This window comes from Pseudopodoces humilis, chromosome 15 (genome assembly GCF_049639895.1).
Source record: "Pseudopodoces humilis isolate 2021_Gansu_Grassland_sample_001 chromosome 15, ASM4963989v1, whole genome shotgun sequence".
Taxonomy (NCBI): Eukaryota; Metazoa; Chordata; class Aves; order Passeriformes; family Paridae; genus Pseudopodoces; species Pseudopodoces humilis.
The window spans coordinates 4979827-5031151 of NC_142214.1; the positions used below are offsets into that span (position 1 = coordinate 4979827).

General features: G+C 46.4%; 2 protein-coding genes across 2 annotated transcripts; one reads left to right on the forward strand and one right to left on the reverse strand.

Annotated features, from left to right (window-relative positions):
- The first annotated feature begins 472 nt into the window (after positions 1 to 472).
- Positions 473 to 9107, forward strand: CHMP1B (charged multivesicular body protein 1B). The gene is made up of 8 exons (XM_005526130.3): positions 473 to 596; positions 2713 to 2810; positions 3520 to 3666; positions 4468 to 4536; positions 4684 to 4791; positions 5142 to 5185; positions 5485 to 5557; positions 6135 to 9107. Exons 1-8 carry the CDS (start codon positions 581 to 583, stop codon positions 6177 to 6179), a joined length of 600 nt encoding a protein of 199 aa, XP_005526187.1. The 5' UTR covers positions 473 to 580; the 3' UTR covers positions 6180 to 9107.
- A 17264-nt stretch (positions 9108 to 26371) lies between these two features.
- TBX22 (T-box transcription factor 22) lies at positions 26372 to 32678 on the reverse strand. The gene is made up of 8 exons (XM_005526131.2): positions 32543 to 32678; positions 32322 to 32445; positions 31889 to 31990; positions 31511 to 31685; positions 31160 to 31324; positions 30906 to 30970; positions 30740 to 30825; positions 26372 to 28044 (listed from the first exon to the last, which is right to left on the reverse strand). Exons 1-8 carry the CDS (start codon positions 32676 to 32678, stop codon positions 27449 to 27451), a joined length of 1449 nt encoding a protein of 482 aa, XP_005526188.2. The 3' UTR covers positions 26372 to 27448.
- Between the last annotated feature and the right edge of the window lie 18647 nt (positions 32679 to 51325).

Genomic DNA, 51325 nt, shown 5'->3' on the forward strand with positions numbered 1-51325 from the left:
CAGGGACAGGGCCCTCGGCTGGAGCTGTGCCAGGGTCAGGATGGAAACCAGGGAAAGGTTCTTCCCCCAGAGGGTGTCGGTCACTGAACAGGTTCCCAGGGAATGGGCACAGCCCGAGCCCCAGGAGGGTTTGGACACTGCTCCCAGGGATGCACAGGGTGGGACTGTCGGGCTGTTTGTGCAGGGCCAGGAACCAGACTAATGATCTTTGTGGATCCCTTCTAACTCAGGATATTCTGTGATTCAGACTGGATATTAGGAGGAAATTCTTCCCTGTGAGGGTGGTGAGGCCCTGTAATAAATTTCGCAGAGAAGCTGTGGCTCCTCTGCTCCTGGAAGAGCCTAAAGCCAGACTGGCCGAGATCCACAGCACCCGAATCCACCGATGACCTCCGGCCCACGGCAGGAGAGGGCCGGGATGAGGCTCCCGGTCCCTCCCAGCCCAAAGCCGCAGGCGCGGCCCCGCCCCGGCTCGTCACGGGGCCGGAACCCGGAGCCGCCGGAGCCGCCGCTGCCGCCCCGGGCCCAGCGCTGCCCCAGCCCGGTCCGGAGCCGCGCCGCTCCCCCCGGGGCCGCCAGCATGTCCAACATGGAGAGTATCCGCGGGCGGGACGGGCCGGGAGCCGCCGGGACAGGGCCGGGGGAGGCGGCGGCGGTGGCGGTGGCAAGAGAGGCCTCCCCGCCGGGAGGAGCCCCCGCGGCGCGGGGGAACGAGGAGGCGAATCCCCCCTCATGGTGGTGGTCGCGGGGCCCGAGGGGCAGCAGCAGGAGAAGGGGGACGGCTGGTGTGGCACTGGCAGGGGCTGGGATCTTTCTACCTCGTAATTCTCTTTTAAAGACGAGATAACCGAGAAGGAATCTCATATTCCAGACCAGTATTTCCGGGGTGTGTTAGAGGATGGTGCCAGGCTCTGTTCAGTGGTGCCCAGCACAAGGATGAGAAGCAGTGGCCATAAACTAAAAACCAAGGAGTTCCACCTCATCACGAGGAAGAACTTTCCGTGGAGGGGGCAGAGCACTGGAACAGCTGCCGTGGGGGGTGTGGAGTCTGTCTGGAGACATCCCAAACCCACCCTGACACGGGAGGGGTTGGACTGGGTGATCTCCAGAAGCCCCTTCTAACCTCAGCTGTTCCGTGATTCTGTGGTTTCACCGCCCTGAAGGGCCAAGGAAGTGAGTGGGAAGTTCGGTGTCTTCCCAAGGTGTGATCGGGCAGCATTGGTTGGGAGTGAGGAAGGGGAAGTGGGGCTGTGGTGTATGGAGAGACAGCCCAGTTCCTGAGGCAGAAAACACAATTTATACTAAAGATAGTGCAAATTGTGCAGCAGGAACAGCATACCTGTGTATAGACTGGTATGTGAGTTATGTCAGCAGGGCTGTGACCCAAACAGCCACCTCAGTTAGCTGTGTTTCCTGCTCTTAGAAAGAATTTACACACAGAGCCCTGTGTGAACTGACTGAAACCTTCTTACTGTATAAAACCATCTTAACACACAGGGGCAGAGAACTCTTACAGATTCCAGAGGTCTCAGTGTGGATTCTGGTGGTCTCAGTGTGGTTGGAATGTGCAGGCAGTGCTGGCATTGCCGGTTGTCCTGGTGGGGACTGACGGGATTACCGGAGCAGCTGACTGTGAGTCACAAACTGAGGTGGAAGTTGGGTTCTGCTTGGGTTGTGGCACGTTGAGAAAGACACTTGAAGGGAGGATCAGGAATGTGCTCTTCAGGGATGGGTGAGCTGAGGAGGTGGCAGATGAGCTGGTTTAATGGCAGGTAAATTCCCCAGCTGAGTAACTGAGGAAGTTATTTCAAAATAAACTGCTCTAGCACTGGTACCTACATTAATATATATCCTAAATGCAAAGTCACACATGTTACCTGTTTGTAGCCTGCCTGTGATGTTTATAGGATAACAAAGACATTCCTAATACCTCCAGGTTGCTGTCAGAGTAAGAGAATAGCTGGACTTTAAAGCAGAAAACAGCTCTGGAATAATTTATGCTTGAGATATTGAAGAAACCTCAATACTCGTAATGTTTAGCTTCTTGTTTCCACTTAATTGTTAATTATCTTAGTACCTGCTGCATCTTCCTCTTGGGATATCACAGGTGGCAGGAAAGAAACCTACAGAGCATTCCAAAGATAGACTGATATTGTTTGGAAGCTTTAATTAACAGTACTTTAAGAGAATGTTTTTAATTGTTATTTTTACAGCACGCTCTATTCTCTGTCAGTAATATTTCAGTGCAGTCATTCCAAATCACTCTGAAGGTTTGTCTTACTGTTTTCTTGGAGCTTTCAGTTTAAGCAGTTGAACTTTAAAAACAAAAGTTTCTCTTCCTGACTGAAGTACTCTATGCCCAAAAGTCAGATGATGGAGCTGTCGGTAAGCCCAGGATCACTCACATGACCCAGGGCTGGGAAGGAGCTGGATGAGCAGTTTAAATCCAAGATCCTGCTGGGTTGTAGCTGGCCGTGGCCAGCTGAACCAGTTTACTGTTACACTGTTCATTTGTTGTGTTCTTCAGTGGCTTTTTTTGGGTGAGGAGGTTCCAGGCAGGTCAGGAAACCACATCATTTCCCTGAGAGTCACAGGCTTTGGGTGTGGGAGTGAAAGTAATGGCAGAGAACTGCTCTCAGTTCTTCTTGGGGGGTGTTTGGTGCTTGGATTTATCACTTTGAAATAGGTTTGGTCCCTTAACTTGCACTGCAGAACATCTGTTTAATTTGAAGTTTGCTGCAAAGGAGCTCAACAGGAACTCCAAAAAATGCGACAAAGAGGAAAAGGCTGAGAAAGCTAAAATTAAGAAGGTAAGTCTGAACCAAGCTTTTTAGATCTGTTGCTTGCCTGTTAGAGCAGGAAGACATCTGGTGTTTTATCATTTCCCTGGTGTGCATGAAAATAATCATGTGGTCAATGTTTGTGATTTAAAATATGTGACTATAAATATTCCTGTGTTTATTAATAAACATGAGGATAAATCCTTGTGCATCCTCAGGGATGGCTCATGACATTTGCTTCCCCAGAGGATTGTCTTGTATGTGCCTTGGTAGAGACTGTTGTTCTTAGAGTTAAAACCACTACATGTTTATAAGCTTGTATTAAAAGGACTTGTGGAGAGGAACTTCAAAACAACTTTTGAGTCGTTGAAGTAGTGAAGAGAGACTGAGTTGATTTGGTGTAGTGAGATACAGCTGTACCATCTATGCCTGTGTTTGTGTCTTGAGACTAAAACTGTTTTCAGGAAGAGAAATTATGTATCTGTAGCTCTGCAAAACTGCCTATTTGAAGTGCATTCTTTCCAGTGCCTTCCTTGGAAGGAAGTTAGGAGTTCTCATCTTGGAAATGTTTGGGAACTCTTGTAGGAGGAGGGAGGGATTTGTTTTCTTTTTTAATAGAAAAAGATATAGTGACTAATTAATGCTTCTTTCAACGCCAGAACAGACTACACAGAAATCCTATGTACAAGAGCAGGGAAGGGTAAAAGGCTTTTCCTTTTGTCTCTCCCTCTTTGCCAAGGCCATTCAGAAGGGGAACATGGAAGTGGCGCGGATCCACGCGGAGAACGCCATCCGCCAGAAGAACCAGGCCATCAACTTCCTGCGCATGAGCGCCCGCGTGGACGCCGTGGCAGCCAGAGTCCAGACTGCCGTCACCATGGGCAAGGTGAGGCCCTCTCCACCCTGCAGGGGCAAGGAGGAGACCTCTCATCCTCTCTGGAGTGGCTTCATCCCGGCTGGAACGAGCTGGGAACTTCCCCTTTTGGTTTTAGAGGTAGCCAAGAATAAATCTGCTGGAATTCGTCTGGCAGCTGCTCTTGAGATTATTTCACAAAGATATTTCTTCCCTTCAAAATACGGTCATGAGGCAGGAATTGTGGTTCCAGAGATCCTTTTTAGTTCAGATAGTTGTTTAAGGTAAACTGATTTACTGCTTTTCACCATGAAAGTTTACTGTGACCTGTTGACCAAGTGTATCCCTTAACAGCGACAGGTCTCAAGTCTACAGAAATGAATACCATATAAAGCGTATTTTTAGTGAATTTTGCCTCAGAATATGTATTTCAAGTGGTTGAATTAATTCCTAGAGCTGGGAATGGTAGGAGCTATTTAAAATATGACAATCCAGATGGCAATAGGATGTTACCTCCTATTTGATACCGTCAAAGCTCTGTGGACAGAGATAAGAGAGCTGGGTAAGAAATAACAGAATCCCAGAATAATTTGGGTTGGAAGTGAACTTAAAGCCCATCTGAGGCCAGCCCCTGCCATGGGCAGGGATACCTTCCACTGTCCCAGGCTGCTCCAAGCCCTATCCAGCCTGGCCTTGGGCACTTCCAGGGACCCAGGGACAGCCACAGCTTCTCTGGGCAACCTCAGTGCCAGGGCCTCCCCATTCTCACAGGGAAGGATTTGTTCCTAAACCGCTCATTTTTTCCTTGTAATGATTTCCTTCCCCTTGTTTCAGGTAACGAAGTCTATGGCAGGGGTGGTGAAGTCTATGGATGCCACCTTGAAGAGCATGAACTTGGAAAAGGTAAATAGATTTAATTTTCTTGGAGCTGACATCAAATGCAGAAGGGACAACATGTTTTAAAAAGGGAAATTCAATCAAGAGTTTTCCAGTTGAGATGTATTTTTTCTGTTATCTGAAGATAAGTGATTTGATTCATATTTTTCGTAGATATCTGCACTAATGGACAAATTTGAGCATCAGTTTGAGACACTGGATGTTCAGACACAACAGATGGAAGACACAATGAGCAACACTACGACATTAACAACGCCACAAGTAAGAATAATAAAATCTATCTCAGCAAGGTGATCTTAAATTTTGTGTCTAAACTGTTCGTTAACAGCACTTGAAACACTCAGCTATATGTTTGGGGTTTTTTATAGGAAAGTTGAATTTTGTAGAAGCATTATTTACAAGCTACAGTTCAATTAATGTCATTTTAACTGCTGAGCACCTCTGCTCCTTATTTTTGTGTTCATACCTTCTAGTGATTAAACACAAAACTATTCTGCCAAAGGCACTTGCCTTTAAATGAGTTTTGTTAAAATAATTCCTGTTCTCTGAAAATCTAAGAAGAAGTTGTCAGAAACTCCAAATGTAACAATCTTTTTTTTTTTTTCTTTTAGAACCAAGTGGACATGCTCCTGCAGGAGATGGCAGATGAAGCAGGGTAGGTGACACTTCTATTTCTTGAATAAATCTTGGTTCCCACAACCCTTCCTGGTTTTATCTACAATCCAATACCCTTGTTCTATAAATCTGTATCTTGGAAGCAGAGAAAAAACACAATTTTCCTTTTACCTCTGGACATTCCTGACTTGTCCTGGTGGTGAGTCAAAATTACTCACCAGCTGGTGTAACTCTGGAGTGTTCAGGGGGTGCTGTCTCATTCCTCTGCTGTCAGTTATTGTGCTTCCCCCATGATCTGCCTGTGCCTGACTTGATGTTTGCTCTGTTTTCTCCTGTTAGCCTTGATCTGAACATGGAACTACCTCAAGGACAGACAGGTTCTGTTGGTACAAGCGTGGCCTCAGCAGAACAGGTAAATGTTGGATTTCAGTCAGGTCAATGTTTTCTGGAGAAATGGGATGTGAGAATTAATGCTTCACTCAGTCAAAACAAAATGCTAAATTCTATTTCAACTGTCCCAAGGAAACTGTGTGGTTGAAAGTCCTACTATTGAAGTAATTTTAACAATACATTTGTTGAATGTTAAAGGGGATATTAATTGTTGAATATTAAAGGGAAGGGACCTGCCATGGGCAGGGATATTTTCCACTATCCCAGGTTGTTCCAAGCCCAGTCCAGCCTGGCTTTGGACACTCCCAGGGATGGGGCAGCCACAGCTTCTCTGGGCACCCTGTGCCAGGGCCCCCCCACCCTCACAGGGAAGGATTTCAGCCCCCTTGTCCTATCAAATATTCCACATTCTTTGAAAAAGAATTCTTTCTCTCCTTAGTTTTGTGTTCTGAAACTCCTTCCTCACAGCCATGCTTGGGATCTTAAGCAAATCTTGTTAAGCCATGAGAGAATTTCTCATCAGCTGGACATGAGATGGCAAAAGTTGCTTTTCCTGTTGCTGATGGTTGGTTTTCCCTTTTTGATTTCCAACTGTGCAGGATGAGCTGTCACAGAGACTGGCCCGCCTACGTGATCAAGTCTAACTGAACAGAGCTGCAGTTCTTTGGACCTGCTTCCAAATTCCCTGTCTGGAACTAACCCTGCACTACACTCAAGGTGTAAAACAGTCCAGCATAGATGTTTGAATATTTGTAATATAGGGTACTTCACTCCCAGCTTGCTATTCTTTCTAAAATACATTAAGTGACCCAAAAATATCAGCTCTAATGTCCTTTTCTGTACATTTGGAAGTTGATCTATTTTTTGCAAGCTTTTTTCACAAATTCAAGTTGATGTTCTAAGTCAGCTACTAATGGTGATACATTCTAGTTCCAAGCAAAGCAGAGTGTCAGTGAGTTATATTTTAAATTATGATTTTTTTAAATTATAAAAACTGTTTATGGTTGGAGAACTGATGTATCAGTTCAGATGATTGTTGTAGATCATTTTCCTACAGAGCCAAACTCCTGGAACACGCAGGGATGGACAGCGTGGACCTCCTGGAAAATGCACTTGTTGAAACAAATAAGTGGACTTTGAGTTTTTTAGTCTTTAAAAGTTAGGATATAAAGGAGTTACCAAAAGCTGATTTCATATAACTGAGGACTTGTATGGTGGCATCACTTTAGCACAGGAGAAATAAAATATATTTTTGGACTCTTTGCCAGGTCTGTTGCTCTCTGCAGATAACATCCCGTTGTTTGTAATATTCTGGTTTTATGGAGGAGCTAATTTTAGCAATCCTTTTATATTTCTGCATAGTAAGAGTCTGGCTGCTTTCAATAGCTTCAAACTCTTGTTGCAGTTGTAAAGTAAGAAATGGTTGTAGAAATTTGTAGCTGAGACCACTTGTGGTGTGTTGTGATAAACAGTGACGTTCAAATTCTCTTCCTGATTTTTTGGGCTCATTTTTATGTTTTGTCTATGTAGGGGTGAGGGAAGGTGTGGAGCACCAGGTTTGGAATTGGTTCTTAGTTACCTGGTGCTCAGGGCCACGTGGGTTTTTCCAGTGTTAGGGAATTGTTTAAGGAAAAAAAACCAACCTCACTTTTTTATTCAAGCAGGATCTTTTCAGTGAAAATGTGCAAAAATGATGAAACAATTCAGAGCAGTTTCAGATGTTATTTTGAATGTGTTACCCAACTCACTCCGAGGGTTGAGCAGGATGTTATGTGCTGAAGTAATCAAGGTTACTGTAAAAATAAAATCGGAAAAATAAGATAGACAAAACAACCTGAAATGTTGTGGGATTCTCTCTCACACTGGCAGCTGAACTAAAACCGTGAGTTTAAAATGGGATCTTTTCACTTGCTAGAAAGAAGTGGGGTTAAAAATAAATGTAAACACCTGAAGTGTTCCTCCTGTAAACAGGAGAAGTTATAAGTTGTTTATAAACCACGTACTGACAGCTGTAGTCTGGCTACCATCCCTTCAAATGATTAATAAAACATCCTAGAAAGGGATTTTTTCCTGCATTTTCTTCCCTGGCTGCTTCTGAACATTGTAACCGAGGTCATGGTGTATCTATGCAACCCAGTTACCCAGCTGGGGTGGCTGTGTGTGTGCCTTTGCCTTGCTGGACTTCCTTCAGCTTTTTAATATTCAGTTACTTCATATCATGAGAGTGCTGGAAGCTTCCTCTGTGGAATCGCTCCACACCAGAGTTTACTTGGAGCTGTCCATGGAATACTGAGGATTCAGTGTCTGATAGCAGACAGCTCCAGCTACTGTGTCTGGCTTCTTTTAATGTTAAAAATGATGCTGCTGTTAGACTGGTTTGGGCCATTCTGGAATTAGTTGAGGGTCAGACAGCAATTCTCTCATGGCTCTCACATGGTTGATTTTCCCAGTCTGTTGCCTTGCTGTGAGCCTTGGAGGGATTTAAAAATAGACTGGGATTGAGATTGCTGCAACAAAAAGGTTAAATAATCTTCATTATTTTATTGATTGGTGTGGAGTTTGATCTTATCCCAGGCTGGTGAACTCCAGGACCAGCATAGATTTCCAGTGTTGTCTCTTGAAAGGAATTTACAAATACAAAGGTTTGACTGACATAATTCAGGTTATGTCTGGGGGACTGTGATGCAAAGAGGCTTAGGAAGAAATGGGTGTTTGAGACAGAGAATTTTTGCCCTGTTGACTTCACTCCAGGAGTTGCTGTGTGTTTCAGCCTTGGCAGGGTTTGGGGCTGGTAGCTCCTGTGTGCAGAACTCCTGCCCTCTCCTGGGGAAATGCTTTCACTCGTGGCTGGGAGCTGCATCCAGAAAGGTTGAAGTTATATTTTAAATACATACATTTTTCTCATGTCATTTGGAAATGCTTAAAGCTGAAAGTTACTCCTAAAGCAATATTTGAGTTTCATCCTTCCTCCCTTCAGGCTCCTCAAAACATTTCTCTTGCCTGAGCAGCTCTGGCTCCTCACTCCGACCTTGTTTTGTCTCTGTAAGTTGATTGTTTGTAAAGTTCATTTCATGTTAAATCACTTGTTTGTGCTTTTCTGGAACCTTATTGCCAGCTAAAATTTCAATATTTCTGCTGATGAGCAGGCACATCTAAAGTGAAACATTGCTTGAAATGTTGCTGGATGGTTTTGCTCAGCATTTTTATTCTCTGTTACTAAAACTGCTGGTTCGTGGTAGCTTTGTCTTCATTAGAATTCCAAAACAAAGCCATGCAAAGCTTCAGATGAAAGAAGAGGGAAGCAAAACAAGAACAAGAACTTAAATGTCATGATTGCAATGGGATAAAACTTATCAAGTTGCCTTTGTGGAGATTCTCAGAGCCAAAAAATAGTGAATTTTTGTGAAACGTAATCAGCAGTTGTGTCCAGACATAAATTCTGAAGCTGGTGCCGTGTATAGAGAAGAGAATAATTTTTGTAGCTCTGAGTTCACTTTGAAAACTGCTTTACTTGTATGGGACAGTTTGTAAATGTAACTGCAGGTGGTAAATAAAATTGTACAGACAACTCATGCTGGGTGTGTGTCCAAGTTTTGTGGCTCCTACAGGTCTCTGTACATGGATGGAAAAGCAGATGGAATGTCTTTCCTGTGGGAAGACATCCAGAAAATTCAATATTTATGGGGAGAAAATAAGAAGAAAATAAAGTGAGTACTACTGAGAGAGATTTTTGACAACTGGGGAGTAATTAATATTAAGTATAACAACATAAACTCTAATTTTATGTTTTTTTAAAAAAAATGTTTAGTCTGATATGGAGAGAGCCCCATGCTTAAACATCTCTGAGGGTTTTCTGTCCTTACACACAGAACAAGGGACCACTGGAAAACTGGCAAGGAGGTGGTGTGGGTTTGAGATTGGGTTTGGCTTTCCCAGACCTAAAAATCTTCAATTTTTACATTTCTATTCAGTCGTTCAAGAGCCAGCAGAGGGCACCTCAGGCTTTGCTTTCCTGGATCCTACAGAAATGACAGGTTGGAGTGGTTAAAGGAAAGCTGGTTGCTTTGGGGAACCGTCTCTCCCGCAGAACCTGTGTTTGGGCAGTATCCACTCGCTGTAGGACGCGCCTGTGCCGGGGCTTTGATCGCAAAATCCAGGTCGGCAGCACATCTGCAGGGCCGTCAGCTGAATGGGCTCAGTCTGCACTAAATACTCTTCAAAACCGTCCTTTGCTGCCTTTGGGGGTAATTTAGGTTTCTGAGATCTGCTGGGAGTGTGATACTGAGCAACCTTGTGCTGAAAACTTGGGTTTCAATTTCATTTCTAGGTAAATTTTGGGGGCTTTTAGCTGTTGTTCTGCTTTTCACCTGTGACAATCCTTCTGTTTCATACATAAGGAAACACTCAGTATGCGCTGATGGCAATGGATTTTAGTGGTAAATTTGATTTTTTTTTTTCAGAGCTTTGATGAGCTTTGGTTTGATGAAGGACTGACTTTAATTTCAGGATTCTCCCTGCAGTTCTGCCTTCACCTCTTGCTGAGGCTGCTCTGAGCTCAAAACAGCATTTGGCTCCCAACTTTCTTGTTTCAAACAGTATTTTTCCAATGGAACCCTGAGTAGGGTCAGTGGCCTTGCTTGTTTCGGAAGCAGCTCCCTTCATTACCATTCCATGAGGGAAAGGCTCGATGTGAACAATCTGTAACTAATTTCATGTGCCAGTGGAGCCGCTTTCACTGGGAGAAGATGCACTCAGAGTCTCCCAGGCTCCTGCTTCCCTTTGCTGCTATTTATTAAGGAACTCGGCCTGGATCAGCTGCATGATGTGGTTCAAAAGGGAAAATCAAAGGAGCTGCAGGATCCAGGTTTTGGGAAAGCTTTCCAGGTGTGAGGAGCTGCCAGATCCAGACTCAGCACAGAGGCTGCTCTCAGCCCTTACCTAAATAAGGGAATTTTAGAGAATAAAATATTTCTTATTGCATATTTCTAATCTAAATATGCATATTAAATAATCCAAATAACTGGAGAATTATAGAAATGCTAATTATATAGAATAATAAAACAAAATATAAATAAATAATAAAGATCTAAAAATAATCTAAATAAAATCTAAATGTCTAAAAACAATGATGTTTTACAGTCACACCTATCTGAATTGCTTAGGATATTCTGAATTTATTAAATCTGAGTGAAACAATCTTTTTGCAAAACTCTAAAGCAATGAACATGACATAATGTTTATATCTGACAAGATAATAATCATCTTAATTTAATTTCCCTGCTATCTGATTCATAATTCTTTATCACAATCAATTTCTGTCAAAATGAGCTGTCAGGGATAGGAAAACATTTGAAAACTTCCTTTAAAGATGCTCACTATTTTTTATTAAGTCTTTTATGACTCTTTTTTCAAAGATTAGATAAACATAACCCTGGAGTCTCTACAGGAGACATTTCCCTTTATTCTTATCACAATCAAGGCTTTGTTTCTCATGCTGCAAAATGGGTTATTACTAGAACCATTAATCTGGATTTCTGTTGCTGGTGGTTTTTCAGTTCCAGGTTCCATCTGAAGTCCCAATATTTGGGAAATCCATCGGAGGAGCTGGCGGACCTGTTCAGAGTGTTGTAAATTAGTTCCAGTCTCCACGAGCCTGCTGTGACTAATTGATGTGACCTGGAAGTGGATAAAGTCCATAACAGTAAGATCAACTTTTCCTCTGGTAATTTGACAAATAGAGCCCTTTTAAAAAGTCTCATGTAGGCTCCATTCCCCATTTGTTCTGTTGTGATGGGCATCATTTCCGTGTTGGAGTGATAATGATTTTCCAGATTTCTGCTGATTTGTAGAGCAGGTGCCTTTATTTATTAATGCCAGAAGAAGGGAAAGATTCAACAACACCAACAAAAAGAGAATTCCTGGCAACAGCTGTATATCAAAGCCATTCCTTATCCAGTTACCTTGCTGTAAGTATTTGACTGCTGCTTAAAATCTTTGTATTTAAAATGTATTTAAAATGTAAAATTACATTTTTTGCAGAGTAGTTTTATGTATAAAGAGAATAGGATTACCCTAATTTATTAGTGGTAATTATTACATTTAACAATAGTACTGTTTTTTCATCTATATATTTTAGAAATACTAAGATTAATACTCACCAAACCCCGAGTTTTCTGATGTGTGGTGAGTTTAAAGCAACAAATATAGAATATCCCAGGTTCTCCTCCAAATGTAATGCTTTTGCTGAAGCTTTACAGGTTTTTTTTAGTCTGTGGTTGGAGTAATAAATAAACCAGATATTCCCAAGCTCTTCATTAAGTTTTATGGGGATGTTTGGGAAATCTGTCTGTTTTCTCTGGATACCCTTTACCACACAGGTTTTCCTCCTCCTGCACTGTGGAGATGTGCAGGAAGGCTGGTGGTTTGTGGAGTTGCTCCAGCTCATTTATTTCCTACAGCCACAGGGAAATCAGGAAATCTCAGTGTTGTGTGGGCTTCTGCTCTTGCAGAAGGGGCTGCTGGAATGGGATCTGTGTAGTGGAACCTCCTGGAAACTCCACGTTGCTGCCTAATGAATTTTTTAAGAAGAATTTTAGGCAGCCACTCTAAGCACTGTACTGACTGTAAGTAAATCTGTGCTGCTTTCTGGATGGGCAGGGATTTAAGGAATTTCTCTGCTCCCAGCCCCTTCCAAGCCCACATCCCATTCATCCTTTCTCCACCAACTCTGTCATGCTCCAAAATAGTCTCCCCATGACTATAAACCGCCCAGCAGTGAGCCAGGGGAGTCCAGTCCCTATTTATTTGTGCTCCAGTGGGATGTGAACCTTGGTCTTCCAGGGTGAAAGGTTGAGGGATGAGTGTCTTGTTTACCTGTGCTTTTCAGAGAATGTTTTGCTTTAATCTATTAAGCAGACACACCATTTTGTCCCGTGGTGTGCAGTGTGATGGTTAACGATGCGCTTAATTACTGCCAAACCACATCTGAGTGCCCGATGGCAGCAAGCAGGAGACTCAAAGCCCAGTTGGTAGAGCAGGAGGGTCCAGCAAGGTCCCCCCACTTCAGGGTTTAATAGAAACATCTTTCCATGAGCTCCTGCAGCTTCTCCCTGATTTATACATGGCTTTGGTGATGGATAAAACCACATTGGATAGTTTCACATCAGCTCTGACTGATGGCTGAGGGCAAAGTGGGAGTGCATGAGGAGAAACCAAATTGTCAATGGATTTTAAAATCCAGACTGGATTCTTTGGAAGTTATTTTCAAAACCAAAAATCCAAATCTGATTCCTTGGAAGGTTATTTTAAAAACCCCAAGACCTGAGTTAATTCAACCACTGTAGCGCTGCTGCCTTTAACACACTTGAGGATTTCTCTTCCCTGAAGCTCTTACGTTCAGACATTCACATCCCAAAGCTGGCATTTGCTCTTAATTTTTTGGCAGTGTTGCAGATTTGTTGTATACATTAATCAGCCAAGGTATAGGGCTCGGGCACATCCTCCACCAGGCACAGACACAATAGGGTGGAGAAGGCCCAGCAAACACAGCTGGTGAACATATTTACCATCCACTGTTTAGTCACACTTGTGGAGTTTTAATTGAATTACCTTTGACAGTGAGCAGCAAACCTGGTGGGTGATCTACTAAATTTAACTGATGAATGGGCTCCCTAAAATCAATTAGCATCCAGGGCTGGGAGCATGAACACATCAGTTGCTCGGCGGGGACCAGAGCGGGCTCGGAATGACAGCAGCAAATGTTGGCCAAGTGAAAGCGCGGATCTCCTGCCGCCGCTGACCCCTGCTCCCCACATGAAAGAAAAACAGGAGCCTAACAGGAGCTGAAAGAATCTGACAGTAAATCATTTAAGCCCTGTTTTGCACAACTGATACAGGATGCTTCTAAACTGCTTGATTAATGCTGGGCAGTATATTAAAAGCAGGACATGGCAGAACAAGGAGTCTGTGGCCAAGCACCAGCTCCGCAAACACCATCTGCTCACTTAATTATTTTTGGGAGATTCAGGATAGCGGGCAGCCAGGAGGAATTAGAAATGGCCTTTTTCTCTTGCTACAATCATCAGGTATGTGGGCACAGAGAAGCACCGTCAGTCTTTAGGTTGTTTGTTATCTGAATAATCAAGTGATGGCAAAATGCAGGCTGGAGGCTCCTCTGACCTTTGCCTCGGTGCAACCCGACCCTGCGTGGGGCTCAGGCGGAGCATGTAATGAGAGACAGCTGGGATGGAGTGGAAATGGGATCACACTCCATGTCTGAGAAGAGAAGGAGTGAGCACACCATGTCTGGGGGACAAGGAGCACACACACACCATGTGTGAGGGAGAAGGAGTGAGCACACACACACACCATATCTGAGGGACAAGGACACACACACACACCGTGTCTGAGGGAGATGGAGCACACACACACACCATATCTGAGGGAGAAGGACACACACGCTCCATGTCTGAGGGACAAGGAGCACACACACCATGTTTGAGGGAGAAGGACACACACACTCCATGTCTGAGGGAGAAGGAGTGAGCACACACACACACCATGTCTGAGGGAGGAGTGAGCACACACACACTCCATGTCTGAGGGAGAAGGAGCACACACACTCCATGTCTGAGGGAGAAGGAGCACACACACTCCATGTCTGAGGGAGAAGGAGCACACACACACCATGTCTGAGGGAGAAGGAGCACACACACACCATGTTTGAGGGACAAGGACACAAACACACACCATGTCTGAGGGAGAAGGAGCACACACACTTCATGTCTGAGGGAGAAGGAGTGAGCACACACACCATGTCTGAGAGGGAAGGAGCACACACACTCCATGTCTGAGGGAGAAGGAGTGAGCACACACACCATGTCTGAGAGGGAAGGAGCACACACACTCCATGTCTGAGGGAGAAGGAGCACACACACACACACCGTGTCTGAGGGAGAAGAAGCACACACACACACCATGTCTGAGAGGGAAGGAGCACACACACACACCATGTCTGAGGGAGAAGGAGCACACACACTCCATGTCTGAGGGAGAAGGAGCACACACACACACCATGTCTGAGAGGGAAGGAGCACACACACTCCATGTCTGAGGGAGAAGGAGCACACACACACACCATGTCTGAGAGGGAAGGAGCACACACACACCATGTCTGAGGGAGAAGAAGCACACACACACCATGTTTGAGGGACAAGGACACACACACACACCATGTCTGAGGGAGAAGGACACACACGCTCCATGTCTGAGGGAGAAGGAGCACACACACCATGTCTAAGGGACAAGGAGTGAGCACACACTCCATGTCTGAGGGAGAAGGAGCACGCACAGTGTCTAAGGAGAGAAAAGAGCACACACACATCTGAAGGGCTCCTGGCTTTGCACAAACTGGAGAAGGCAGAGAACTCTCCATTGGGGCTTTTGGGTTTGGAGAAGAGGAGGAAGAGCAGCAAATAGATAGATAGATAGATAGATAGCCCTCCTTCCTTTCACCGCTTTGCTGTTTTAGCTGGTGCTGTTTTGCACCATCTAAACCTTCCTCAGGAGGAAATGTGGGCCAAACCTGACTTATTGAAATATTGACTTAAGTGAAGACTCAGACTAGATTGCGCCACATGTGAATTTTATTATTTTTTAAAATTAGCTTTTTTACCAAAATGAGAAGAAAATGTGTCAATTTCAATGATGCTCAAACTGAAACCTGGGCAGTGGCCCTGGAGGTGCTGCACTGTGATACAACGACTTAAATCCTTCTTTTCTGTGGGGTATCCTCCTTCCCAGGCTCCCTGCATTGGGTAGCACTTTATAGGGTGTTCTGAAGTCCAGAGAAGACACAGTGGGGCTTTTCTTTCCTTGCCTTCACAAGTCATTGACTTCATGCATTGATTTCAGAGTCAGTGCATGGAGAGTATTTTATTTTATTTATTTTATTTTTAATTTTTAATTTTTTTTTAACAAATGGCATAAAATAGTACGTTTGAAGGAAAAATTCTCACCTTGCACAGAAAGTCCAAACCTCATGGGAGATACTGGACTGTAATATCATCGAATTATAGGATGAGATGAGCAGAGATGGGGTGAAGCAACACCAGCCTGACTCCATGTGTTTCATGACTGCTTTAAAAAAGCAACATTTTAACCTGTAAAATAAAAAAGAGGGTGGGATCCAACATGCACTGACACTGTGCTCTGAAGTGCTGCATAAATTACATTGTACTTAACACAAACCCATTTTTTAATTTAATCAATATATAAACAATGGGCTCCTGTCCCTGCAGAACAGCCCAGAGGATCCGGTGCTTTCTCTTCTGGCTTTTCTCCACTCCTGCTCTCGGAGCTGCCCTGAGGTCTCGCTCCGAGGCCCGGCTGCTGCTGCTGTGCTGACAGCCCTGCTCCAGAGCGCACCTCCAAACACACCATTCCCTGCCCCATCCAAAACTTTGGCTTCCAGACAAACACAAAGGAACACGGCTCCAAACACCAGGATCAATCCCCTCAATAAAATTTCATGCATTTTCAAACAGTATCTGTCTTGATGTGGAAAACAAAAAGCAAAGAGAAGACAACGGCAAAAAGCCTTCCCAGTGCACGAAGTGAGAAATGTGGCTTTAATTTAGACAACTAATTGCTTCCAGCTGAACCAGCCATTAAAAACAGTTGAAGAATTACAATGTAAATAGATTAATGCAGACAAAGCAACATGTGCACTATTCCATGTCTTCTTGTTACCTACAAAATACTTGGGCAGTGACACACTGTTAGTCTAAGCCACTTGTTAGGTTCTGTGCTAATCAGCTAAAATTAAATAAACATGACTGATAAAAATGACTGTTGTGCTTGAAAATTGATGCACCAACAGAATTTACTCCAGGAGATAATTACAGATGATTAAGTAACAAAGAAATAATTCCTACGGCAAAGGGTGAACGCTGGCGGCACAGGGAAGGGGCACTTGCCAACGTGCCGGCCTTGTCGTTTGGAGGGATGAGCCAAAGCTGCAGGAAATCCATGGGGGGGAGAAAACTCCAAAGGAGGTTTTCTACCCCAGCAATCTCCAGTAACGGAATGCAAAAGGGATGGAAAATCGGTATTTTGCTGTTGCAAAAACATGTGTTTTCCCCCCCTCTTCTTACCCAAGGGATCAATCCCTTCATAAAACTCTTTACTTTTAAATGCTAAAAAAGTGCTCACAGGTGAACCATGTAAGTGAAAAATATATTTCTTAAATAATAATGTTAATTTGAATATTAAAGCTAATTTAATTGGTCATCAGAATGAAATCAGATTGAGACTCACCTTCTAAAATTCAAAATATTCTTCAGGGAATCATTTTAAAATGTTAATTCTTAAAGGAATTTATTATTAGAATGATAATACTGATTGGAAGCCTTGGAAAAGGAATGTTTTCCAAAATAAATAATAAATCCAGGAGAGTTTTTGCAATTTTTTCTTTTCCATAAGACTTGTTGGTAGGAGCTCTATGGTAACAGAGACCTCCAAAAAAGAAATGAAAGAATTTAAACCGAAAAAGGGGAGTTTTAGATGAGATTTTGAGAATAAATTCCTTTCTGTGAGGGTGGGGAGGCCCTGGCACAGGGTGCCCAGAGAAGCTGTGGCTGCCCCTGGATCCCTGGAAGTGTCCAAGGCCAGGCTGGACAGGGCTTGGAGCAGCCTGGGACAGTGGAACGAGATGAGCTTTGCCACCCCTTCCAACCCAAACCATTCCATGATTCCGTGATTCCAAGGAGCTGACTCCTCCACAGACCTTAACACAGCCATTTCTGCACAAGTTTCTCCCATATTTTCTTTAGCACACTCATATCCTTGAGCATCTCACTGAAACACATGTTCGAGTCAAGATTAGCCCCTATGAAATGAAAATCACTCGGGCTGCAGAGGGGGAAGTGGAATATTATTCTTCATCCTGAATTGAAATATTAGAAGCTGACTCCTGAATTATACTCTGGGGTTACCGAGCTCTAATTGAGATTGAAATTGGGCCTCTATTTTTGGTGCAGCCTGGAAAGCTCCGAGTCTTATTCCCATTTGTGCCGGTGGAAATCCCCACCCATCATCTCAAATTCTGCTCTGCCTGCACCTTCGGGGTGAGGAGAACCTTCCTGGCCCCTTCCTCCCCGAAATAATGATAAATGACAGCTACTCCAAATTGGAGCTGGCTGCTGCTCCTCACTGAAGGGCTGAGGGGAGGGTGGGAAGGGGCTTGTCCCTGAAAGCTGATTGACAGGTGGGGTCAGGATGGGGGGAGCGTTTGCTGGACCCTGTCAGATCCCAGGGAGCTGATGACAGCTTGTGCTGCCATTCCCTTCCTTCCCTCGCTGGCCAGATTTATGCTGCTGTACAGAGGGTGTGGGATAAACTCTGCCCACCCCAAAATTACAATGTGCTCCTATAAATCTGATTTTTTTGTTCTGCCAGTGCTGTCTAGAGGGGTTGGGTTTCTCTGGAGGAACAACTGGCGATGATTCCCAATGCTTTGAAGTATTAAAGCAAAGTTGATGGGACTTTCCAGTCCTCCAGTCAGCACCATGTAGCAGAAACCATGTTTCTGAGCAGAGGTGAGTTTGGGCAGGCCCTGGCACAGGGTGCCCAGAGAAGCTGTGGTGTTCCATCCCTGGAAGAGTCCAAGGCCAGGCTGGATGGAGCAACCTGGAATAGTGGAAGCTGTCCCTGCCCACGGCAGGGGATAGAACTAGATGGGCTTTATGGTTCAACCCAAACCATCTCGTGGTGGCGGTGTCCAGGGAGCAGCAGGAGGTGAAAATCCCGTTGGTTGTGCTGGAAAAATGCCCCAATTAAGGACAAGCCCCTTCCCCTCCCAAGTCACCAACACAGTGTCTGGCTGTGGGACAGAGGGACTCGTGGCACAAACGACCAGGTTGCAGCTCTCACCTCCCCAGCCCCAGGCTCTCCACATCCCCAGGATCCCTTTGCACACACGTCAGGGACTCACCCTGGGAGCTGGGGAGAGGTGTCCCCTTGCAAGGAAAACACAGGGCAGGTGCAGGCAACGGCAATGGAGCCCCTCAGAATTAACAACCTGAAAGAATTTGATTTAGCCCAACGTTTCAATCGGTGCAAACAAACAAAAAATATATTGGGCTGAGATGATTAAATAGGATGAGGCCTCTTTTTCTTTTTTTTCTTTTATTGTTAGCGGTGAAAAATTCCAAAGGCATGACCGAGGAATTAATATGCAGCTATAAACACGCTGCGGGGAAAAGGCCAGGGGAAGCAAACAGGACCCAAAATAGATTTATCTCCAAATGTCCCATGAAGCCAAGGAATCTGCTGCTATAAACACAGGAATTGCAACCGGCCACATGAAACAAAGCCCCGCTTTCAGTGGCACCTGGGGAGGACGAGATGGAAGTAATTCCTCTTTAATGAAGATGTTGTGATGTGTCCGAGGCTTTCTGTGGAGCAACAATTCCTGCTGCCTGGGAAAAGGTGGGGTTAAGTTACAGAGGAGCTCTGCTGGAGGACAAACCCCTGCTTGAAGCAAACCCTTCGCTGGTATTATCTGTTAAATGTGTTGCACACCATTTGCAGCATAAACATTTCCAGTTCATTTTAATTTCATATCGGAGGAGAATCATAAAGACAGAGGGTTATTGGTCACAGCTGCAGGGATGTGGCAAATGCAACTTGAAGAATTATTCTGTCAGAGAGACAGAGCCAGATATTATTGTTTTTTCCCTTACAGTCTTGCCAGCAGTTAAAAAGGGGATTTTATTAAAAATATTCATGTAATTAAAATCTATAGCCTTAAAAGCCTTTAGAGGAGCTGGAGCTAAACCAGAATAACACATTTACATTCAGATGTTGTAGGTTTGTAACAAAACAACTCTGCATTTGGTCAAGAAAGCAAAATAAAAAGGTTTTTACATTAAATCTTATATTTTAAAACATAGGCAGCTTTAAAGTGTGCAGTGATTGATGTAGCTGAGAAGTTTCTTCCTAGGAAATGTTACATTTGGATGTAGAAATTAATCAGTGATGATCTGGGCCACCGGTGTGCCCTGGGAGGGAGAAATGACTTTTATTCCCCACACGTGTGGTTTTAACAGCCAGTGCCTGGCTTTTCAGCCGTTGTCCATCAGCGTGATGGATCATCCTTCCCTTCCCTCACTTCCCAAAGCCCGGCTGGAACAGAGAATTTTCCCAAAGAAAAGGAAATATCCCAGCACAAACCAAACCCAACAGCCACCCAGAGCCGTTTCTTTTTTTCAGCCCTTTTTGTTAATTCCTTTTCTCCAAGCTTTGTCCAGTAATAAACAACTGTTCCAATCTGCTGTACTGATCAAAAGAAATGTTTTAATCAATCCCAGGCTAAATATCATGCTATTATGTTATCACTGGAGCAAATCATCCAAAATACAAAACAAAAATATCAGTTTAATATGCTCCAGATCAGGAATGTCTTGAAGAAACTTGCCTTCCTTACAGGTGTGTCCTATTTTAAGGAAAAAAAGGGAAGGATTAAAATGTGGGGGCTGGCTCTGGGGCCACGTGGCTGCTGGGGCAGGAATGCCGGGATGCCAAATACACTTTTTTCTCCACACCAGAGATGTTTTCTTTTTTTTGTTGTTGTTTTCTCTTTTTCTAAGCTGAGGAGTAAATCTCTGTTTCCACCTTCTGAGGAGCAAATCCACAGGGAGAGTGTGGACCAATCCCAAGTCATGGCTCTGGCAAGGGATGCAACCCCAAGAAGACCCAGAAACTTCCAAATTTTTGAGACAGTTTTCCCAGGAGCCTGAGCATGGTCTGGATCCAATGCAGAGTGATGGGAGAACTCAGTAGATGCAGGAGCATCCCTGCCCCATGGGCCTGATGCAGGATGACCAACAGAGACAGTTGCCATCACCTCTGGAAAGTTTGGGCAGAGCTGGATCTCCTTTCCATCCTCTGCTCTGTTCTGTGTCCAGGAGACCTACCCAGCAAAATTCCTCCTTTTTATGGCTCATTAAGGCTCCTGGGTCCAGTGACACTCAAAGCCAGTTTAAAAATAAGTGATATTTGGCCATTTGAGAGGCTCCTGCTTGGAGCAGGGCACTCTGCCTGTCTCACCAGCAGGACCTGGATCAGCAGCTAAGTCCATGCAGTCCCAGATGGATCCTTCATACACATTGGATTGAGGAAATCCTGACTCTCCATAGGATCCCCAAGGTGGGGAGAAGGCCTGGGCATAGGGGAAAGATCCTCACAGGCACACACGGCTCAAACACCACTCAAACCCATTTCATGGAATCATGGAATGGTTTAAGGTGGAGGGAAACCTAAAGCCCCTGTTGTTCTACCCCCCTCCATGGGCAGGGACACCTTCCACTGTCCCAGGCTGCTCCAAGCCCTGTCCAACCTGGCCCTGGACACCTCCAGGGATGGGGCAGCCACAGCTTCTCTGGGCACCCTGTGCCAGGACCAGCCCACCCTCACAGGGAAGAATTCCTTCCTATTTCTTTGACCAATGACTTAAAACCACCTCAGAAAGTGGGGACATTGTCTTGGGAAGGAGGAACAGCAGCAGGGATGAAGCACCTGGACCTGACCAGATCTATATGAACCCTTCCCTGTTTTCTCCTTCCCATTCTGTCCCTCCAGAGCTCCTCATTTGCAATTCCAAGGGCCAACGTGGGAAGTGTCAGCACTTTCAAAGAACGAAGGCTTTGGATATGCCAGATTTTGTTTCAGCTGGGAATGAAGTTTGGGGCTTTGCTTTACTTTGATTTGATTTAATCTCAAAAACCTTCAGGACACAGAGTTGTATTTCTTCTACCAGTCTAAATTCTCAAATTCTGGGAATTCTGAGAAGCGAAGCAAAGGGGGCTGATGTTATCCGTTAGAAGAGCCCAGATAGAGACATTATCCTGCTTTTATGAAAGCCAAAGGCCAAATTCATATTTATTTGAGCTGCAGCAGGATCTGGCTTATATCCTGGACATTACAACATACTGTTCCAATCTCTATTTTTATTAGCAATATTGATAACGTTAGAAGAAATACGATACAGGAAATAGCATATCGACTTTGATTAATTTTACAGTACGACTTTTAACAAACATAAAGGAAGAATTCAGCAAAGGGTTGAAGCTAAAAGTGTTGCTAGTGAAGGGAGACATGTGGTACCTGCATGTCCTGAGTGGGGCAGCTGGATATTCAACATGGATTTGCCTCCATGGAAGAAAAATTGTTTATAATCAAGTTTTTTGACATTGTGAGTTCTCATCTTTAAGTTTATTAACATTTTCAGACATAATGATGTGCTGCAAGAAATGAATGTATTGGTGTAAAATTAAATCTGTTTATTGTGCACAGGCAGTAGTGTTAAAACACTGGTTGAATATTTCTAGGAGTAGACATATGAAATGCTTTCATTGCAGGGAGAAAAATCCCTAATTCCAGCCCCAAATCTCAAGTCCTGTGACAGGGTGGGACCTTATTGGACTCACTTGAAGGTGCCTTTAATTGTCCCCACAGCTTTGGAGGGCACAGGACCCTCTACTCGCATTTCATTGCCTGATATTTAATAATAATAACAATTATAATAGTAATAACAACAATATTTCACTATTATATGGACATGAACCATCTAGCACTTGAAACATTGCTTTGTATCTGGATTTATGCTCTTTTTTAAGTTTAAAAGGCGCTCAGCACATAGTTGCTGTTGCTGTTAAGGATAAGCCAGTCCAGCCTCCTGGATCACTTCAATCGCATCCTGGGATTGAAAACACCCATGAAACGCTGCCCCAGCCCCAAAATTTATCAAACTGCCTTAAACCTACAGAGTGGTTAAAGCAATGTGATTGAAGATGCTGGTTGAGCGCTTGAGGTGACGTGGGCACAGCAGGATCGTGGTTCAGTGTTTAATATCCATCTAAACCTGCCTGAAAAAAGGATATTTCTGCTGGTTTCAGGCTGCAGGTCCAGGGGGAAGGGATGCAGCAGCTCACTCTGAACCAGGAGCTGAGGGCAGAACCATCCCTGGATCATCAGCTGGGTAATTTCAGGAGTGACTCCAAGTCACCACACAAGTCCTTTATTCGTTTCTTCCCCTTGGAGCCGCAGGTTTTATTTGAGGCCTGACTGGAAGCAGATGGACCTGTCAGGGCTCCTCAGGCAGGTGAGCAGAGCAGGCGGATGAGCTGCTAAGTGCTCCCAGCTGCTGGGCAGGGCCCCGAGGAAATTGTTGGAGCTTGGACCCAGCACCGAGGTGAGATCTGGAGCCAGTGCCAAGAAGGAAAAAGTGAATTTCTCTGAAAACCTGAAAAAGTGAGGCTTTTGAAATAAGAGAAAATAGCTGAAAATATCTCAAAAATGTATCTAATATATCTTCAGACTTCAGAGAGCCAAAAGCCATCCTCAGCTCCTGCCCCCATCTCTGGTTTTGCTCAGGATCTGTCTCCTTAGGCAGCAAAAATGATTTTTCCAAAGTTTTCTCCCTATCACTGGTGTTTCCCTCTCCAGAAAGGTCTTGACTTTCACTTGCTGCTTTGTGTCGTTTGATTTATGAGCTCAAGGGGTCCTTCTCAAAACCTGGTCTCCTTCTTGTACTTAATTGCTACATTAAACTGAAAACTTGGTGCTTTAGGAGCAGCAGTCTGGGAGGAAATGGTTTGATGGATGGAAGTAGACGATAGGTCCTTCTCGGGAATGTCACCAAAAGGACACAGCGGAGAAGTGGCTTTATAAATAACTGCAAAATTCAGAAAGTCCACGAGCATGGGGAGACCAGAGCTCTATTAAGCACAAACAGCTTGCAGGGCAATTCCCAACATCTGCAAAAGTTCTCTCAGCCCCTGTAATTCCCAACATCCTCGGCTGCATGCACCGGCATTCACTCCCTGGGGCCGGTGGTCTGGGATGCCATGGAAAGGGATGCCTGGAGTTTGCATCCCAAAATGCAAATAAACCAGTGAAAGAAAAGGTCAAACAAGTCAAAGCTTTTATTCACATTGTGAATAAGATGCCTTTTCTTTTCCTTTTGGAAATTAATTTATAAAAAATAATTTTTAATATTTTAGAAGTTCTTTTACCCAGTGGGTGCAGTATTGGTGGAGCATGGAGTAGGCATGGATGGAGTTCCTGCATGTTCCAAGAAAAGCCATGATTCCTGACATGGCTCCAAGTGACACAGCAGTAAAGAAAATTATAAAATTCATCTAGTAAATGCCAAGGAATGAGGCTTCCCTTGTGGCACTGCAAAGTGCAGCTCCAGCCACCAAGCGCTCGTAGCACAACCCCACAGGAGTTGCAAATGCATGCCCTTGCACCCGGAACCCAAAATCCATCTGGGATGGGAGAGCCACCACGGCACCAGGGATTTTATAATTATCTGAACCTCTCCTTTTAGCTTCCTGAGCTGAGTTTTGAACACAGATGTTGTGTGTTCTGGGGGACAACCAGACACCCAAAACGAAGAGGAAAGGACACGTAAATATTGTGGCCTCATCTGTTTCCAATAGGCTGTGTTTACATATTAATGTGCAATACAAATTTGTAAACATGAGCATTTGAAACTTTTGGAGGAACCGATCCCGGCCTTTTCCCTTTCTGCAGCTTTATTGGAACAACATGTCCCCGGCCCCAGCCACACATGGACATGGTTTCCATACTGGATGCATTTCAAATGGTCTGGGTGCTTATTTGTTCTGCTCTATCTTGCTATCCAATCCTCATTTGCTTTGCATAATTGTGATACAAATTATCATCTAATTACAGCCCCAACCTCAGCAGATCAAATGTAAACCGAGGCACTTCCATCGCAAAAAGCGACATCTGATGCTCCCTCTACGCCTTTGGCTTCTCCAATAGATGGATTAAATTTGTGTGAAACCAGAGAGTAAACTGCACTTTGATTAAAAATATTATTGCCAGGTATTTTGTCTCCTTAGATTTTAAATCCACCCCCGTGTCTGAGCACTGAGCCCATCCAATGTCCTGGCATTGGGTGTGGACACAGCACCTCTGGAACGGACAGTTTTACTTGCTGAGTGCTATAAACAGGCTCAGATACTCCCAAATAACTTCAAACTTCTCTTGGGAAAGGTCAAATGACTAATAGCTGAGATTGTTCAGCAAGTTTCATCCTTAAAAAAAATCCCTTTGATTTTTTCTCCCTGTTCCCATTTTAAAATAGCACTGTAGTCCTGAGGTGCTGTTTGTGTTTGCCCACTAAGCCCACAAAGAATTGTGAACTTTGAAATGGCCACGAGTTTTCCAATAATATTTGTGGGAGAAAACACAAACCAGCACAAGATGGAATTGTATTGATAGGCACATGGGCTTGCTTGAAATATCGACCTTGGTTCGCCCAGTTTCACATTTAATAAATCATATTGATTAATCTGATTTATTCTCTAGAGTTCTGACACTCACCTACTAGTAGCTGTTTTACAAGGGACCCTGAGAGTGTAGAGTGCAGGTTAGCTGCTTTTTGGGGCACATTTCATTTAATATCTAGGAAAACACATCTATTTTCTAGTGTGAGTGAATCAGCTGAGTCACTGTTGTGAATATGGAAAATATTCCTGTGCCAGAGGGGCCAGGGAGCTTGGTCTGCTCTGAGGTGCCCTTGGTGGCAGTGGCACAGGACAGAGAGCTACGACTGCCTGAAAACACCACCCACACCCTTTTTATTTCTTAGATTGATTTTTGGAAGGATAAAACCAAAAGGTGAAGGCAAAGGAAATGGAAATAACCCTCAGATAACCTGGTTCAAGCAGCTCCTCTCACGCTGTGCCGACCTCTCATACAGACAAATTGTTATTTCTGGACCTGCCTGACGAGCATCCTCCCAAAATGTGACAACCCTGGGACATGCTCAGACCTTGCAGGGATCAGTCTCTGGGTGTGTTTTCCATATGGTTGTGGTGAGGGGGGATGGTGAAACCTGGGATCCTATGGGACCCACAGCTCAATTCCACTGGAATCAGCCGAGCATCATTCCTGGTAGAGCAAATCACCGCACCAAAATATCTCTCCAGTCATTATCAGTCACAGTTTTAACCAGACACTGATTTACTGGATTACAGCTCATGGCCAGCAACTCTGGAATATCTTATGCAACCGCAAATATTTGGAAAATTGGAAGTCCCCCATTGCACAAATCCGTGACTGATCGGGAAGAGCCTTCCAGCTCCCCAGGAGTACAACCACATGTGGGGGCTGGGTCTCGGTCACTCAGCTGGACACAGGCTGGCCAAGGTCAGCACTGGACTTACCATGGGAATTCAGTCACCACCAATGTTGGAAATAAGGACTCCCAAGGAACAAAAAGTGCTTTTTTTTTTGCTTTTTTTTTTCCCCCCAATAAAAATAGGGAGATAAACTGCTAAGGAACAGCCCAAAAAAGCAGGTTTGTTCATTTTTACAGTTGTACGGACCATTTTTCACAACCCCCCGTTTCATACTGGCATTACTGGAAGCTCTGTGAACACCCAAAGAAGGAAAATTAGGGAAACCAATTTTGTCTGAATTTTATCAAAGTCTCATGAAAGTAAAAGTGTAATTTTTGTTAATTTAGCAGCTTTTGATATTGCTTGTTCTGTTCTGAATTTGTTGTCTATTAAAGATGAAAGTAAAATCAAAACTCCGGTATCAGTTTTGATTCTTAAGCCTGTGCCTAGTCCCTCTATATTGTGTGTTGGCTTTGAAAACATAGGATTAATCTCAAAATGGGGCTGATCCCAACCAAGACTTATTTTCCAATCTCTGCCATCTATCAAGTGATAAATTTGATTTTAGGTGGAGTCTGAACATCGATCAAATAAAGAATAAAACCTGTGTCCTGATTTATTATGAGTTACATGGTGCCCTTGGGAGCTGGAGATTATTTACAGGAATAACAAAAATATCCACAGGTTACAAGAAAACAAACAGGAATTTTGGAAGGAATTGAAAATTTCATGTTCCAGGGCCTGTAGAGTTGTAATTCACCATAAAGGATCCGTGTTCTCCGTGGGACTGAGCCAGGAGCATCCCTGCCCTTCCCTCAGGCAAGGCTGGATGAGATCCCACTTGGGTCTTCTGTGCCCCTTGGGGCTGAGAGCTCTGGGTCAGAGGATTGTCCTGCTGTGCTCCTGGGGTTGTTTCATCCCACACAACTCTCCAAGATGTATCCTCCACGTCCCCATGGATCCGTCCCACCGCGGGAGAGATGTGTGATCCCATCCTTCCTTCCCACCACGCCATCGATGCTGGTGCCAATGGAGGGTGGGGCATGGAAAAAGGGCTCTGGGTCACCCCTCCAGCTTCTCATCCTCATCTGTCTTTCATCCTGCTTTTCTTTACCTGGCACCAGATACTTGGATTTATGTCCCCACCCTGATAACAGAGGCATCTGGATCTTGAAGAATGAGGGACTTTTATGTCATTAATTAGGGCCCATTAGAGCCAAGGGAAATTAAGAACAAGCTCGAGCGCTTGGCTAGATGTGGCTCCTTTGCCAAGTCCATGTCCTGGACAGACCCTTTGAAATTTAGGGATAAAACTTGAGTGGGAGCAGAAGCTCCCCAGGGCTCTGAGCTATCTAAAGGCAAGAGAGAGAGAAAACAGAGTTGTAGAAACACAGACATCAATGGCCCCACTTGAGAGTGCAAATAGTAAAAAGGTGACTGACAGTTTGCTCTTAACCTACAACTGTGACATAAATGTGGCCAAAAGGTATCACCTCAGGGTCATCTCAGACCCTCCCAGATCCTCCACCCTCCCAACAACACAACGTAACACTTCTGTCCACAAAAAAAGAGGATTAAATGCCTGCCCATCCCGCTCCTGTACCATGCAGTGTTTCAGAGTCAATAACTAACAAGCCCCTGGGTATGGAGGAAGGAAGGACTTGCTTTACATAGCTCAGAAATATTCTCTGATCCCACTAAAGGCAGTGGTTAATTGTGGGGTGCCAGTTGGAGTGATTGCATCTGCCGTCCCTCAAAGCAGCCGGAATGCTGTCACTCACTTTGAAATGCCCTGCTGCATTCATCAGTCTGGATGGCACAGAGAAGTTATAACCATACAAGCCATATGGAGGATGTAAAGAACAATTAAGTGCTTCCCGAGCAATGGGACTTGATGGGAAAATGTTTCCAGATGCATGTAATCCATACAACATTTGACCAGCAGAACCGGAGGCTTGTAGGCACTGAGCATTTAAGTCTTCGGCTTTGGCGTTTTTCAGGGAAGACAGTTTGGGCATATCCACCATGAAGTGGGGTAAAAGGTGTGGGTTGGTGGCTCCCAGTTTTTCATGGCTCGGAAAGAGGAGCGCCTGTTGTCTCAAGAAGCTCATAGGGCAGATCTTGTAGTAGAGGGGCAGGTTGAGGGGGTGCAGGAAGCTCTCGGGGCACGACATGCCCAGGTTGCTCGCGGGCAAGTGAAGCGTGGGAGGAGAGCACGATGGAGAGAGCAGGGGGTTCAGAGGAGAGGGGGTCCCACCGCTGGAGGCCACTGGAGAAGAGCTGGAGCTCCCACCTGGAAAGGAAAACAGAAATCATCCAGGCTGGGCTAACTGGTGTCCACAGCACAGCCATCCTTGGAAGACTCCTGCTCCCAGTCCAGGTCTCCCTCCTGCCGGTGTCCATCCAAACACGAACCCTCTCCAAAGACCAGCTCCTGGAAAACGGGAAGATCTATCCACAAATGGTTATTGTTAGATGCTATATATCTAAGAACAGCATTCACACATGTCTGATCCCATCCCTTGGACTGGGATCATGGTAAACACAGCTCCACACATACCTGGATCCATACCTGGCTGCATGACCGATAACCCTCCCTTGCTATACACGCACCATTGCCATTTCACGTTCCCTATTTTTCATGCAAATTCCAGACAGCTTTTTCCCCTTGGATATAAGAACAAAAAAGCATATTCAGCCCGATGGAGAATTTTTTTTGTACCTTCCTGCTCACAGGAATTGACTCATTTCACTTGGCTTCCCAAGCAATTTGAAACATTCCCCTGAATGCTATCGGTGTCTCCAGAAATTCAAACTCACAAGTCATGTGAACGTCCTACTTTCTGGAGGGGATGAATGAACACTTTCAGAATTCAGGAGAAAAGCAACCCCAAGGAGCAAAAATGAAGCAGGGACGGGATGGCTGCTCCAAGGTGGGAATGGTGCTCGGGAGCAGCCAGCCCTCGTGCTACACAGATGCTGGTTTCATCTCCCGCCTGTGGAGAGCCAAATGTCCACTGCACACTCATTACCAGATTCTTCCAGAGGGGTTTTCCCCCCTCCTTTATTTTGACTTCTTACTGAAATCACTGGGAAAGGATGTAAGGGAATGTGCATCCGTTTGTGCTACTATTTACATTCAATTGCAACCAATGCAATGCCTGGCTGGGATCTGATCCGACTCGACACGCAACCGGCGACCCGAAATCAACTGTAAAACTGAACCACATCTGCTGGTATAAAAAAATTCTTAAACCTTAAAACACAAAGATTTTGAATGTGATGCAAATTAATTTCCAAACTCCCAACAAGCAGAGCCTCTCACAGGTCAGCCCTGGATCACAATAATCTGGGAAGGTTTTGTGGCGTGAAGGTCTCACCCTTCCCTGCTGATGTCAGTGGCTGCTGACAGTGCCCTGACATCAGCGGGGCAGGATCCAGTCCTCTCTCCATGGACATATCCCGATGTCCTCCAGAGCTCAAGGACTTTGGGTCATGTAAAATATGGGATTGAGCTGATATTTGTGTGTGAGGCAGTGAGAGAAGCCCTACGTGGTTGGATACAGCAGAGCAAAGCAGGGTCAGTATCTGCTGCACGGTATCCCGAGCAAAAAATATCCCTCAGCGAGTTTGGGAATGGGGATTGCAGCAGAAACGATGAAGCAGATCAATGAGCAGATGTTTTCTGCCCTTTCTATTAGGCTTAAAAATAAAATTTTTGCAGGCAATTCTTTCTTCAGCTTGTTGATCATAATTTCTTTTAATTTACCTTCTGGTTTTAGAGCTTTGGGATTTCAGTTTTTCAGCATTTCTTTAGGAATATATTTTATTAGTAGTAGAACTGCAGATTTTGCTATATTTATATCAGTCCAGGAATTCCACCCTGAAGAAAAATACCAAATACATTAAACAAGAAAAAAATAAATCTAAAAATCCCAGGTAGCTCTAATATTATATGTACAATAATAATATAGGGTCTTTAACACTGCAGTTGCTGTTGTTTCATTCCTCATGCAGCTCATCCACCACCTCCTCCCCCCGGCAAACGGGTTCAAAAGGGGCTTTTGCATAAATTATTTTCTAAAAATAAAATTAATAAAAACCCTATTAATAATATTAATAAAGCTGCTGCTACTACTACTACCAACAACTAGTGATAATAATTTTAGTTCTCCTTACGACCGATAAACCTCTTAATTTCTCCCGAATCTGATTTCTTTGTGCACTCATTTCTACACCAGCAGAACATGAATTTTTGCTGTGATTTTTGCAGCATTTTCCGGCAGACACAGGGGTGACTTGGTGTGTCCCAAGACTTTGAAGAGTTCCTGATATACACGAGTTTAACTCGCGGCTTTAAACGCAACTTGAAGGGCTCCAATGTGCAAACGAGCTGTTAGTTTTTTTCCCTTCGGCGCTACGAATAATGTTTTCAAATATTACTGAAGCCGTTTTTCTGGGAAAGGACCGGTTGCTCTTGTCAGGATGAAGGAGAGCGTTTTCCCCAAAAATTTTTCCTCATCTTCTCTGTATTTCTGTGCGACTGCCGCATCCTAAATACCAGATAATTTTATTTTCTGTTGCATAACGCATTTGTCGGCGCAGAAGCTGCCGCTGCAGAAAGCACAGGCGGTCGCCACTTCCACGTTTGTAGCTGATATTCCCAACCCGGTTGGAAGCAATTAGTGTAACAGGATCAAAGCCGGAACAACCCGACTCCAAATTATCCCCCTGCACACTCAGATATTTTTTTCTGCCCATCTAACTCTGGTTTCAGCCGGGGGCTGGAGCAGCCCGTGCCCTCATCCTGTCCTTCCCGGCTTCTGGCATCCACTTGCACAGGAATTTTATCCAAACCAGCGCGGAATTAACTCCCTCAAAATGCAGGGATTCGTTTTCTGGACGAACCTCGTAATCTTTGATGATTTGAGCCCCTCGAGGAGCCCCTCGGGGAGCTTCGGGCGAGGCAGCGAGCGGGGTTCACTTACCCTGGCTGTCTGCGCCGAAAGCCTTGAAGTCCAGGGCGAGGGGGGCTCTCCACGGGTAGGTCTCCAGGAGCCCGTCCAGGACCCCCCTGCGGGGGGAGAGCGCCTTGAACACAGCCGCGGGGCCGGCGGGCGTGGGGGGCGGCGAAGGGGCGGCCCCGGCCCTTACCTGTTCCTGCCGGGGTCCCGAAAACCTTTGGCGAAGGGATTCCTGTCGATCTTCAGCTTCGTGATCTGCAGGGTGAAAGCGAAGGGGAGCGGGGCGGGCTGGGACCGGCGGCCGCGGCCGTCGGGGCTCTCCATTCCCCCGGCCCCCGGTACCGCCGGGGCTTTCCATCCCCCCGACCCCCGGTACCGCCGGGGCTCTCCATCCCCCCGACCCCCGGTACCGCCGGGGCTCTCCATCCCCCCGACCCCCGGTACCTGCTGGTTCTGGTAGGCCGTGACGGTGGTGAACTCGGTCTCCTGGAAGGAGAAGGTCTGCACCCCCTCGGCCGGCAGCGACTGGATCTGCGCTAGATCGAAGCGAGAATCCTGGGCGATAACGTGGACGCGGGGCTTGTACTTGTGCATGGACTGCAGGATGATCTGTGCGGGGGGACAGGCGACTGAGCCCCCCCGGAGGGAGAAAGGCACGAAGAAAACCCGAGGCGAGGCTCAGGAAGGACCCGGCCCTGAGTCCCGGTGCAGGAGTTGCCCCCAGGATGATGCTCCGCGCCCCGGGGCGATGCTCTACCCTTCCCCGGCCCCCCGGCTAGGCTGCCCCACACCTACGTGCCCCTTGTCGTCCATCTCGTTGTTGGTGAGCTTCACGCGGTCGAAGCTGATGATTTGCCTCATCCAGGTCTCCCCCGAGCAGGGGGAGTCGGGGTGGATGTAGAGGCGCGGGGTGATGCAGGAGTGGTCCGTGTTCCCCGCCACCATCCACTGCGAGCTGTGATAGACGTACCTGGCCCGGGCCGGGCCGCGTCAGCCGGCGGGAGCCCGTCCCCACCTGCCCCCCACACCCACGCGCACCTATATATTCTATAGGTGCGTGCGGATCCCCCCAGCATCCCTGTGCGACCCCCGTGCCCCGCTCGGACAGCAGATCGCGGCCGTCAGAGCAGGAGGTCCCGCTGGCTGTGGGGTCCCCGCCCGTGCCCCCCGTACCTGTATCTTTTGGAGTCCACGGGCACGACGTCGATGGCGATGTAATATTGCTGCAGCGGCTCCAGCCCCTTCACCTTCACCCGGACCGACGGGAACATCCTCCTGCGGGGACAGGGACAGGGACAGCGGCTGAGCCAGAGCTGCCGCTCACGGGGCGAAAAGGGGCTGAGAAAATAGGAACGGGCGTCGGGAGGAGGGGAAATCGAACTCAACGAAAATAGAGGGAAAAGGGGAGAACTAAGTGAAATATCTCAACAGAACAGAGAAACCCCAGACAACGAAACAAAACAAAACAAAACAAAACCAAGAAACAATACCATCACCCCCCATCAAAAAAAAAAAAGAAAAAAAAAGAAAAAAGAAAAAAAAAATAGAAACGAAAACCAAAAAGGAAAAGCAGAGCCCGAGCGAGGTGGCGGGGGCCGGCCGGTACCTGCCGGCCTTGGTGATGATCATCTCGGTGCCGATGTCGTGGAACCTCCTCCAGAGCTCGGAGCCCTGCAGCTCCACCTGCACCCCGCCCGCCCGGCTCTCGGCACCGGCCTTGGGTCGCTTCTCTGCAGGGAACACAAAGGGCAGGGGGCGGCTCGGGAGGCTGCCGGGGCAGGGGGCGGCCCTGGCTCCCCGCCTCGCCGGGCTCCCTCCGGTACCCACCCGCCTCCGGGGCTCTGCGACCCGGCCGGCAGCCGGGGCCGGGCTCCTCATCGCGACCCTCCGGCACCTTCCTCTTGGCCGAGCGTCCCACCAGGGCTTCCACCGAGAAGGCGTGAGCCCGGGAGCTGAGCGCCATCCCCTCCGGGCTGCCAGGGGTCCCCCCGGGCGGCAGCGGGGCTCAGGCGGGCGGCGGCGGCTCCATCCCGGCCGGCATCCAGCGGCCCTCGCCCGGCCGCCGCACGGCTCCCGTCGGGGGGCAGCGGCCACGGCGAGATCCTCTTGCATCCAACTGAGTCAATAGACGGCTGCAGCCTCCTCTGTTTGTTTTGGAAACTGGTGGGAGCATAAGAAACATTGAGTGACATTTCATGGGAGTAACGGGGGGGGCTGGAGGGGGAGGGAGGGGAGAGCCACAGGGGTGGGGGGGAGAGGGGGAAGAGGAGCCGGCCCCGTCTAGGATCAATAAAAGAGTTACTGTTCTCCATTAAATTGTAAAACTCAAAGAAATTTGACATAATTGCACACTAGGGGCCACTTTTCCAACAAAAGTGCAAATAACGTTTAACCAGAACCAGCGCAAAAGCGAAAAAGAAAAAGGCGGGGGGGAAAGAGAGAAAGGAGAAAGATTAACAGAAAAGAAGGAGAAAAGGAGAAAAAAAGAGAAAAGGGTAGAAAAAGAAAGAAAAAGGGAAGGCAGGAAAAGGGAAATAAAAGGGTGTGAAAGTGAAAGAGGGAGACAAGAGAAGGGAGCCGTGCCCCGCCTCGGGCCCCGCAGGGCTGTCCCCACGGGCCGGTCACACGCGGCCCCTCCGGTGTCCCCGGCACGACAGACCCGGTGCCACCCCTGGGCTGTGACAGCGCCGGGCAGCGCTTCCGGCTTTGTCTCCCGTTTTTGCTTTGTTTTTTGTTTGTTTGGTTGTTTTTGGAGTGTTTTTTAAGGCAGTCCCGCCCCGGCTCCGCTTCAAAGCGCGGCCCCGCCGCCCGCGGCATCTGCGCTGAATTAGGGGCAGAAATCCCCGATTTCCACTCGGAGAGTCCCGGGAATCTCCTGCGCGGCCGGGCGGGGCAAGGTCGGGGCCGGGGGGGCTCCGGCCGGGGCTCTCAGGTGCGCAGGGAAAGCGCTGCCCGGGATCTGTGCGACATTTTCATCCCTGCTCCGGGGACCTCCCTCCCTGCCCAGTCTGGAGCTCCCGCGCTGATTTATTTTCCATCCTGGAACCCTCCCCAGAGCCGGCAGCAAAAGGGGTTCTGGTGGGTTTTGGGGAGAGGAGAGTGGTGTCCAACCTCCCCATCCCCTGTGGAGCCCTGGCCCCGCAGCCTTTCCCTGCACCGGGGAGGTCAGCTTAGGACAGATGAGCCTTAACGGGCAAACAAATGTGGAAAGGGATGAAATTCACAGGCCAGCTGAGAAAGCAGGTTGAGCAGGGGGGAGCTGCCACAGGGCTCTGTGGCTTTGGGACAGGCAGGGGATGGGGTGCAGCATTCCATGCTCCCAGAGTCACAGGGAAGTCCTGCTACATCCAAATGTTTCACTTTCCAGGATTTCTTTCTCCGTTTGTTTGAGTTGCTGCCCTGGTGCACGAATTCCCAAGCTTTGGGCTGGCAGCAGGTTGTGTTTGTGAAGAACACGGAATGGTTTGGGTTGGAAGGGACCTTAAATCCCATCTCATCCCACCCCCTGCCATGGGCAGGGACACCTCCCACCATCCCAGGTTACTCCAAGCCCTGTCCAACCTGGCCTTGGACACTTCCAGGGATCCAGGGACAGCCACGGCTTCTCTGTGCCAGTATTTATTCCTAAATGTGTGTTTTCATTGTCTCAGACTCACATTCTTGTCCTCAAATCCCATCCCAAGGACACTCCTTACTCAGCTCAGGGTGGCCATTGCCCATTGATGTTAATACACATTTGTGACTATTTACACCTTTTTTAGCCCACATTTACACACCAAATTCCCATTTGTCACTGGGACAGAGAAAAGATCTCAGAGGAAGTGAAGGGGTGCAGATACAGCTGCCAAAAGCCCAAGCTCAACATCCAGCCTGGACACCTGGTTGGAAGCCACCTCCTTCTCCAGCTGCTGGCCTTTCTCCAGTGCCAGCTCTGGTGCAGGCAATACCTGTAGCCTGGTTGGGGAGTGGAAAATTGGTATCCCAACTTGCCAAAGACTGATGGTTGTAATTTGATATTTTATAGGTGGATTTGGCCTTGTGTTACTCCATCCTTCCATGGATCTCCATCAGCGCTGGCCTCCAATGTGGTTTTGTTTCCTACAGGAATGTCCAGGTGCTCCTGCCTCATGCTCCTGTGGGGCAATGTCCAGCCTGCTGCCCAACCTCTGGAATGTCTTTCCACAGGATAATGGTTCCCTGTCCATGGCAGGAGGGTTGGAATTGGATATTCTGTCAGGTCCCTTCAAACCCAAAGCATTCTATCATCCCTTGTGGCAAGAAGTGGATGGAGAACAGGGCAGGGGAAGGAAATTTGGGGTTACCTCTTGCTCTTAGGCAGGATCAGCCCCACCTATGCAGATTTAATTCTTCTTACAAAGAGAAATTAATCAAATTTGATGAACGTGTTCATAATTAGAAGAGCATAAGCTCACGATTTCAAGGTGGCCGGCGGGTCCTGGCCAGTGCTGATGGAAGCCAGCTGAGGGCATGGAGTGTGAACCTTTATCTCTGCTGACATGACATATTATTAAGAAGTATTTCGAGTAATCTTTGATTTCCTCAGCGTTGCAACACATTTCAGGAACTTGGCCGGGGATCAACCGAGCCTTTTTAATTTCCTACACTGCAAAATAAAACAAAAATCAAGCCCGATTGAGATGATATAATCAGGAACATTTTGAGGGTTTAGGTCAAATTAATGTGTCAGAGAAGGGTTTTCAGGGGACTTGGGGAGCTTTAATCTGTCAAAGGCTGACTCAGAGCCTGTTTGGGCTTTGTAATCTTATTGTCTTTATGGAATTATGGGATGGAATGTCCTGAATTACCATCATCAGAGAGTCCAGCAAATAATCAGTTGGCATAAAGTTCAGAATAACTAAGTTAATTTTAAAGCAAGTATTGAACAATTCACCAGATTTTTTTTTCTTAGCTCAGAAATGATCTTTTAATACTGCCCCTCGATGTGTGAAAGCACTCAGGTAACCTCCAAACACAGCCTTGCTGAGCCACTTTTGGGACAGACTTTAAGAGATTGAATTCTTTTCAAGCTGTGCTCGATTTTGCCAAGATTTGCTTTGCATTTACCAAAACAAAATTAAAAAACAACAAAGCAAACCAAACCTGCCTTTAGGTATTTTAATGTCACCTGAACTCAATTATGCATCTAATACTTATTTCTTTTACATCTCCACTGCATCACAGATTTATACAGAGCTGCAATTATAAATTTGGTATGCAGATATTTAGGTTCTAACGGATAAATTCAAGGATTGTTCGGGATAAACTCCAGGGTTGTTCATTCTCTGCTCCACAAATCATTAGCAAGAAAATATTTATCCATTTAATATTTGGGAAAATGCTGGTTTCCAGCCCTGCAGTCTCTGATCAGGTGCAGCAGCGTTACTCAAACCCTGGCTCCCAGAAGAGCCTCAGCCATTGCTCCTCCAGTGTTGATTTAAATGAGGAGTAGCCAAGTTTACAAGTGGGTGTGGGTGCATCTCTCCTCCCGCTGGGTGTACGTGAGGTGGGACACACTGAGCAATATTTTGGGTGGTGTAGCTCCTCTTCTCTCGCAGGGAGCAAAGCAGAGAATCCTGGGCTGATCCCATGTCCCTGAGTGCTCTTCCCACCCCAGCCCTGGTGGCACCAACTACATCCACCCTTTAAAACTCTTTCCTCTGCTGTAAAACAGCATTTTAGGATTGATTTAACCCTTTTTGCAAACGCTGCTAACTTGATACTCCAGGACTTGCCTTCTAGTTCCCTTTTTTTCTTGGATTCCCAGGCTTACTGCTACCAGCAAATAAAAATGGGATTTTTTTTAGATCTAAATCCATTCACTTGTAAATCAAAGAATCCCAGAACAGCTTGGGTTGGAAGGGACCTTAAAGATAATCCAGTCCCATCCCCTGCCATGGGCAGGGACACCTTCCACTGTCCCAGGCTGCTCCAAGCCCCATCCAACCTGGCCTTGGGCACTTCCAGGGATCCAGGAGCAGCCACAGCTTCTCTGAGCAGCCAAAATCTGACATATAATTATGTAATAAATGTAATTTAAATTAAATAAATAATTAAATTAAATAAGAGACTATCCAGTATTCCATTGTGCACATAATATCCTTTCCTCGGAGGTAAAAAAAACCCCAAACTTTTGGATGAGACTGTGCTACAAAGAGCTGCCATGACCCAGCTGGGAAAGGGAAGGGAGGTTTATTATGGGAGGATGTAAGAGTTTCTAAATGCCCCGGAGAGGCTGCGATGGAGAGGATGTGAGGCAGCTGAATTGCCCTTCTGGGGGTTGGAATAACACCAGGCTGGGTTCTACAGGAGCTGCAAGTGCCAATATTCAACTTGAATTTTTGTAAATGAAACCACCATTTCACAGGAGTCATTAACTAATTAGTCATTAACAGATTCATAAATATTTCTTTTTCCTAAAAATCTTTCAAACAGAAACTGCTGAAGACTGAGGAATTCTTGGCAGAAAACACCCGTGGTAGCGTAAAGCAGTGCCCAGGAGATTGTTTTTCCTGACATTCTCAAATATCCCATTCCCCAGCACAGCTTTAATTTCATTCCATGATTATTTTGCCCCTCGTGAACTTTGAAGAACCTCTGCTCTTCTGTGATTGTGTTCTGTCTCCATCCCTGCTGGGATGTGTCACCTCTGGGCTGACTCCATCCAAACCAGGAGGTGATGGCAAGGTATCCTTGCCCACAGGACAATCCTGAATTTATTCCATCACAAAAAATGACAGATCTGAGCAAGAAATGAGCAGTTTATGGTGGTGGCCAACCAGTGCTGAAGTTTCTTGGTTGACCTCCTAAGGAGGTCCTTCACCTCCACGTACGCTGCATTAGTTAAAGATAAATTAAAATAAATCTCTGTTACGTTATTTTATACATAACCTCCCCCTAGAGTGTGTGCAGGGAATAGGATTAAACCTGAAGGAAATGATTCAGTGAAGTAAAAACAATACAGACAGCATTTGGGGAGAGTTAAATCAAATTAGGGCACTCAGATCACTTCAGGATGAGAGAGAGGTGGGTGGTGTTCACCTCCACAGGCAGGGAAGTCAAGGAAGGGTCAATAATGCCCATGTGGGGTGGGGTGAGGATGAGACTGCAACAGGACCTGTCCCCACAAGAACTTTCCTCCAGCTGTGGCTGGTGCCCTGCTGAGTTTCTCCAGGACCTCCAGCGTGATGTAACGAGGCCCTCTGTGAGATATCTCTCTGCAACCTCCAAATATTTTCTGGAAAAGCAGGATTTCTCATCTCTGTGCCATGAGGAACATTTTTAATGTTGTTTTTCCCAGCCCAGCTCCTGGATTTTGGCTCGTGGTTGTGTGGGAGAATGAGGAGAAGCTTCTCCATCCCCTCTCCAGCCTCCAGCCTTCCATCCCTCCAAGCAGCTCTCCCACCACTTGTCCTTCATCACAGCTTCTCCAGAACTGAAAAATAAACCCAAGACCCACCCCCTTCCCCCTCTAAGTAACAGGGAAAATTCCTGATGCGTTGAACTTTTCTCATAATACTTAAAGAAAATACTTAAAGAATGTGTAATAAGGGGGGATTTAGAGAGGGCAAAATTCAGCACATAGATGAAACCTTCAGAATTGCACCAAAACGAGTCCTGTCTGCCTTTACCTCAGGGAAAGGCTCCAGGGAGGGAGGTGGGGTGGCTCCAGGTGAGCCCCAGGACCCTCTGTCCCCAGGGCCACCCCTGCTATCCTCACTGCTGGAATATGGGGAAGGAGAAGCTGGAGTTCTCGGTTCAGCTGCCAGGAAAAGCACACGGGAGAAGTGAAATTAAAATAGTTATGGGAAAGCTGATACCGAGTTGTTCCATATTCCTGGGCAAGAGCTGGGCACAGCTGGGGCCACCTTCCTGTGCTCCCTGCTCAGCATCCCGAGGGCTGGGAACCCCGAGTGGGACCTGAGCCCCAGGAGCCCTCTGAGGCAGAAATCTGAGGGCAAAAAAGCCTTTTTAGAGAGGAGGGATGTTATTTTTACCTAATACAGCCTGGGATCTTTAAAGTTACTGGGTACCTGGAGACACTGCCTCGGTGATTTGATGGCCTTGATCACATCATCTGCTCTGAAAGGAAAAAATGGGTCATGAGCACCAAGATTTGGGGCAAGGAGGATGAGGATTCTCAGCACCAACACAGGTCCCAGGTGTCCCAAACAGGGCCAGCTGGACAAATGGCCACCAGTACTGGGGTCCATGCTGCAGGTCCTTCAGCTGGGGTCTCTCCCTCACCAGCCCTGCAATGGCAGCATTCCAGACACCCCACACCTGGTGCCAGGTTCCAGCTGCCAAACCCCTGTGGGGCTGTGTCCTCTCTCCAGCAGGAAGAGAAGGCCTGGAGGAGGCTCCGTGGCCAGGACATGGGGCAGGACAGGGCACTGGGGAGTCCTGTGGTCTTGGATGGTGACTTCCACAGTGTGGACAAGAGCCTGTTTTGGGGTTTGGCTTAAAAAAATCACAGAACCATCGAGGCTGGAAAAGATCTCCAAGATCGTCAAGTCCAGCTTTTGACTGATCACTCCCATGCCCACTACACCGCATCAAGAATTGCCACATTCACGTGGTTTTTGAGCTCCTCCTGGTTTGTGACTCCACCGCTCCCCTGGGGTGCCTCTTCCAAAGCTTAACCACTCCTTGAGTGCAGGAAAAGCCAGGGATGGGCAGGTTGATTCCTCCTGGAACTGCAGGTTTCTGGGGCTTGCTCTTCCACCACACCAAATGCCCAGGTCTGCACTAAGCTTTGCTCTCCCTTCCCTGGGGTTAGGGCAGGTGAGTCCAAACGTGGTGTGGTGATTCGTCCCAGTCCCGCTAACTCTGGTGAAAAGTGCTTTTCCAAGCTTTGTTTCCACTCATTTCTCTCCATTGCTGCTGTCCCTGCCCCACCAGCTCTTTTCTGGCTCCTGGACATGCTGAAGGCTTTTCCATCCTTGCAGAGACAAACTCAAACTCTGTCCTTAAACCAAGCCCACACCTGGGTGAAACCCACAGAAAACTCCTCTTTGTTTTGCTACTCTATCCTCGGTTAATGCAGCTAATTATGGCCCTAAATGCAAATATAAAGGGATGAGAATGAAAGCTTGGAAGGGCTGAGGCACTGGGGAGAAGGACAATAAATTAAGAGGTTTGCAAGGAAGCTTTCACTCATCTTCACGGTTTGGAGTTGTGAGCTTGCACTCGGGTTAGGAAGCGCCTTTTGAAATTAAACAGAAAAGATACAATCTTAATATTCTGTGAGATGTGCCAATACAAATATCTGTCGGCAGAGATGTAAAATAATAGCTTGAAAAGCAAGGAAAAGAACCACATGAAGTTTTGGGAGCAGGGTGATGTCACCCCCCCAGCCCAGCGAGATATACTTTGTGTTGGAAATTAAAGCCGCATGAACTCCCCGCACAAAGCTGGGTGAGACTCTGCTTTTTCAGCCACCCCCTTAGGGAGAATGGGTATTATTTTCTGGTTTTAATTCTAAATTCATAAATAAATGTGATTGACTTGCCACCCAATAGCACTGAGCTGTGCAAAATAAGGATAAAGTCTGTCAATTAAATCTGTCAGTGGCTGGTGTTGCTGGAGCAGAAGAAAATCAGAATTAGCTGAAGTGGTCAACAAAATTCAGCTTCATGAGGAATTTCAGTTCAGGGAAGAGGAAAATCTGTCTCCATGGTATTATCTACCCTTCCAAAGTTTCCTCCTGGCTGCACTGGGTCACAGGCTATGGACTGTAAATTATACAGCCTAAATCAAACCCTCTTCTGCAATAAGGGGAGAAGAAAACCATGCAATGATTTAATGTAGGAAACAGCTCAAGCTACGGCTTTCTCTAGTTTGGGAATGTGGACAGTTGTGCTGAGATCCCCAAACCACTCCAACCCATGGAAATTAACACATAACCATCTGGCCTGGTGGCTCAACACCTCCCGTGGCTGTAAATTCAAATCCCAGCAGCCTTAGCAGGGATTTGCTCGGAGAAACGGGCTGAGTCCTCGAGTAATGGAAAAACAAGGTGAGCTGGGAAGGCCTTGGGAGAGCTTTGGTTCCAGGAGGGAGCCAGCTCCAGTCAAGCATCCCTCGGCTTTCAGCAGGGAAAGGGGCTCTGCAGGAGCAGCTCCTCTTTGACTCTTGGTGTCCCATCCATGGCTGGGCTCCCCAGGCCCTTCCCTGGGATCCACCAGCTCACCCAGCTCTGTTCCCTTGGCATTTCCCATCCACCAGGCTGCTCTGTCCCAGCTCCAAGGCTCTGTGCAGTTTTGGGGGTCACAGAGCCACTGTGGACATGGAGCAGTGCTGCCAGCTGTGGTTTCCCATCCAGGGTCTCCAGGACCAAAGTGTGTGGGTGTTTAAGAAAGATCCCCCTGGGTGAAATGTGAAATCCTCCACTGGGAACTGCAGGGTTTTCCCACCCTTGGTGGGAGCCCACGCTGCAGAGTGAGAAGATTCAGAGGGGACAAAATCATTTTCCTGGCTGTGTGGAATGCACTGATCTTCCTTCCTTGCCTTGTGTGGTTTTTAGCTAAGCTGCAATTAAAAATTGGGAATATGGATTTAATATCTCCAATCAGCAGCATCTGCCCTCACCAATAAATACTCTGCCCTGCCAGGTGTGGCTGTAAGGCTGAGCCACGGTTATGGCTCACCCACAAAAAAATTGCTTTTTCCTAACCCTTAAGACCTGGAAGCAGCAGCTGAGTCTAATTTGAGCTCTGCAGCAGGTTTTACCCATGGAAAGTTGTGTATTCCTTGCACATCTGGTTGTATTCAGGGGGATGTTGCCTTTCAGTGCTGCTCAAGTCTGGCTGTGCCCCTTTAGTTCCTGGGTAAATCGTCCTTTTCTCTCTGGGAAACCTGGTGGACGTTGTTTGGAAGAGAACTAGTAATTCATTAACATTCCAATGGGTGGAGGTTTAGGATGAGCATGGCATTAAACCAAGCACCAGGGCAGGTTTGGCTTCTCCAGCAGTGCTGCCAAGAGCAGGAGGTTGGATGACTCCAATGCTGCCAGGAGAAGTTGTTTGGATTTTAAAAAATCCCACTTGGATTTCACTCTTCCCTCTCCTTCCCCTTTCTCCTGGAACAGCAGAGCCCAGAGCCCAAGCAGGGCAAGGGGACTTTCCATAAACTGTAGGGAGATGAACTCTGCTTTTCCCTGGATTTCTGCCTGCATTTGTGCATCTGCTCAGAGTTATTGTCCCATGTTCCACAAACTTAAAGCACTTCCTTACTGAACAGAATTCCTCCAGTTCACTGCAAAACACGACAAAACTCAGCCCCGAGGATCCTGCTCTGCACATCCTCCAATTCCCAATCCCAGCAACAGCAAACTCAGGGAATCACTGAGGAGTTGTGAAAGTTCCAGCTGCAGCTCTGCTTTGCTGGTGGAGGGCAGGGAAGAACTCAACTTTTCCTGAATGTGCTTTCCCGATGGATTTGGTTGGCATGGCCGATCCGGCGCGCTGGGGCAGAGCGGAGCCGCGGGATGGGAGATGTTGGGAAGCAGCAGCACCAGGGCTGTTCTCCCAGTATCTCAGGGGTCAGCGCTGCTCAGAGCTGGAGATTCCCACCCAGAGATGGGTCAGGAGCTGCTGCCAGAGCTCTTTGCCTGCTGGAGAAACCCAGCAAGGAGCAGCTCCCAGCAGGGCTCGATGGGCAGTGGCTGATGGATCCCAGCTGGCTCAGAGCGATCCTTTCTCCATCTGAAGGAGCATCCCTCCCTCCCATGGCATTCCCTGGCCCAAGGTGGTTTGTGTTCCCCTGTCTGGGCAGCTCAGAGTGGAGATAAGAGCACTGGAAAATGGGTTTTCCTCAAACTGTTAGAATTCAGCTTAGAGCAGGGTGATGGTGCTGCATTGACAATTGGACTTGATGATTTTAGAGCTCTTTTCCAGCCTTAATAATCCCAGGATTCTGGGAGATAAGGAATGGATCTGCTCTCCTCTAAATGATACACAACACATAGCCCTGGATTTTTTCTATTTAATTTTTTATCTATAATATATAACAGGATTAAAATGCAACCAAGAGAATTAATAAAACATTAATAATTAAAAATGTGTCCATGGCTGGCAGATAGAGTTGAGTGACAGAAAAAGGGGTTCCCTGGATCCATGGGTTTTCCTTCCTGAGCTCCCACAAACCCTCCCGCAGATCCCTGGAGTTGTTGTATGTGCGAACAACCCCGAGTTTGAAAACTCTCTCAGTTTGTTTACCTTCCCCCAAATCAAGAACACATTGAGAATAATTTGCAAGACAGAAAAAGAAAAGCTTTAATTTATCAAGGTTTCCACTCAACAAATAACATGAAATCCCTTCTCCTACCAGGACACCTGCAAAGCTCCTGCTGGGATCCTGCCTGTGCCGGAGCTGCTCCGGGAGCTCTTGGGCTCTTTCTCAGTCAGAAAGTTCCATAGAATTTAAAGTTTAAAGTGAGAAAGTTAAATTCAAACCTGTTATACTTTCCAGCCTGTGGTCTGCGCCTCCAATTGCAGCTCAGATCGCTGTAATCGAGTGGGCTTGAAGAAAAACGTATTTTTTAAAAAATTTTTAGTGTTCTCCTTCTCATGTATCTCGGCTTTGTGTCTGTCAGCCGGGTCCTCCTTCCCTGGAGCAGGGGAAAACACAATGATTGATTCTTATTAAAGGTAAAAATGGAAGAAAAAAAAAAAATCAAGGGGAAATATAACAAGAAAGTGAAATTCAGATTTTTCAATTCAGGTTTCAATTTTCAAGAATTTAATTTAAGATTTTTCAATAAAGACTTTTATATGTATTATTTCTCAAATTTAAAATTAGTGGGATTAAGTCTGTCCATGGGTCTGCTTCCTCAGGTCATCACAACACTTCTACACACGGTTTAAGAAACCAAACTACAAAATATAATTAGTGAAGATCCCATTGTTCATCATTTGTTCATTATTTGTCATTTTTTGGTTCTGTTCTGGCTTTGACTTGTGCTAAATTTGCACTGGGACAACCCCAGCACCCAGAGACTTGTTCAGCTCTGGCTGGCAAAACCCATCCCAGGGATTTTGCAGCACTATGGGAGTGGATTCCTCGAGCTCAGGGATGGAAATTTGGGGTTCCCCCCAGCTCCAGCCACCTCCTGGCCTGTCTGGGATATTCCTGCAAATAACTCCAGGAACACTTTAACCTAGCAGCTCCTACAAAATAATTTTGCTGCTGGAAAAACCTTTTTTATTTAGTGTTGAATTAGGAAATGGTTTTGCAGCACTGATGGGAAGGAGGTTGGTGCCATCCAGCCCCAGCCCCAATCCCTGTTTTAGCCCCAATCCCAGCCCCAATCCCAGCCCCAATCCCATCCCCAAACCCTGTTTTAGCCCCAATCCCAGCCCCAATCCCAGCTCCAGTCCCAGCCCCAATCCCAGCTCCAGTCCCAGCCCCAATCCCAGCTCCAGTCCCAGCTCCAGTCCCAGCCCCAATCCCAGCTCCAGTCCCAGCCCCAATCCCAGCTCCAGTCCCAGCTCCAGTCCCAGCCCCAATCCCAGCTCCAGTCCCAGCCCCAATCCCAGCTCCAGTCCCAGCCCCAATCCCAGCCCCAAACCCTGTTTTAGCCCCAATCCCAGCCCCAAACCCTGTTTTAGCCCCAATCCCAGCCCCAATCCCAGCTCCATCCTCGCGGAGCCAGCGGAGCATCCTGGCCCCGAGCCCTCAGCGCTGCCTTGGAGCTGGGACCATTTCCAGCCTCCCTCAGGATTTTCTCTCTCTCTGGGTGTGAATCCCAGGGCAGAGCCCAGCTCGACCCCCCCAGGGAGATTTGGGCAGGATTTGGCGGGGGCAGCAGGGAATATCCCGGCTTTACAGAGCGGGATCCAGAGCGAGTGAGGCATCCACCAGATCCAGCGCCGGCCCTGCTGAACGGAGCAGATGGACTTGCTTGGATTTCAGTCAGGAAAAGCACCAATCCTATGGAATATTGTGTTATATCCCACTGGATTTTCCTGATTTCAGTCAGGAAAAGCATCAATCCTATGGAATACTGTGTTATATCCCACTGGATTGCATATATTTATAATAAACAGGTTCTGATGGCAACTTCGACCTCTTTGACTTGTGCTGGGTGGAAGTTTCCCTGAAATCCAGGAAATTTTTCCACAAACAAATCCAAATGATCCCTAATGATAGCTTTGAAATCCATGGGAGCTCTGGCACTGATTTTGGGGCACTCAGGATTTTGCATTCCATGAACAAAGGTACCGAAACCTGGCTTGGCTGCAGAGCACAAATGATCCAGCAATCCTTTGTTTGAGGAGGGAATATTTCTTCCCCCACTTGGAAAAGCCCTACAGCCACAAAACAGGAGGAGGAAAGACTTCACAATTAACCCTGGCTCAAATGAAGAAGGATTTTAAGTTCATTTAGGTCCTTTTCTTTTTCCCCAAAAAAAAGCCATATCACTTTACATTTATAATGTTGGTATCATCCAGTACTTTAAATCAAATTATGGCTGTATCAGGCTGCTTAACAATGTTTCTTTTTAATTAAGTTTACCAGTCCCAGATGCATTTTTTTTTAAAGAAAGAAATTAAACAAACGTAATTAAATTACATGACAGGGGTTAGGTAAGACAGCAAACAGCCCTGAAAAATACAAGGATTGATAAATCCTTTTGGATACTCACATTTTGCACTTTTCCTACACCCTGTAGTATTCCAAGGGACATCCTGGAATGCCCACAGCAGTGTCCAGAACCTTCTCTCCCTTACCTAAGGAATTACCCTCAGAGGTGTTTTAAAATCCTGCTGCCACAGAGATTTTAAAGAGCCCAGCTTTCCTCAGAAAGCTGAATATCCATGAATTCCCATTCATTTCCCTGTGCTGCAGAGACTTGAGCAGAGCATCAGATCTGCCTGATTTGGGGTCTCTCCTGCTGTGGGCGGTGCTGGGGGTCCCCAGAGCATCCCCCCTCCAGCCTCCAGCATCAGGCACGGAGCAAGGGAGAGCTTGGACAGGCCGGATCCATCCCCATGGGATTTCAGCTTTATGGGATTGATGGAACAGCCCCAAACCCAGGCTTTGGGGTGGTGCTCACGTTGCAGGAACTCCTTATTCTCAATTAGATAAGGGGGTGAGCACTGCCCAGGGAAAGGCAGCTGTATTTTTACTGAGAAAACAGCAATAAAAAATAGGAATGGAGGAAAAGGAAGGGGAGCAGGGCCGGGCAGTGGATTGCACGTGAAGACCTGGAGGGATCTGTGTTTTCCTCAGCTCCTCCAAGCCCACACCCTGGAGCTGGGCTGAGCTCCCAGGAGGGCACCCTCAGCCATCCCTTGAATTTCTGTGGTTGAAACAGCACAGAAATACCCAGAGCGTCCATCTTTAAAGGCCACAAGGATTGCCAGGATGAGGGCAGTGGGGTTTATGGCAGGAAAGTCCCATGGAAAGCCCTGTGCTTGCACACCCCTTCCCAAGGGAGCTCTGGGCACGGCCGATAGCATCGGCTGGAATTTGCGCCCTGGACAAGCCGCGGTCGCTGTGAGATTACCAGGATTTTTATAGGGGTTAAAATGGAATAATCTCATGGAGGGAGCAGCAAATCCCTGTCTCCAGCCCTGCAGGAAGCACAGCCACCGGAGCAGATGAGCAGAGCACCGAGAAGCCTCACGGAGCTGGGAGATCTGGATGGTCCCCAGGACAATCTGACATCCCCACAAAGCCGTCGACGTGCACGGGGAGCAACCTTTCCATCCTCTCCCTGATTTCCCCGACTCCGAGGATCTGCATCTGGGGCTGCAAGGATGAAGTCAGCCCCGGAGCTGCTACGGGCTGGAAGTGATTTCACCGAGCTGCAATGCACATGGATTAATTCCAGTACTGTAAAGTCAACATGGGTGAACACTGGCTACATCACAGCCTTCATTACTGGGGTCTGGAGCGGCTTTGGATGAAGTAATTTCCCTGGGGTTTAGCACTTCCAAAACATATAGGGCGTCCTTCTTGGATTGGCCTGCAGAGAGGTGCCCCCCCCTGCAGCCACCCCAAATTGGCCTTTATCAGTTGCACATGGACCCCTGCGACTGCGAGGGGCTTCAAACGAGGCCCAGATGGGCCGTGGCACACGATGCCCAAACACCGGACACATGGAATGAGGCTCAGCTCGAGTGCACACCATGGATGTTATTAATAACAAATGAGACAACACTCCCAGGCCGGGCCTTCCAGTGGGAGAGGATGTGGGATGAGTGGGGATTAGGGATTCCTCCATCCTTCGTGGTCAAATCCACTCCTGGAGAGCTCAGAGTTGGGATTTTGGACACCAGGAAGCCAACGCTCATCAAGCTGCTCAGTTTGGACTTTCCCAGGTTTGAAGTGAAATCTTCTCATGCAGGAGATGTTTATTTTGTCTTTTTTTCCCCCCTCAGTTATAAACTGGAACCAAACCCCTGTCATGTGCAATTTGCTTCCTTGGCAGCTGCTTGTGCAAATGGGACTCAGTTTTTCCTGGGCACCAGAATTTGCTCCCAGACAGAATCCCAGGATGGTTTGGGTTGGGAATGACTGTAAATCCCATCCAGTTCCAAATTCTAGACACCTTCCACTATCCCAGGCTGCTCCAAGCCCCATCCACCAGGGCCTTGGGCACTTCCAGGGATCCAGGGGCAGCCACAACTTCTCTGGGCACCCTGTGCCAGGGCCTGCCCACCCTCGCAGGCAGGAATGTTTTCCCAGTATCCCATTTAAACCCAGCCTCTGCCAATTTAAATTCAAGTTCAGCTTCCTGCACGAACCATCCCACAAAAAGCAGCTTCACTCCTTCATTTGGCACCAGGGGCTGGGTTTTTATAAGAGGTTTTTAAGGGTTAATAATGGGGTTCTCTTCATGTGATTCATTCCAAAAACCTCTTCCTTTCACAGCTTGATGTTCAACATCAGCATCCAGGTCCTGCTTCCCTGGAAGAGGACAGAGTTTTAGAATGGAAATTAAGAAAAATTTCTTCAGGCCCAGCTGCCCAGGGCAGGGGTGGAGACCCCATCTCTGGAGGGACTGAAAATCCCCGTGGATGTGGCACTTGGGGACACGGGGCAGTGGTGGCCTGGGCAGTGCTGGGGTGGTTGGACTACGGGGATCTCAGGGGGCTCTTCCAAGCTGTGGGTGCTGGCACTGGGATTTGGGGATGGCAATAGAGGGACTTTGGGGTGCTGACACTGGGATTTTGGGGTGCTGACACTGGGATTTTGGGGTGCTGACACTGGGATTTTGGGGTGGTAGCACTGGGGGTTTGGGGCATGGCGATTCAGGGGTTTCAGGGTGATAACACAGGGATTTGGGGATGCTGCCACTGGGATTTGGGGGTGGTAACACGGCTTTGGAGGATACTAACACTGGAATTTGGGGGATTTTAACACTGGAATTAGGGGGTGCTGACCCTGGGATTTGGGGGATATTACCACTGGGATTTGGGTGATATTAGCACTGGGATTTGGGGGATTTTCACAGAGGGGATTTGGGGGATATTAGCACTGGGATTTGGGGGTGCTGACCCCAAGCTGTCGGGTGGTTCCATCCCCGCACACATCTTGGGAGCGCGGAGGTTTCCCCGCGGCTGATCCAAGCCTCCCTCCTGCCATCTGGAGGCGAATCCCTGCTTTTCCTCAGCCTCCCGGTCCTGCCTGGAGCCGATTTAATTCCCTGCAGCATCCCGCACATTTCCCTGGATCCGGCGCTCGGTCCGTTCCCGGTTTCTTGGGATGCTCGATGGAAATATAAAATCCTCTGGTTTATTGTTTTCGAGTAAATGCAATTTCCCAGTGAATCCCAAAGGCAGCACGTGCAGCCCATCCCATCCCATCCCATCCCATCCCATCCCATCCCATCCCATCCCATCCCATCCCATCCCATCCCATCCCATCCCATCCCATCCCATCCCATCCCATCCCATCCCATCCCGTCCCGTCCCGTCCCGTCCCGTCCCGTCCCGTCCCGTCCCGTCCCATCCCGTCCCATCCCATCCCATCCCGCTCAGCCGAGGGGAGGCAACACCACTTTGGGATTATTTTTATGATTGGAAACAAGGATTTATCCCTCCCTGTTTTCTCTTGTGGATTCTCTGGAGTGGGAACATGAAATTTCCTCTGAAACTCCAGCAGGGTGAAAGGGATTGATTTTTTTCTCTCTTTTCCTATAAAGAAAATATTTTATACAAATTTTATACAATTTTATACAATATTTTATACAAAATAGACCTGTAAATTCTAATCTTAAACAAAGTTATTCCCAGCAGTGCCAATGGCATCGCTGGCATCGGGATTGGGATGGGACCGGAGCTGCCGACGCCTCTCACGGCGACAAAAAACAGAGACACACCTCGGGTTCCTTCCCAGTTTCTGTGCTGTGTTTAACTGGAAAATGTAGAAAATTAATTAGTTTTCCTGGAGTACGAAGGAGAAAAGTTTGCTTCGAAGAGCTGCCAACTCCCAGGGTTTATTTAACTCTGGTTATTATTTAATTCACATTTTAGAACACCATCAATATTATTATCCCACTCTTTAATTACATATTTGAAGCCATGTAATAGAAAATCCGAGGGGAAGGAAATGCTCTGATTTCATTCCCAAGGGAGTGGTTCAGCAGTGTTGCAGTCACTGGGATGTGGCTGCATCCAGGGAATGATGATCCCGGGGGGTGAGTGAAGCCACAGCAGCCAGGGCAGCTCGGATGGGGCTGGGAGAGTTCAGTTCTGCCCTTCCCCATCCTTCCCCCAATCAAAATTCAGTAAAATAATTATTTTTAAATCACTTTGGTTTTTAAAAACATGAATATGTTAGTGTGAAAATGAACATTTGCATAAAATGACTTTTACATCCAGTTCCATTTGCAGTAATTATCTGGGGCATCCTGGGATAAAAATTGTTACTTCCCAAAATTTTCCTAAAATGCATTCACATTGTAGGAGATTTTTTTGATAATTCTTGTCTTTTTAATTATAATTATTACACTTTTGTCCCTTTCCCCATCCTTATTTTATGTCTTTTTCTTCCTGACTCTGAAATCCCAGTGTGAATCTGAATTAACTCCATTAAATTTAATCATTCCAACAAAAATTACCCTGGAAACACCTTGGGATGACCCTGGGCTTTCTCTGTATTTTCCTCTAAATTTCCTCTAAATTTTGATTATTATTTTTCTGATTATTTTACTGACTATTTTTCTGATCATGTCATTGATTGTTTTGCTGATTGGAATTGAAGCTGATCATTGGAATAGGCTGCAGGAGGGGAAGGAGAATCAGTTTTGGGTTAGACCTGCCTCAAATCAGCCTTAAATCTTAATATTACATTTTTAGTATCTGTCTGACCAGCAAGATCCATCTCTTGCTCCGTGATTCGATAATTAATTACATCAATTTTATTTTATCTTACTTTAGTCTTGTCTAATCTACTTAATTTATTTTCATTTTACTCTTTTATTTTTATTCTTTTATTTTTCTGTATTTTTCCTTCTATTTTCCTTTGCATATTTTTTTATATTTTATTTTATTTTATTTTATTTTATTTTATTTTTATTTTTATTTTATTTTATTTTATTTTTATTTTATTTTATTTTATTTTTATTTTATTTTATTTTATTTTATTTTTATTTTATTTTATTTTATTTTTAATTAATTTTAATTTTAATTTTAATTTTAATTTTAATTTTAATTTTAATTTTATTTATTCCCCTTATTCTAGAACCAATTCCCCTCCTGTCCTGGCAGGAATTGCTTCATCCACTGCAAAACCACTTCCCAACCCCCTGGAGCTGCACGGAGCCAGGAGATCCGAGGGACACAGCTTTGGAAACCTCTGATTTCTTCCTTTTTTGTTTTCCTCGTGGATCCAAATCCCTGAAGGAGAAGGGGATCTCCCTCTGCCCTCTCCCAAACAGCCCCAGCTGCAATATAAATGTATATATGTGTAAATACAATATAAATATATCAATATAAATATATAATATATAAAAAATACATAAATATATAAAAAAGAAATACATATAAATAACTATAAATATGTAAAATATTCCTGTAAAATCCCTCCTTTCTCTTCCTCAGCTTTTCCTTCCAGTGACAGTTTGTGGCTGCTCCTGAGGAAATTGAAATAATTTCCCTTTTTTCCTATGTTTAAAATAAAATAAAATAACATAAAATGAAATGAAATGAAATGAAATGAAATGAAATAAAATAAAATAAAATAAAATAAAATAAAATAAAATAAAATAAAATAAAATAATAAATGAAATGAAATGAAATGAAATGAAATGAAATGAAATAAAATAAAATAAAATAAAATAAAATAAAATAAAATAAAATAAAATAAAATAAAATAAAATAAAATATTGGTTTTATCCAATCCCTGACTTGGAGAAATTTGGAAATCCATTTTTTTTTAATTTTCCAGGGATCTGACACCCCTGAACTGCTGACCAGGGATGCTCCACCAGCATCTCCCCAGGGAAAATAATCCCCAAACTGGGCTATTCCCACATCCCTGTGAGTTTGAAGCAGCAGCTTTTGGGAACTTGGAGCTCTTCATTCCCACATTTGCAGCCCCAGGAATGCTGCAGGGTAACGGCTCAAAAACATGGAAATG

Excerpts from the sequence above, each read along its gene's own strand:
- CHMP1B (XM_005526130.3), top strand. Across the intron at positions 3,667-4,467 it reads CTGCCGTCACCATGGGCAAG|GTAACGAAGTCTATGGCAGG; the intron begins GTGAGGCCCTCT and ends CCCTTGTTTCAG. Across the intron at positions 4,792-5,141 it reads CGACATTAACAACGCCACAA|AACCAAGTGGACATGCTCCT; the intron begins GTAAGAATAATA and ends TTTTTCTTTTAG.
- TBX22 (XM_005526131.2), bottom strand. The coding sequence starts at position 32,678 with ATGGCGCTCAGCTCCCGGGCTCACGCCTTCTCGGTGGAAGCCCTGGTG. Across the intron at positions 31,686-31,888 it reads GTGGACTCCAAAAGATACAG|GTACGTCTATCACAGCTCGC; the intron begins GTACGGGGGGCA and ends GGCCCGGGCCAG. Across the intron at positions 30,826-30,905 it reads CGGGACCCCGGCAGGAACAG|GGGGGTCCTGGACGGGCTCC; the intron begins GTAAGGGCCGGG and ends CTCCCCCCGCAG.